This window comes from Miscanthus floridulus, chromosome 13 (genome assembly GCF_019320115.1).
Source record: "Miscanthus floridulus cultivar M001 chromosome 13, ASM1932011v1, whole genome shotgun sequence".
Classification (NCBI taxonomy): domain Eukaryota; kingdom Viridiplantae; phylum Streptophyta; class Magnoliopsida; order Poales; family Poaceae; genus Miscanthus; species Miscanthus floridulus.
Genome location: NC_089592.1, coordinates 51,176,481 through 51,248,569, shown reverse-complemented (window position 1 = coordinate 51,248,569; position 72,089 = coordinate 51,176,481). Strand labels below are relative to the sequence as shown.

The window sequence follows — 72,089 nt, the reverse complement described above, 5'->3', positions numbered from 1 at the left end:
ATGGTGCTTTGTGTAACTTATCTTTCCATGCAGTTCCCATGTCATTGATAGTCTTCTGTAGAATGTTCTTGATTTGCTTGTTCGATGTTTCTGTTTGTCCACTAGTCTGAGGATGGTATGGTGTTGTGATGTTATGACAGACTCCATGATCGGATAAGAAGCATTAGAACTTCCTATCAATGAAGTGAGGACCTCCATTGCTAATTACCATGCGTGGAACTCTGAAGTGTGGAAAGATAGTCTTAGAAAACATCCTCTTGGCGTTATTGGAATCTATAGCTCGACATGGTACATCTTCAACCCACTTTGAAACATAGTCGACTGCCACCAAGATGTATTCGCATTGCTGGGATTTTGGAAATGGTCCCATATAGTCAATTCCCTAGACATCAAAGAGTTCTAACTAGAGGTTGGTGGTGAGTGTAATAGCATCTCTTGCATTGATACTCCCATGTTTCTGACACGAGATGCACCTCCATATGAATTCTTTGGTGTCATCATACATGGTTGGCCTAGAAGAATCCACTTGGCCAGATCTTAGCATTAGTGTGGAATGCCCCATAATGTCCTCCATATGGTGATGAGTGGCATCTTTCAATGATCTTGGTTGCTTCCTCAGCCGAAACACACCTCTTGAGCAGTCAATCAGAGCAAACTTAGAAGAGGCACTACTCATCCCATAGGTGGAGGCAACTTTCATATATGAGCTTCTGCTTATTCTCCCCTAGTGGTACATAACTTGCAGCCAAAAAATTAACAATATTTGCATACTAGGGGTCAGAGCCAACGACCTTTAGGAGCATGTCGTCACGCAGAAAATCATTGATGGGCAACTCCTGTGGATTCTCAAACTGCATTCTTGACAAGTGATCGGCTACAGAATTTTTTATTCCTTTTTATCTTTAATTTCTAAATCAAATTCTTAAAGCAAAAGGATCCATCTTATAAGCCGAGCCTTAGCATCTTTCTTAGTAAGGAGATATATAAGAACAGCATGATCAATGTAAACAATAACATTTCCTCCTACTAAGTAAGATCTAAACTTGTCAATAGCCAGGAGCTCTTTTTTAGTTGTTGCATAATTAAGTTGAGGTCCTGATAGAGTTTTAATAGCATAAGAAATTGCAGTGATGCTTTCTATCTTTCGTTTGACCCAAAACTACCCCCACATCGTAATCACTAGCATCACACATGATTTCAAAAGGCAGCGACCAATCAGGGGGTTGAATGATTGGTGCAGAGATGAGTGCTTTCTTAAGGATTTGAAAAGCATTTAAACACTCATCATTGAACTCAAAGGGAGCATCATTGGCTAACAAACTTGTAAGGGGTCTAGCAATATGAGAAAAATCTTTTATAAAATGGCTGATAGAACCCTGCATGACCAAGGAAACTTTGTACCCTTTTGACATTTGTGGGAGGAGGTAGCTGTTCTATTACTTCTATCTTTGCACGATCTACCTCAATCCCACATTCGGACACCAAGTGTCTAAGCACTATGCCCTCTCTAACCATGAAATGACATTTTCCCCAATTAAGGACTAAGTGCTTTTCTACACATCTTTGCAAAACTTTGTCTAAATTCTCTAAGCAATCATTGAAAGTTTTTTCATAAATAGAAAAATCATCCATAAACACTTCCATTATTTCTTCTATCATATTAGATAAAATAGACATCATGCACCTTTGGAATGAAGCTAGAGCGTTGCATAATCCAAAAGACATCCTATGGATAAGCATAAGTTCCATAGGGACAAGTAAAAGTAGTTTTGCTTTGGACATCAGGATAGATTGGGATTTGATGATAGCCAGAATACCCATCAACAAAATAGAAGAAAGAGTGCTTTGCAAGCTGTTCCAACATTTCATCGATGAAGGGTAACAGGAAGTGATCTTTTTTGTGGCCTTGTTAAGTTTTCGGTAATCAATGCACATCCACCATCCTGTGACTGTTCATTGTGGGATTAATTCATTCTTTTCATTTTTTACCACGGTCATGCCCCCTTTCTTTGGTACAACTTGTACTGGGCTTACCCACTCACTATATGGCATGGGATAGATTATCCCTACATGCAAAAGCTTTAAAACCATTTTTAACAACTTCTCTCATCACATTGTTAAGCCTACATTGGGGCTCCCTAGAAGGTGGATATGCTAGATCTATGGGAATGCAATGGGTGCAAAGGGCAGGACTAATCCCCTTGAGGTCTTCAAGCGAGTAGCTAAAAGCAGAGCGATGCTTTTCTAAAACAGTAAGGAGCTGGAGGGTCTCATCCTCAGAGAGTTTATCGCTAATAATCATAGAGGACTCCCTATCATTATTTAGAAAAGTGTATTTCAAACCTGGAGGAAGGGGTTTAAGAACAATGGGGGGTTTGGCGGCTCTTGAGTTTCATCCAAAGGGAAAGGATCTTTCATCTTGGATGAAATCCTAGACTGTCTTCTTCGAGATCTTTGTCGGAAGCTTCCAAGGAGAGATGCTGCCATAATCTCCTCCATTGGATCTTGCTCAGGGCTCATTTCCTTCTTAACATGTAACAAGCAAGGGATGGGAATAGAAAGGTTTATGCTTTTCCTAAGACTTACATTTATACTCCCCTTTCTTCCTTCATGGAGAAGTATCTCTATTGGATGCCCTATTAAAAGATCGAATTCCCAAATATTGAAAACATAAAAACTAAGATACACCTTGGTTTCATCTACTTTGATAGGGATGAGGTGAAAATTTTCTTCACTAGGAAGGATTTGCCAGGAGAGACTTTTTAAGAGTTTGGTTGTTGGAGTTAATTGCATATTTCTAGGAAGGGTATGTGCAAAAGATTTAGACATAACATTTACTCCTACAACTAGATTATAAAAAGCATTCAAGGAGGTTTTATGAATCTGACAACGAATGGAGGTAGAGGGAGAATCTAAACGAATGACTTCTCGAGAAAGCTTGGATTCTCCCAACCACTCATTGCTTACAATTGCTGTCAACTCCTTCACAATCTTTTTAAGGAACTTCTCTTCAGTTGGGTCAAGAAGATGTTGGTTAGGTGCTGATGGTGCCAAAGATTTCCTTATTGCATAATAATTCGAGGTGTTTCCAAAATCGAAGAAAAGCTCATCCTCGAATTCAAACATATTATCCAAAGGCTGGAATTTCTTCCTCCTTTGGTGGTTTGGGACCTTGGAGGACAGTTGAGGCTTCAAGTGGTGTAGCTAAAGGCTTAGGCTCAACTATCATAGGTTCTTCCTCAGGAGTTTCCTCAACTAAGTCTTCTAGGGCCATCAGTTACGAATGCTAGTGTAGGGGGTGTTTTCTAGGATTTTTCTCCCTTCACTAGCAGAGCAATGTAAGAAGACACCTCCAGAAGATGTATCAAGAAACTATGCGGTCTCCCCACTAAGACCCATATAAAAGTGTTGTAAAAGTATATGGTCTTGAATGGCAAGCTCGGGGACAGAGTTGACTAGGTCATTAAAACATGCCAATGCCGCACCAAGAGATTCTTTTTCTTTCTGTTTGAAAGATAGAACCTCTCTTCGAAGGCTAACCACTCCAGAGATTGGAAAGAATGATAAGCAAAAGATAGAGCATAAGGCTTCCCTAGTCTCCTTGTACACTCTCTATGGTTCGGATACACCAGTGTTTAGCTCTTCCCATCAAAGAGAACAGAAGTAGCTTCCACTTTAAGGTTTCATGTGACATGCCCACGATATCTAAGCATGCACAAGTTTGCTCAAACTCTCATAGGTGAGTATATGGGATTTCATCACCTTCTCCTAAGAACGATTGTTCCTAGACCATACTTATTAAACTCGAACGCAACTCAAAGCCAGGTGTAAGGATGGGTTTCCATGATTCTGGTGGCTCTAGTTGTGCGCCCGTGGGAGCTACAAATTGATTGATAGGCAGTGATATTATCCATACTTAGAAAGAAGTAAAATAAAAGATACAAGGATAAACCTGGTTCGACGAAATCATAGCAATCATTTCCCTGGCAACGGTGCCAGAAAACTTGTTGACACCTGTGAAGGCACATAGAAACAAAATCTGCAAGCGCACGAGTATCGAAGTAGTTTTCACCCAGAGTATTATCGAGTATCATATCCATGGGGAAACATGTGTGTGTTATCGAACAACTAGTTTGTCCAGGGATAGCATCAAGGTTTAAGATATGAGTAGAGAGGATTCCTATGGTTATAATCCTATGTGAAGCAAGGCTTATGATTCTAATGTTCACTTTGGGACGCCGCTTAGACGGTAAAGCACCGCTAATAGATAACTCTACCGACACGACTACGGTCCTACTAATTTAAGAAGTTGCTCAATTCAACATGGACTACAAAGGATAGACAGGGGCTATCACCTCCTGCTGCTACCACACAACCAAGAAATAGGGAGCAAACATAGGTAGCCGATAGCCTAAGCACCACGCTTATGCTAATGATTACTACTCTAATCCAGAGGCCTAACAAGGACTAGAGCACTCAAAAGAACTGTGAACCTATGAACAAAAGAGCACAAAACTTACTTTAAACAAAAATCAATTACAAGAGGTATCTAGATGTAGACTTGGAGAAGCCTAGATCCACCAAAGTACAAGCCATAGAGGTAGCACCGACAGGCCGGAACTTCCTCCAAACTCTTCCCTCACTCTCTAACTCAATATTTTTATTTACAAGACTAGATTCCTATAAAGGACTAATCTTCTCTTGATGCCCTGATTCCTGAGATGAGGATATGAATTAGGGTTTAGGATGGCTCTAGGGAGGGGGTAGGGGCTGCTATATATGGGGGTGCCTAGCACCCTCCCCCTCTTAGTTAGCCTCATTGGTACTAAACTTTCCACCATATCTCATTAAAATGCACATGGCCTTTATGGGCCAAATTCTGAATTGGGCCCAATTAATCCCGCAGCTCATGATGTGGAATTTTTCATTTTATTTGCAAAATTTATATCTTTTCATTCCGAGCTCCAAATATAGCAATAATACATCCGTTTCGATCAGCTCGACGAGTTCTTCGCAATGGTGCACTCCAATTCACCATTTGAGATAATTTTGTTCTGTGAAAAATTAAATATCCTACGAGACAAGGGAGAGCACCAAAACTCATGGATCTTGTTAGAATCAAACCCTATAACTATATTTGGTGATGGAATTAAGTATATATGCAGGTTATGTTGACGGTTTATAATTGGTGTTAACGACCGTCAACAATCATCACCAAGCACTTCACTGCCTCAATGATCCATCATGTCTCGAGCTTTTAGCTTGCCCTTCACCTTCATGACATACTTCACTTAAGCTTCTCCAGCATGCTTTTAATGATGCCCATGTTGTTCAATATCTCATGTGGACTAAACATATTACCTTCACACACTTAAAGTGAAATGTTAATCCATAATTCATTGTCATTAATTACAAAAACCCAACAAGTGCCTAGATCTTTTAGTAGTAGAACCATCTAATGTAGGTGCCTACTGGTTATACTTGTTCCAGTGCTATAGAGACAAAATGAGGATAATGATAGAACCAAGCAAAGTCTAAATCTTCACTATTATGCTCACGAATGAAATTGTGAATGACCAAACAAGCAATAACAACCATTTTTTGCTTCCATGTTGAGTAGTTGGGCATCTTGTATAGAATTTGCCCCTTCATTTTCAATACTCCAAAAGATCACTCAATGACATTTCTTAGAGAAGAGTGAATCGGATTGAACTTTACCTTTGATGTTTTGGGTCCAATAATACCTCTATACCACTTTAGCTTATAATACCTTTCACCCTTATAAGGACATAGATACTTGAGGTGATTAGAATATCATGCATGGATAACATATTATTTCCATACACATGGAGAAAGTTAAAAAGTAGTTAGTTGCTATCATGTAGAAAAGTAGTAAATGACCAAGTTTTCATTCATGTTACCTTGTGGAGGATGTGCGGAGAATTTTCATCCATAATTATTGCATTATACAACACACTTATGTCATGCATAGCTCCTAGCTGCCCCATGGACACATGTGAACCACATGTTCAAATCATAAACTATTAAATATTTTGAGTGGCTATCATCGATTTCCCAATATACCACACATGCTCGTCGGGTGGAAGTGAAACATGAATATGAGTGTCGTTGAAAGATCCCATACAATTTTTGAAATGTGGATATGCTCGTCTATCATATGTTATTCTCCTACTTTGAATTATAGGAAAGTTGGGACTTTTTGGCCTCATGAAATCTTTTTCCATAGCCATGAAAGAGTTAAGAACCTTTTTAAATTTCCTACAAATGGTTTCACCAGAGTGCCTAAATCGGTTTTGACCACTTTTGTCTAACTCATTTCCCCACATATGAATAAGAAAGTTCCTAGACTCTCATAGGTACTCATGTGCAAGTATGGCTGTAACTCATACCTTTGTACCAATAAACCATGAAGATCAAGGAAAATTTTGGTGCTCATATGAAGTCAACTATGTCTTTCACCAAGAGTGTCAATGTTTGTAGCAAATAACCCATGCCACTAGTGTTTGACATCCTTGGTGGGTTTTTTTATCAAGGAATAGATCAAGATATACTTGGGCAAGCAACTAGAATGATTATTCTAATGATGAGAGCGAGGATTTTTTTCAATATTGTCTTAGGTGACCCATAGTGATGATTCTAATGATGAGAGCGAGGATTTTTTTTAGTATTGTCTTAGGTGGTGCTATTCTTGCCCAAGTATATTTTGTTCCATTCCTTGATAAAAACCCACTAAGGACATCAAACACTAGTGGCATTGGATGGTTGCTAAAAACACTATGCACTCGGGGTGAAAGCCTTAGTCAACTCTGTATGAGCACTGAAATATTCTTTGACCTTCATCGTTTGTTGTTACAAAGGTATGAGTTACTACCATCCTTGCACATGAGTAGTACCTACGAGAGTCTTGGAATATTATTATACATGTGGGGAAATGAGTCAGATAGAAGATGTCAAAATCGATTCAAGAACAAGTGTAGTGGTAAATTTGAAGAGGTTATTAACTCTTTGATGGCTATGGTAAAATATTTCATCATTAGAAAAAAGTCCCAAATTTCCTACAATTGATAGGATGATAAGAGATAATGGATGATCATATGCACATTTGAAAGGTCCCTAGTTTGGTTTTGGTAATTGAGTGATAATCTAGGTGGACTAATATGTTTAAATGTGAGATACACAGGTGATTAGTCCACAGGTACACTTGTGTGAACAACTCATACCATGATGGTGAAGATGACTTGGATTTGTTGCAAGGCTCACACATGTGATGAAGGAGCTCATTGCATATGAGACATGACATGGAGTCATGTGACTAAGGTGGAGAAGATCAAGACAAGACTTGGCTTGATGGACCGGTTGCAAGCATGATGGGAAAGATGGATGCTTTGGAGTAATGGACCACATGGCGGTGAAGCTTGAGCAAGACTTGGCGCCGATGGACGAAGGCAACAGTGAAGAGCAAGTGAAGTCAAGATCGATAAACCAATAAGGTCATGCGATGATATGAAGTGGATCATATCATTTATTGATCAAGGTTAGTGCATGTATTGCATCAACATTGGAGGAGATGGAATGGAATGCGCAAGGCAAAGGTATATTTATAGGGCATTTCATTTCACCGGTCATAGGTGAGTAGAGAAGTTTATGACTAGGCTTAGGATAGATGGCCAGTACTATCAAGAGGGGCAAACTTGTTTACATATCAGTCATCTAATGCCACTTGAGTAGTGATCTAACTTTGCATCATTGCTAGGATTGAATGGCGTGGTGAAAAGAGTGCTAATCCTTTGGAAAATGTTTGTGAAAAGCTAACACACGTGCACAAGGTGGTGTATCACTTGGTGGTGTTGGCACACTTGAAAGGAGAAGAAAAAGAGCTTGTTGGGCTGTTGTCTGGGTAGTAGTGGACTGTTTGTGGCTATGTGGCAGACTGTCCACTAGCTTTGGACCTAGGTGTGCCTGCAGTCTGGACTGAAGTTCGCAGGTCCGGTTGGGACCCTTAGTGAATGGCAGACTATCCGTGCCTAGATGGCAGACTATCTGCTGGTCATTCTTGGCCAAGCGCAGAGTTTTTGGACTTCTATCCTTGCCACTAGGTGTCAACAACGGACAATCTAGGGCTAGTTGGCGGACTGTCTACCGGTCAACTTCATTGGCGCACAGTGTTGCTGGAATTTTGTTTGGGTTGCCGAAAAATCAATGGAGGATAGTCTGAGCCCTAGGGGCGGACTATCCATAGTTCAAATTGTTGCATCTAACGGCTAGTTCATGGTGAACGGCAGACTGTCCGAGAATTGACCCCAAACTATCCAGGATAGCCATTACAACTCAGGAAAAGGGGAAAATGACTAGTTTCTTCCCCTCCTCTATAAATATAGGACTAGACGGCCTCTGGGGCTGATTGAGCACCTTGGGGATGTGTTTCCCTTGACTTGTGCTTGACTTTGGGCCTCTAGCTCACATATGCTTGATAGTGATCATTCGATTAAGTGTGAGAGCGATTCCTAGTGCATTGCTTTATGAGATTGCATCGAGTGACACTAGGTGATCAAGTTGCAAGCTAGTGGTGCTTGTTACTCTTGGAGGTTGCTACCTCCTAGATGGCTTGGTGGTGGTCTTCGTCGAAGCATGCAAAGAAGATTGTGTAGTGCTCCGGATAAGAGATTGTGAGGGGTATTATGCTCGCCCCATGGGAGCTACGAACAGCAACTCTAGTAGAGCGAGATGTGAAGGGCGACAAGTGGTCTAGCTAGGTTAAGTGTTAGAGCTTGTGATAAGCACTCCATATGGGAGAGTGTGACTTGTGGGTCACCACTAGCAAGAGGACCGGCAGCAACCTTGGAACTTGTCTCAATGGGGACTAGCTTGGTGGCAACCAAGTGAACCTTGGGATAAAAATCACCGTGTCAACTTTGTTCATCCTGATGGTTTGCAAATTCCCCAACATAAGCTTATATTTATTCTTTCATATATATTGTGCTTGTGTAATTGCTCTTGTAACTAGTTGTGCTTGTGTAGCTTGCTAGTTATCTTCATTGCTTGTGTAGCATAGAAGTAGCTCCTTTCTGTAACTAATTTGGTTTTAGTAACCTTGTTAGTTACATTGCTTAGTTTGTGCAGCTAAGTAATTTGTGCTCTCTAATTTGGCATTAGTTGCCTTGTTATTGAGCATTGCTAGTGAGCTTAGGAACTTTGTGCTTTTGCTACTAGCATGTGTAGGAGCTCCTCGGTGTTTGATGTCCTAATGGCATAGGTTTTTGTGACCTTGCTCCTAGAATTGGTTAGGAGAGCTCTAGCTAGCTCGGCACCTTAGTTGCTTGCTTAGTATCTTTTTAAGGTGTTTGAGAACTTAGATAGAGGGGTGTAGTCTTGGCTAGACCCATAGATTTAATTTCGCATTTGTTTCGGTTAGCCGGTGTAATTAATTTTAGAAAGGACTATTCATCCCCCTCTAGTCCGCCATCTCGACCCTACACGTGGTATTAGAGTTTGGTCTCTCATTTGTGGTCTTCACCTGACCTAAGAAGATGGCGATTAGTGGGATAGATGATGGTGACATAGACATTTTTAGGGCACAAACTTTGCACGTTGAAAAAATCACATGCTTGATCATTTTCATGAAAAGGGACCCAAGTTTTGGAGGATGGTTATGAATGGCATTTCTCATGTCCTAGATTATAAAAATCTCACCAAAGCTCACAGGATTTTCTTTGAACTCAATGGACATGCTTATTGCTTTATAATGGATGCCTTGAGTTTGGAGGTATTTTATAGGGTGATTGCAAAGGAACCGCACATCAACTGTGGGAGGCAATCAACTGCCTCTATGGTGATTCATCCACATGTGAAGATGGCAAAGTCAAGGAGGAGGAACATGAGTGTGACGAGCATGACCACAATTTAGTGATTGTGGAAGATTGCTCCACATCATGGTCAAGTGATGATGATGAAAGATCTACCACAAGTTCACTTGACAAGATGGATGGTGATGCCCCAAGTGATGCAAATGATGATTATGTCACAAGCACACTTGGTGATGATTATGATGATGGATCATGCCTAGATGATGGACATTGCTACTACAAGCTCATCCACTACATCACATTTTTCATGTCACAAGGTGACACCAAGGTATCTAATGCTAATGTGATTGATCTTGATTCGTATCAAAGCTTTAAAAATGAGATGGCTAAAACAAAGATATTGAAAAATGAAAACTCATTTATACAGAAAACATGTGAACAACAAAAGCATCTACTTTATGTTACTACTTGTTCATGTGAGGAGCTAAAATTGGCTCATGACGAACTTAGTGTTGCTCATGATAACTTGGTACAAGACCATGTTTTCTCACTAAAGAGCTTTCTAATGAGAAAATTAAAACTAGTGAGAGCTCATCACACATGGGTCAAATGATCAATCACATAATGTTGCTAACCCTTATGATGTAGGCAAGAAGAATGTATCCACCTCTTGTGATGATTTATTAGCTATGCCATATTCTTCACATATAGATGCTTGTTCTACTTCTATGTCTTGTGACACTAACCTTTTGAAGGAGAACAATAAGCTCAAAAGTGAAGTGAAGAATTTGATCAACAAGTTAGAGAGGTGCTACAATTCCGAAGTCACCTTTGAGCATATGTTGAACAACAAAAGAAGCTATGGTGTACAAGAGTGGCATTGGCTTCAACAAGAACAAGATCAAAGGCAAGAGATGGGGCAAGAAAAGATATGAAAGATAGATGAAGAAGCAAGAACAAATGAAGCTACCTCATTTCATGTGCTTCAAATGCCATGAAGCGAGATATCTTGCAAATGGTTTCCCCAATGAAGGAAAGCTCAAGTTGAAGAAGGAAGAAGAGAGGCTCAAGCATGTCAAGTGCTTCAAGCGTCGCACATAGGGTCATCTCACCTCTATGTGCCCAACCAAGCAATTGGTAGAGCAACAAGTGAAGCCTCAACCAAAGCCACAAGTTGAGCAAAAAGAGAAGCCCCAAGTGCAAGACAAGATCAACCATGAAGATAGTAATTTGGGGATAAAGAAGAAGAAGGCAAGAAGAGGTGGAAGAGCAAGGCATCCAATGCTTAACCAAGATGCCAAGATGAGAGCAAGTTTCAAAAGAGAAGAAAGATTATGTTCACATCAAATGCTTCAAGTGTGAAGATTTGGGACACTTTGCCTTGAGGTGTCCCACCAAGCTAGAGAAGAATGCTCAAGAAACTCATGAGAGGCAAGGCAATGAGAAGCAAAATATGAGCAAGGAAGACAAGGCTCTAACCAAGAGAAATTGTTACTCATGCTAGGAAAGGGGACACATGTCTAATTCTTGTCACCTAGGTAACACTTCTAAGCCCATTTCAATCAATGATAATAATGTGCTTAGAAAGGATGATAATGGTACCTTTATGGTTGCTATTTTAAAACATCCTTCTATCCACACTAAGGCTATGCCTAAGTATGTGGCACCTAACTTGAGAGGACCTAAACTAGTTTAGGTACCATCAAAAAGTGGATGATTGTTTATAGATACCATCGGCATTGGAGACTTGGTTCAAGTGATATTCATATTGTTGATTATGTAATTGAGCCAAGCATTGAAAAGTGAAGATAATTATCCTAATGCCATGTCAAGTTAGTGAAGTCCAAGTGCTACAACAAACAAGTGAAAATTATCAAGTTGTGGTGATTTATTGGATTATTTGATGGCTTGCAAATGTATGAGTTGAAGCTTGCTATAGATGATCATGAGCTAACCAAGGTATATCTTTGTTGATCTAATTCTTTTCGGTGTGCCCCTCAAACTGACCTAAGCAGCCTATATAAGCAAGGGGGGAATCCCTTCACTATTCATTCATATACAGAAGAGAAGAAGAAGAAGCGGAGCGCCACTCTTATCCTTAGCTTCTAGCAAGGAGTAGTATAGGAAGTGAGAGAGAGAAGAGTTTGGAGAAGTACCTAAGTTGTTGGCTACCTCCACTAGTGCGCTTGAGCACTTAGCGGAAGGAATCGCCGGAGCTGTCGTCTTCCTCTACACTTGTACCTCTACATTTGTCTTACTAATTGAAGTAAGAAGTTCATGTTTATATTATGGTGTTAATTTCTTAAGTAAGTTAACATTGTCTATTATTTACTTGTGGGTTCATCAGTTCGTCCTTGTGGCGGATACTCTAGTAGAGGACTCCTGATAAAGACAGAAGTTCCTAGCCAATGCTAGAGTAGTAACCATTGGTGTAGACAGTGGTGTCTGGGCTAAAAGTTACCTTCGTTTGCCTCATTTCCCATGGTTGAGGGGTAGGTGGCAGGTGATGATGGTCCTGTTCATCCCCTATAATCCCTCACATTCGGGTTCAGCGTAGAGCTATAGGCCGGCATCGCCTGGCAGACCAGGTGCCATCCGGTGCCTAAAGCAAGTCTTTAGTGGAAAAGTAATCTTCACTTAGGATCATTACCCTAGGAGAACCTCACTATCCAAGTTATCTTCTTCTTCTTCTCATCAGGAGAACTAGTTAATGAGATTCTTACACCCTCGTTCCTTGTGAGAATATGATACCCTTAATATCATCGGGTGAAGTACTAGAATGGTATATCCATGCACTTGAGGATTCCCTCTACTTACGCTAAGAAATACCAACAGTGCTATTGAGGTTGTGGGCCATGTTCTAGAACCTAGTGTTAGTTCTTTGGTTGGTTCGTTTTTGCTCAACCTATGTACTGCTGAGGCCGAGGGCCATGTAATGGAAACCCTGTTAGTTTCTTTTGTTGTCTTACGTTGGTAGGTCGTATTATCAAGGTATTTTTTTCCCTGGATGTCTGATCCCTAGGTGATCAGTATTAGGGATGCATTCTACGGATATTGGGGTTGCAGGAACGTTGCATACCAAACTTTGTAATTTTGTTACTTGCATAATGAAATTTGATTTTCATCGGTGTGGAAAGAAATTTATATGTGTAGTATATTTATGCATTTATATGCATGTATAGGAATGACTAGTGCCCAGACGTCCGACGCGATGCCTGTGTTTGGACGCTGCTCCCCACGCCTCGTACCTACTCCATTCCACATGCCCTATAGCAGAACCAACCAATTTATAAGAGCACAAGTACAATGGCAGCCTGCAAGCGGTTGCACTGTCATACTTGAGCACATATAAACCCGGTAGTCCTGTCGAGTACCGTGAAGGGTCTTGATTCAACCAACATACAACCAAGATCATACATGATTCAACATACATGTCACACATTACATAAAGTTCACAAATACAGTTTATCCATCAGAGTACGAATTAAAGTTATTACAAACCACGTTCAGGTAAGATAGTAGCGGAAGCAAATTAAAAGTTTGAAACCAACATATGCAACAATGTTTAAATATAGTGCCAGCTCACGATCACACTTCCACAAAAGCATAAGAGAGGGATTAATAAGAGATGCCTGCCCAAGGCTTACTCCTTATCCATGGCGGGACAAAAGCAATTCTTGCAATAGCCATGATGAACTGTACCATCTGCAACAATGGGAATAAAACCCTGAGTATGAGAAGGTACTCAGCTAGACTTACCCATCATAAGCCAAAAATAAAGTGACTCCAAGGATTATGCAAGGCTTTATAAGTGGAGCTAGATTGACAACATTTTGCATAAAAAGCTTACCAATTCAAATATACATTTATAATTCGGTCATCAAGTTAATTATAGCTATTCATCTCTAGATTAGCAACTAACCTGCACCAAACATATGGTATATCATTTAGTAGCATACAGTAGTAACCATAGCTGGTATAATAATTCATGTTCATCATAACCATCATATTCCATAATACAGTTACTACGATGTTGGGACTAGCCAAGTTTCTCACTGTCTAAGAGAGACAGCGATTCAAATCGATTTCACCCAGTTAGGAATTTATTCCTAACACAAACCTAGGTAGACCAGATCAACGGTCCACCTTAGGTCACCATTAGTACAACTCAGGTCCACATTTTGTGGGTTCAACAAGCGCCACACAATCAGGGACGACCAGCTGCTAGGACGTTAAGGCCCGACCTGCCCTTGGGCTCACATCTAGCTCCCCACACATCCTTACTACCATCTAGAGTATGCACTTTTACAGAACAGGGCCTGGCCTAAGTTGAGCTACTCGGCTTCATGGTCGGAATGAGTTATTTGGCCAGCTAAGTGAGAGGCATGTGTTCAATCTCGACAGAAGCGCCAACAACGGTACTGGTCCTTAATCGGCATAGATGGAATCACATGAGTCAACCTACACATAGACTCCGCCCGGCCTCCAGTTACATTATCCCATAGGTTCTTTTCCTACGATAGCAAATATAGCAAACCGTGCTTCGGTATCCACCTATATCTCATACGTGATAGGAAATCACCCTGACTTCTACTGGTCTAAGCATGGCTAAACATATATTCGATCCTAGACCTACATAGGGTCAAAGGTATATGTATCTAGACAAGGTAGTTCTATGCATCAAGTGTTTTCAATCAACTCTTATAACCTAATGCATCAAACATAAAGGACTCAAGTGATATTTTGTAAAGCATGGGAGGCTTAAAATGCTCCGGGGCTTGCCTTTGAAGAAAGAGGTTGGCCTATGATCCAGGCACTTAGGGAGGTCCTCAAGAGTTTGCTCCTCTCCTTCTAGAGCTCTGGCCTAAGGTGTCTCCGGCTATTCCTTTTCTTCTTCGTTGAACTTCAAAAGAGTTATCCCCTCGAATAATCCTATATGCACGATCATGGAATAACATATATCATGGATGCATATATAATGACATGTATAATGTGATATGATGTGATGAATGCATCCTCATAAGTGTTCTCAGCAGCATTGCATTAAGGTGATAATAAGTTACATTTTCTTTTACTCAGTAGGTGCATATCTCTTCTCTAGTAACTTAAACAAACACTTATGTAAATCATTTTCTAGACTATAAGACAGCAGCCACTTATTTTGATCATAACTAGAGTTATACAAATCACAATAATTTGGTTGTCAACTTTATTCGAAAGCTTATGAAATTGCCTACAACTTTCTTTTAATTATCTTAATGTGATTCAGTAGTTATCTAACTCAAACAATTTAATCTTTCAGATCTATCCAGAGAGCAAGCATTTCTGGCAGTAGACTTCTAATAGCTATAGTTCTTAAACCACAAGGCCTATGACTATGAAAATTTAACAAAAGGTATATAAGTAAGTTATCTACAACTTTGTTATTAATAAGTTTTATAGAAAGGATCATTATCATCATGAAATTATCACCACAATAAAAACTATATATGCAGCCATCTAGTTGAATTATAAAGCAATAATTAACTAGTTGCATACAACCAATTACTTCTAAGCCTAACTAATAACATCAATAGATCATATGCATCACAAGCACCACAAAAAACATCATGGTTAAATATAACTAATTTATTTATATTCATTTTATTAATTTCCTTAAGTAATATGGTGATTCAAAGGATAAATACTTCTAGTGCTCAATAAATTTCGAGAAAATTACAGTAGTCTGCACATCACCCAAGTAGTCTACTATACAAATTTCATACCATTTAGACAAGTATAACTACCTCTACAAAAATGACAAGTTACATATGCTTATTTTATCAAAAATAGTTTAGCATAGTGAAAAGTGTCAAGAAAGAGATTTAATATTTTTCTTACTTTCCACCTAGCAAGAGAATATTATGTAAAAATTTGTATGATCATATGTTATGTATTTTTACCCCAATTAATTTCACTAGAAACTAGCAATTAATTAGGATTAAAAATGAAGACCATATTTCAATTATGCCTACTATAGGTTTAGTATTTTTCCTAGCTAGCGAATGTCAACATAAGACCAGCAAAATTGGAATCGCAATTTTATCACCTTCCTAGCTCAAGTTATGCAATTTACAAGATAGAAACTATTTTAATAGCACTTATTTTGATCAATTTAATTCTCCTAGAAAAATACCTTAAACAGTAGATTTCATATTTTTATCAAATAGTACACTTCATGATGAATCTAACAAAATTTGGTTCACCCCATTTGGATATTCCTAGCTCCAATCATAAATTTTTTAAGTTTGCATTCAAATCTGTGAAAATAAATCAAGAAAAACATGTCAAATACTGACTAACAGCTAGGACCCGCGGGTCAATAGGACCCACATGTCAGCGACATATAGAGCAGGGGCATGGCTTGATTGGTGGCAAACTCATCAATGGTGAGGCCACCAACAGCGAGGTCACCGGAGTCATGTTCCTCTCACTCTTGCGCACCTACTGGTACCCTAGGTTGGCCCGGGGGATCACCGGAGTGACCTCGCCGGCGAGCATGGTGGCTCGGTAGTGGCACACGATGGTGGACTCATCGTCTCTGGTGAAGATGTGACCAAACAAGCATGGCTACGACTTCTATGAACCCTAGCGGAGCTCTACGGTGTGGATCGAGCCACGGTGAAGCGATGGTGAGCTCCAGCCACGTGCATGGCGGCATGGCGGCGCATAGAGCATGGTGGTGGTGTTACTGTTCTGATGAGACGGCGACCGAAGGTAGGTCTCTATCATTAAGGAAGGTGCTACACCTCTAGGCAAGACAGAAACATGTACCAAAGTGAGCTAAGGGCGGCCGGTGAAGTCGACGGCGACGACCGCATGCTTGCAGCCATGGCGGACGCGCACAGCGACATCACGCGTTCCCGCATGATGATGGTGGTAGCAGTTAAATAAATGATGATGTGAGCATCTATGACCTAAGGCAATGATGAAACCAAGGAGAAAGAGGTAGGAGGAGCAGTGGATAAGGCTGGCCAAGGTGAGCTCGGAGCTCGACGGTGCTCCATGACCATGGCGGCGACGGCAATGGCCCGTAGGCCTTTACCTTAGCTCAAGCTAAGGCAATGGTAGGTCTGTGAGGTGGAGGAGGTGATGGTTGAGTAGTGTGCATCAGCAATCACATAATGGTGTAGTGGTGGTGGAGTGCCAGCTCGACGAGGGTGCGGCGGCGATGGCGACGACGCTCGGTTTTGCTCTGGCGTGGCAGAGAGCGAGATAGAGGCAGAGCGAGGCGAGTGAGAGCAAGTGAGGGAGAGCAGCGGTGTCACATGGTTTTGCTACCCACCTTAGCCTGATGCGTGGGCCTGACTGCTGGTGGATAGCCTCCACACGGCGGCGGCCGCCGCCTGACGCTGGTCGGCCACGACGCGCATGCGCGATGTCGGTTCAGACACCACTAAACCCGACTAATGAAGCAAGTTCAAGTGACCAGTCCTCCTAATCCATGGTGATTTAGCAAAAACTTCCTTAATAAAAATTGTAGAGCTACGTGAGTACTACAAGATTGCTTAAAGGAGTTTTGTCTAATTCGCAATGGTTTTCAAACTACAAAGCTTTAAAGTGGGCTACATTGAAACTAAAAACAACTTCAAGACAGCGAAATTTCAAGTTTTGAAAACAACATTTTGTTGATACTTGTGAGCTCTATTTGACCATGTTAGACACTGAATTAGCTCATAACCCTTAAATAAAGTTTGTTACCCTTGATGTGAACTACAACTTTTATTTAGGTCACATAGCCATGCAAACAATCTAAGCTACTATTCAACTTTGGTCAAACTAGCATCATGTAAAAGGCATTTCAAAGTAAACCAACACTTAGAAGCAAAATTGGCCCATGTCATGAATACAAACATTGTTCCAATTATCATTCTAGGTGTGTCTAAGGTATTTTGGTGACCTCACAACCATCTCATATATTGCTCATACATGATTACAAGCATAAGCATATATATAATCAACTATTTCATGTGACAATGTATAAGAATGAGATGAGATTTCATATGCTCAGTGTTATGAATGCTTGGATGATGCTTGTGTGTGTGAAATGCAAGTGCCAATGCAATGCTTAACACTGGGGTGTTAATTGCCCCACCCGCTAGGATTCTGCACCACTCGAATGACTCGCCCCACCAACGCCACCCGTCCCCACATCGCTTGAGCATCATGAAAGGATCTAAACAATGCCTAGAGGGGGTGAATAGGCATATCTAAAACATTCTACACTAAACTCAAAGTTAAATGTTAGCAACTGTCGGAAGTCCTGATAGTTTGAGCTAGAACATTCGACGGATAGAACTTCCAACGCAAACAGCCGAGAGTTCCGACTCCTATGTGGATTTTACTACAAGTGCTAAAATGAACTTTGAGTGTGAGATTTCTTATAACCCCACTTCCAAGTGGCTATGTAGACATGTAGAGTCACTCCCTTGATGCCAAAATGCTTCCACTCCGTAGATCAAGTCCAAACCCTAAGAGGTGCTTTAGGGGGAGAAGAGAAATAATCAAGAACAAATATGATAGCACAAACCACAACAACAAGCATGTGGGACACGAGGATTTATCCTGAGGTTCAATAGCCCAACAATGGAGCTCCTACGTCCTCGTTGTTGAGATGACCATAAAGGTCGGAGTCTCTTCTACCTCCTTGCCTCTCTCAAGGCAACCACAATGGTCACTTGAGTTTTTCACTAAGAAATCAAGGGCAATACAAACTTCACAAGGCTCTTCCATAATATGGAAGCTCTTAGGCAATGCCTAGCTATCTAGGGGCAAAGCTACAAGAGTAATAGATGCAAATCCAACTGGCTAGACTGAAGAAATCAAGTGCTCAAGCTTGCCAAAGTGATTATCTCACTCAATCCACTCTCTTTTCACTCAAAAGCCTAGGGGAATCAAAGTTGGGAGCAAAGGGGAGAGATGAGGGGAGCCTTGAATGCTTGGGAGCTCTTTTAGACAAAGGTAGGTCGCAATTAATGAGTGGGTCATGGTTAGAAGAGAGGAGAGAGCTATTTATACTCATAGGTAAAATCTAACCGTTTAGATCTATGTCAAAAGTTCCAACATAGATCACCAAAACTTTCGGCGCCTTCTAAAAACATTGTTCAACATGTGAAGATAGCTAGGGCTAGCTTGGCCGAAGTCAGAACTCCCAGCGAGTCCAAGGCAGTCAGGGACTCTCAATGGGAGTCAGGGGCTCCCGGTGGGAGTCATGACTTCTGACTACTTGAACTTCCGACAAACGTCGGAACTTCTGACTGTCAAAAGTCCACAACCTATATCTAGGTGTTCAGTGAGGTGATTTAGTGTCACTATTTTGATTTTATTTTTATGCTTAAGCACTCTATCTTCCTTAGACCACCTAAACTTGCATCCCTCTTATAGTATGGCGAACCTAAACCCAAAACAAGAAATGTAAACTTTGGAGATCGCTTTGAGTTCGTCCGTCTTTTATACTTCAAGAACTAAGAGACACCATTTCATCTAAGTCAACTCTTTTAAATCTTTCATGGGACTAAAGCTACAATATATCTCATTAAGATCTCATTGGTCCCTAATTCAAATGTCATCAATACACCAAAACCTACATAGGGGGCAAATGCACTTTTAATCTCCCCCTTTTTGGTAATTGATGACAACCAACTTAGGCTTTTATAAGAATAAAATAATTTAAATCTTTTGAACACCAAAATTTATGAAGATCTCCCCTTAATATATGCAATGAATTTGAATTTCAATGATGACTATTTATACATCATTTGCATATATCAAGACAAAAAGCTCCCCCTAAATTTTGCAATCTATGGGGTGCAACAAGTGTGTGAACAAGTATATATCCATGAAAAAGATATGCAATGTGCATGTTATATTCACCAGTAAACAAAAGAAGATGATGGCCAAGATCTTAAAGTTGAAACTTGAAGCAACATAAGGCCATCAAAATAACAATCACCAATCAAATGTAGAGACAATCACTAAAGCAACTAAGATAGATAGATAAACATTACTTGTCCTACAATCATCCATCACACAAATATATAGTTGTCCATCACATAGTGCCACCACACAACATAGTTAATACAAGCTAGAAGTTTTAAAGTCTCACAAACTCCAAGTGATCAACTACTTTATTACAATAAGATCAAAGCCTCACACTTCCCCTTTGTCAACAAGTGCCAAAAGGGGTAGGCCGCGTGAGAGAACCAACTACTCAATGTTGTAGTCCTTGTTGTCATCACTGGTCACCACCATCATCATTGTCGTTGTCAGTCATCATCATCATCTTTCTCACGGTACTCCTTGTCATCAACATCAACTTGTTGCTTTCCACGGCGATGAGGCTGATCGGACGACTCACCATAGTACTCCTTGCAAGCCTCATCATAAAGCTCAAAAGGATCACAAAGTGGCTCCAAGTCCTAAGGTGGTGCAGAGTGAATGTCAAGCTTCTGCTCAATGCGATGCATCCTCGTAAGCATCTCTTGCTCATGCTCAGCACTAGCATAGCAAGCCCCAAACATATACTTCATGAAGAACTTAAACTTGCTAGGGGGCTTGTCATAGGAGGACGAGCAGGACTAAGGCTCCTCACTATGAGCATGGCAAGAGCGCGAAGCACGTAGTGGAGAAGCATGGGAGGAGGAACCCGAAGCACATTTGCCTTTGCCTTTGGTAGCTTCCTTCAACTCTTTCTTCGCCAAAAGGGACATCTTGTGGGAAACTTTGAGCACTACATGAGGGGTGTCTATAGGGAAGCTAAGGCCTAACACATGCTCAATAACATGCATGATATAGGGAGCATAAGGGAAGTGCCTCACCACATCCTCACTAGCCTAGAAAATCTTGTCCCAAATGTAGTGACTGATGGAGAACTTGGTGAACTCATCATCGAAGCAATCAAGCACAACCTTGGAGTCATCATGTAGATGAGTAGAATCACTGCTCTTGGGATACAAAATTTGTAAAAGGATGTTGTTCAGTACATAGTAGTAGGGCTTCAACCAAACTATCTCACCATCAGCATGATGACCCTTCAAGTACATATACTGATACTCATCCATAGCAAGAACCAAAATCTCATTAATGGTCGAAGACTAGTGATCCTTGTGGTCCAAACCAAGAAGGCGAGCAAAAGTAGGAAAATCAACCTTGTAGTGCTTCCCTTCAGTGGTCCAATGAATGACATAAGTGTCACCGATAGTGTCCAAGTGATAGGATGCATAGAACTGACAAATCAATTCATTGTTCCATGGCTTGCGGAACTCCATCAATGGCTCAAGCCCCATCCTCTTCAAGTCATGGACCATCTGCTTAAGCTCCAACTTAGGCATCTAACCAAGGTTGTAAGTGTTAATGTACTTCATTTGAATCACTGGAGGCTTGTGCTTTCTGAGGTAGTAGAGGTAGACCAAACTGATGATAGAAATCAAAGTGAAAAGGGTGCCAAAACCTATACTCAATCCTCAAATCCTTGGGCTCATCATAGAGAGATTGGGCATGCTAACGATGAATCTCAGACACCTTGTGATGATAGTCAATCATCAAATGGGGGGTGAAACCACTAGCTTCATTTGGTGTGCGCTGAGGCTCCTAAATTGTGGGAAGGGGACCTTGGAAGGGCACTAGATGGCTGACCCCAAAGTAACCAAGACTAGAAGGCAGGGCCATGGTACATACATCAGCAGCAATGGTCCTGCTAGCTTGATCAAGGGCTTCTTCAGTGGGATCAATGATAGGCACATCTCTAAGGCCTAGTACAAACTCTCGAGCCATGGCACCAACCAATGGAGGCTAAGCTACTAAACCTTGGGCGCCATAGCCATGGGCGCCTATGCCATGGCCACGAGCACTACCACCATCATAGGGACAGGCGGCCTTGGTATGTCCTAATGGCTTGCAGGTGCTGACAGGGTCTTGATTCTTCTTATAACATTTTTTCAGCCGCTGTGGGGGGGCTCTCATCATCGGACAACATGGTTGTGTAGAAAGACAAAGCGAAACTAAAAATCAAGGCGACGAAGAGTGAACGAACACCTAGAGATAGAGAAACATGAATGGAGTGACCATGAAGGAGTCAGGAGTTCTAGCTAGGACTTACTAGAAGTCAGGAGTTCCAACATGGAACCAAGAATTCTAGCTATCAGGACACCCGGCGGCTACCGGGACTTCCATCGCACTTGATGGCTAGCCCATTCATTGATCTCCAAATCAAGACAAAATCCACACAAGGTAGAGGAGGAGAGAGAGAAGAAGAATAGAAGCAAATCTCAAGGTACATTGGAATTTAGGGTTAGGGTTAGCCATGGAGATTGTACCTAGAGAGAGGGAGGGAGAGGAGGAAGACCATGCAGTCCATGGTGAGCACGACCTCCACGAATGGTTCCATGGCCTCCACAAACGGACCCACAAATAGATCGACAAAATCCACACCATACCTTGACCTTCAACCATCGATGGGGAAAGGATGAGGGCGACTCTAGAAAGATGGAGGAGAGGAGGGGGATGGAGCTCCCAGTGGCACTACAGGCTAGATAGAGCTCTTAGGGAAACTAGAGCCCTCGACAGGCACAACGAGTGACGACGGCGGTGCAAGGAGGTGGAGCGTGGATGGGCAGGGAGTGGGTGGGGAATGAAGTGAAACAGGTCAAGTGGTAACTGGGTCGGGCTGGTGAAAAGGATATAACCCTAGGTCAAAATGCGTGGTCAAAATGTAGTCAAAGGGGCCAACTCAGATCTGCATCGGGAGTTCCGGCAAGAGCCAGGACTTCCTATAGTCAGGAGTTCTGGCAGGAGCCGGGACTTCTGGCTATTGGAACTTCCAACAGACATCAGGACTTTTGATGCAAGAAACTTAGAAACTTCCTAGCTCGAACTCACCACACCATATGGGGCAAAAATATGATGGACACTAGCATTTTTAGGTGTGACTAGATTTTATTCAAGCATTACAAGGCAATAGTTACACATGATAACTATAAAATAGATTGTGAAATCAATCACACAATAATTTCACAAATCTTTCCTTCTAGCTAGATCAAACAAAGTATGTGCAAGACATCAAGCCACATTATGAGAATCAATGATATTTAGCTCACTCCTCAAAGCATAAAATCTTGACTCATCTAGGGGTTTTGTGAAGATATCGGCTAGTTGCTTTTTGGTGCTCACATGATGAATTGCGATATCTCCTTTGGCTTCATGGTCTCTCAAAAAGTGATGCCGGATGTCTATGTGCTTTGTTTGAGAGTGGTTTACATGGTTGTTTGCCAACTTAATGGCACTCTCGTTGTCACACAAAAGGGGAATCTTGGTTAGCTCATAACCAAAGTCTTTGAGAGTTTGTTTCATCTAAAGTATTTGGGCATAGCATGCACCAGCCGCCACATACTCAGCTTCAGTAATGGACAAAGCAATGAAATTTTGCTTCTTAGAGCTTTAAGACACCAAAGACCAACCAATAAATTGGCAAGTCCCAGTAGTACTCTTTCGGTTTACTTTGCAACCAGCATAATCCAAATCGAAATAGCCAAGTAACTTGAAAGTAGAGCCCTTAGAATACCATAAGCCAAGATTAGGAGTGTGCACTAAATACTAAAAAATTCTCTTAACGGCCACAAGGTGACATTCTTTCAGATTAGCTTGAAATCTTGCACACATACACACACTAAGCATAATATCGGGCCTAGATGTACAAAGGTAAAGGAGGGATCCAATCATAGAGCGATATACCTTTTGATCGACATCCTTTCCTCCTTGATCAAGGTCAAGATGTCCATGGATAGCATAGGTGTCTTGATAGGCTTGGCTTTATCCATGTCAAACTTCTTCAACATGTCATTGGTGTATTTGGTTTGACTTATGAACGTGTCATCCTTGAGTTGCTTGATTTGAAATCCAAGGAAGAACTTCAACTCTCCCATCATAGACATCTTGAACCTATTTATCATAATCCTACTAAATTCCTCACAGAAAGTCACATTAGTACTACCAAATATTATGTCATCAACATATATTTGGCAAACAAAGATATCATTATTGACTTTGTGAGTAAATAAAGTAGCATTGGCTTTTCCTATCTCAACCCTTGCTTGAGTAGGAAATCCTTTAAGCAATCATGCCAAGCTCTAGGGGCTTGCTTGAGCCCATAGAGCGCCTTGTCGAGCTTTTAGACGTGTTTGAGAAAATTAGGGTCTTCAAAGCCTGGTGGTTGCTCTACATACACCAACTCGGATAGGAGGTCATTGAGAAATGCACTCTTTGCATCCATTTGATATAACTTGAAATCATGATAAGCGGCATAGGCAAGTAGAATACGAATTGATTCTAGCCTTGCCACCGGTGCATAGGTCTCCCCAAAATCCAAGCCTTCAATTTGAGTGAATCCTTGAGCCACCAACCTTGCCTTGTTCCTTGTCACCACGCCATGCTCATCTTGCTTGTTGTGGAAGACCCACTTGGTTCCAATCACATTTTGCTTGGGCCTTTCCACCAAGGACCAGACTTCATTTCTAGTGAAGTTGTTCAACTCCTCTTGCATGGCTATCATCCAATCCGGATCATCAAGTGCATCCTCCATCCTACGAGGTTCCAAAGGAGAGACAAATGAGTAATGTTCACAAAAAGTTGCTAAACGGGAACATGTCGTTACCCCTCGTTGAATGCTCCCAAAATGTTATCAATGGGATGATCCCGTTGAATGGAATGATAAACTCTTAGATGTGGCACATGAGTTGATCTTTGGATGGGGCCATCATCTTCAACATCATGGTCTTGATTGATTTGATGATCAAAACCATGGTCTTGTGGAGGGTTGTCTTCACTTCTTTCTCAATTGTTGAGTTGAGGTCGAGCTTGCTCATTGACATTGATAGTACCATTTCATGTGAATGACCTTGTGCATCATTTGATCTTCCATCTTGATTATCTCTTGATGTGAAAGCTTCACCATGTTCATTGGATGACACATGATGAATGATTGGATCATGATCAACATGCACAATAGTATCTTCATCTTCATCTTATACTTCAATGGGCTTTACTTCACCAATGGCAAGCTTCTTGATAGCTTTATGTGGAGCTTCTTCATTACCCACAATCTCAACATTGACTTGCTCCTTTTGAGAGCCATCAGTTTCATCAAAAGTCACGTCTATCACAATTTCAATCAAACTGGTGGTTTTATTGAAAACATGATATCCATGTTCGTTAGTACCATAACCAAGCATGAAACCTTCATCAACCTTTGGTGCAAACTTTGAGCTTTTGGATTTCTTGTTAAGTATGAAACACTTGGATCCAAAAACTCTAAAGTAGTGCACCTTAGGCTTTTTACCAGTTAGAAGTTAGTAGGCGGTCTTGTCTCTTTTCTTATGAAGATATAAGTGGTTGATGGCATGACACGCCATGTTGACCGTTCTACCCAATAGTTAGTTGGAGTCTTGTATTCATCCAACATTGCTCTTACGGCTTCTATGAAAGTTCGGTTCTTCCTCTTCGCAACACCATTTTGTTGAGGAGTATAAGGAACCGAAAACTCATGCTTGATTCCTTATTCATCAAGGAATTCTTCAATGTTGGTGTTCTTGAACTCCGTCCCATTGTCACTTCTAACTCTCTTGATCTTGATATCAAACTCATTTTGGGCTCTTCTTGCAAACTTCTTAAAGATGCCTTCTACTTCACTCTTGTCACGCAAAAAGAATACCCAAGTGAAACAAGAATAATAATCAATAATTATGAAACCATATTGTTACCACCAATACTTATATAAGCGATGGGTCCAAATATGTCCATGTGAAGCAATTCCAATAGTCTTTTGGTTGTCACAACATTCTTGATGGGATGTTTAGCTCCAATTTGCTTTCTGGCTTGGCATGCATTGCAAATTCTACCTTTCTCAAAAGAAACATTTGTTAGTCCAAGGATGTGTTCGTCTTTTTGAAGTTTGGCCAAGTTCCTCATCCCAACATGGGCAAGTAGGCGATGCCATAACCAATCCATGCTAGATTTTGCGATTAAACAAGTCTTGGGATTTACTCTATTTGATGTGAACTCAACTAGATAGAGTTTCCCTTTTAAATGACCCATAAATGCAATAGAGGAATCCTCCCTTCTATAGACTTCCACACCCTTATCTATAAAGAGACAATTGTAACCCATCTCACAAAGTTGTGAAATGAACAATAAATTGTATCTCAATGAATTCACAAGTAAGGCATTGGAAATTGAATTATCATTTGAGATAGCAATTTTACCCAAACCAAGCACTTCTCCTTTTCCATTGTCACCAAACATGATGTTTCCACTTTGATCATGACTAGGTTGGAATGATGTGAACATGTCCTTCTCTCTAGTCATATGATTGGTGCATCCACTATCCAACACCTAACTTGTTAGACTAGAGGAATATTCCTATAAAGACAAATCAAGCTTTTGTTTTAGGTACCCAAAAAAATTTGGGTCCTAGGGGATTAGTCACATAAAACTTGGGCAACCAAACACTCCTCATAATCTCTTTCCTCTTATGGGCACCAACATACTTCACCACAATCTTGCCATCCTTGCCCCCAACAACACATGTAGTCACTAGCATAGCATCGTGGGATTGGTGCTTGTGGCTTGGGGGCCTCCACTTGCTTCGTCTTGTTTGTCTTGTCACTTGTAGGTACAACCTTGGGAATATAGATCTTGTTGTTTGCCTTGCACAAAAGCTCGTCAAGAGCAACACCTTTGTTGAACTTCACAAAAGGCACACCATTGATCATGTTCCTTCCATTGGCCTTTCCATCATACCTATTGTAGCCAATACCTTCCTTGATTGACTTGTATATAGTCTTGTTGGATTGCTCTTGACATTTGCACCCATTCTTCATAATCATCTTCAACCTATGTATCTCCTTGTCTTTCTTCTCTAGCTCAACAAGGTTAGTTGCATATACATTTACATCAATTTTATATCATCTTTTAGAACCATTACTAGTGGAGACATTAGAGTCTTCGGTTGCCTTAGGAGAAGTTGAAGTGTGTTGGTATTTGTTAACGCAAATAGATAAATCTACAAGCACATGGATACCGCTGTAGCTTTCACCCAGAGTATTCCAAGGTATCGATTTCCACGGGGAACGTAAAGTGTACTAGAAAGGATCAAGAATGTCCAAGAGGTAAGGTAGAAAGATGTTTTTGTGGGTAGAGAGGGGTTTTCTAAGGTTTTCCCAAGTAAACTAGATAACCAAGGTTTAGGCTTACTAGACTTACTTACTTCAAAGCAATAGTACCTTTCCGATCCTCAAAAAGATTGGGAAGGGGTGATCGGGGTTAGGCTGCCCAAAAGCTCTATGGAAACACCAACCCAAACATGGTGGATTACAAAGGCCTAGTCAGAGCTGTCACCTCTGGGGCTACCACAACTATCCATGGGATTGGGCACAAACTCAGGTAAACACTAGCCTAGACACCACGTCTATGCTAACGATTACTACTCTAGTCCGAATTCTTAGACTAGAGCACTTAGTCGAGCGGAGTTCTCGTAAGTAAGCAAAGCAACAACTAAACTTAGTTAAGTAGTAAGCTTGAAAGTACCAAAAGAAAACTTGGATATTACTCAAGTCGAGTCGGCTCTGTAGAGGCACAAAGTTGAGGAGGAACCGACAAACCTGGCTCCTCCTTATCTCTATTCCTCTCTTTTCCTATTTTCTCTATTACAACTAGGTGTGAAGCACCTAGAGGGACACTACTACAATGTATGGATGAAGAATGAAGCTCAAGTAGGTGTGTGTTGTAGAAGGGGGGTGCCCCTCTATTTATACAAGGAGCAAGAGCGGTGCTATGGCTATTCCTGGCGCAAAGTCCCTATCTCCACCGCCTCTGCATGCTCCCATGCCACCGCCTATCGAAGGGGTGGCCAAGAGGCACCGGTGGGGGGTCGAATAACCCTAGGGGTCAGCCTCCCCCTAACCAAGCTCCCTCACCACCACCTTTGCTAGGTGGGCCTTTGGGAATGTATGGGCCATGCATGTGAAGTTTTATGCCAATTGGAGATCATTTGATTTGGGTTTGGGCTCTTTTTCTCCACATGGCTAGGCCCTTATTTGGCTTGGTAGTGGGTTTCTCCTTCTAGGCTCTTTTTGCTTTACGCAATGCCGTGTTATGTTTTGCTTCTTTGCGCATTTTGAATGTATTTTCCATGTATTCCATGAATGCCCTCCTATGAATGATCAAGCACCAAAACTTGTGAAAAATGTTAGTTCTAAGCCCTAATTCTAAGTTTGGTGTCCATATTGGTTTATTGTAATGTACTTTGGCGAGCAAAATATGTGAGTTAAGGACCACCAACAAAGTGCTAGCCCAAAGAGCGCTGTAGTTTAACTCAAGATTTCAGTATTTTTCTTCCAAGCTTGTGAGGCTTTCTTGAGCTATACTTTTCTCATTCTTAAGGCTAGCTATTGTGACATTAACCGAAGAATGTTCTTTAGTCAATTTCCCAATAGTGTCATTGGCTAAAGATAATTCAACAGTTAACTTCTCAACCTTCATCTTTTCCTTGGCGATAGATGCTTCAAGTGCAAGGTTTTTGTCTCTCTTTTGAGTGATTATTTCTCCTTACAACTCTAAGCATCTATCTCTCTTCTCTAATTTCTTCATTAGTGCTTTTATTTTAGTGCAGGCTTTTTTACCAAATTTTCTTATCATGCTTTCTTCAATTGCTTCTATGTCCTCATCATAACTATCATACTCATCACTAGAAGGAGTGGGTAAGTTATGTACCTTCTCCCCCTTAGCCATGAGGCAAGTTGGAGTATAGTAGTTGTTATCAATGAGGTTAGAGAAGAGTCTTGGTGATGAGTCTAGGTTGGGGAAGAGCTTTGATGGTGAAGCCAGGTCTAGGAAAATCATGGTTGGTGATGAAGAGTGGTGGATGGTGATGCTCGCGGCTCCTTTCTTCTTCTTCTTCTTGTCATTGCTTGAGTCACTATCATTTGACTCCTATTCTTCACCAAGATGAGCTTCACCTCTCTTCTTGCCTTTGTCCTTCTTGTCTTCATCTATGTTGTACTTGTTTTTCTTCTCTTTAGGACAATTGGCTATGAAGTGACCGGTCTTATAACACCCCAGGTGTTTGCCACCAGTTAAGCAATGGGTTTGAGCTAAAACATGGTATATTAAGTGATGATGAAGATGTCAAGGTCAACCTATGGAATTGAGCCCCGACCTAAACTTGGATATTGCACCCTTGCTTTACATATAGGCCCTTTTCAAGATAATATGCTTGGGTGGTGTGATTGGGATATCTTCATGTGTCTCACATGAATACCCATCTATATTGGACACTCAAAAAGTTTCATGCAGTTTGGAGTCAAAAAGTCACATGAAATGATAAGTTATATCCTTGTTGGAATGATTTTACTAAGTGCTTGAATTGCACTATTAAGTGAATGAGAACATGAGATATCAACCAAACCTTGCAACCTTGCCCAAATGACTCTAGATGAACTCTACAACAAAAGTCATGAAAGGTTCATGTTGGGCAAATGCCAAGAAAACGCTCCAATGGATCAAAAAGGATAATTTAAGCTTCATCGTGATCCTTCTTTGGTCAAAGTAGAACAGTAGGTTCTATACCAGTTTTGAGGTTGGACCTTAAATGAAAGTTGTAGTCCATATCATCTAAAACAAACTTTGTTTTTGGACTAAGAGCTAGGTCATCTTGGAAGTAAGTCAAATCGAGGTCACAAGATCGATTTTGCTGCTGATTTCAGCACTTAGAAATATTCTAAGTCTGAAATTCATCGACATCGGCATTGACGTCTCGCGTTCTCCAAATTTTGTTAAGCAACTTGATTTGGTACAAAAACAAAAGTTGGAGTTTACACCTTGGTGAAGAGCATACAAAAAGTTGGATTCAGTTTGAAGAAGTTTTGACCACCGAAAGCGAGTTTCCGTGACTACCGTCAAGGTGTTGACACTGCTGTTTTGACATACATTTATCTTCTAATATGTTTTGCTAATGGCTGAACCCCCTTAATGAAAAACGTAGAGCTTCGTGCGGGCTTCGATCTTCATATTTGGCCTAGGTCCTGATTCGGCCTGGAAATAGCCCAAAATCGCGTCCCACGCTGATCCCGTCGTCGCCCGCCACCTGTTCGCGAAAACGCCCCAACGGACGACACGCGCCCTGTACGTGGCCGCCATGCGCCTCTGCCGCTGCCGTGTGTCCCACCTTTGGCCACGCGCCCTACGCCCTGCTGCCGATGAGGAGGGGCACCAGCACGCCCTCTCCATCCCCCTCTCCACTCCCTGCTCACTCCCTCTCGCTCTCCAGAGCCTGCGCACGAGTGCCAGAGCATGGCCACCATGGGCGCCGCCGCTGAGCTTGCCGCCGTCGCGTCCTCGCTGCCTTCGAGCTTCCCCGCGTGCGCCACCATCTCCACCTCGCCTCTCCTTCTCCCTCGCGTGTGCTTGTGGCGACTGAATTCCACCGGAGAGCAGCAGCCGCCGGCGCGGTCACCTTTACGCCGTGACCTCACGTGGCTGGGCCGCCACGAGCCCTCTCTCGGCCACCTCCAACCACCAGTGGGTGCGCAAGGGCCCCCTGGTGCTCCCCCGCCCCTCAGCCGCCTTCGGCGTACCTTCTCCGGCCACAACAGCAAGCTCCGACCATCCTCTGCTCTGTTTTTCCGACCAGGGACCTCGCACAGCAATTCGACAAAAGGGAGGGGTGTAACTGCAATGTCATAGACTCAGGTGAATAGTGCCGTAAGGACTGGTTTGTAATTATTTTGCAGGAACTTTGAAAATTCATAGTAAATCGTAGAAAATTCGTAAAATAGTAAATGAGGACTTTTTGGAATCCTTGTGAAATTGTCTATGTAGTGGATCTATAATATGGTATGTTTTAGTTTAAATATTTTGCGGTAAAAATAGATTTGTGCAGTAAGGTTGTAATGCTAGTTGAATTTGTTATTTTTCATAACTGTAGATCTAGGGCTCCAAATGAAGTGAAATTTTTGTGGCATGCTACTCATGTGATAGTTGATGTGTGGTAAAAATTTCATGAGTATTGGATGAAGTAGGAGTGAGTTATTGGTTTATCTTGCTCTCACATGAATTCTTGCTTTAGCAACTTGTCTTTTTCATAGAGGTTGCTATACATATCCAAATGGAGTGAAATTTGTACAGTAGACTATTGAGAGGATATGTGAGCCACCGTAATTTTTGTAGAAGTTATTGTGCACTTTTGGTATATGTTCATTAAGTCACCTTGTTATCTAAAATAAATTAAGAAATGCATTAAAAGAATTTATTTGGTCAAGGACACTAGGTTTTCTAGTGTTCTTTAGTCATGTGTGAAATGTTGGTAAAGTTGGTTTTGCCCAATTATGTATTTACAACATAAGTTAATAATTATTTTCTTGCCGATGTGGTTTATGGACAGATCTGGGAACTTAGCAAAGTTCTTCATGATAATATGCTTTGTTGTGAAACTTGTTTATACAAAAGTTGTCGATAATTCATGTATCTAGCTTCTATTAAAATTTGGTGTCATTTGGCCAAGTAGTTTAAGAGTTACAGCTGTTTAAAGTTGGGTTTTAGAAATGGCTGCTTTCTGTCAATTGTGGACCAGTTTCTGTAAATGGATATAATTGACTTAGTTAACTTGAGAATCATGCTAAGATGATTAAAGATGAATTGTAGAAAATTTCATAAGCTTTCCATAATGTCTTCTTGCAAGTCATTTGGTTTTGTGTAACTCCAGTTATAGCTAAATCTTGTAGCTGCTGTTTGCATGTCCAGAAATTGGCAGATTCCAATTATAGTGCTTGCTTGTATATTGTTAAGTGTGACGTATGCCTTGAATGATGACTGAGTTAGAGCACTTGAGATCTTGGGAAACTTGTGTCATGATTAGTCTTGTCGTCTTCTTTGCCATCTTAGCATGATAGATTGTGTGATGTTTAAGTTAAGCATCGCAAAGTACTTAAGTGTGTTAGTGTAAACTATGCTTGTCTTGCTTGCTATTTTGTGATGTGTCTCATGGTACTATTCTTCATATTTATACACTTGCATATTGCATCTCATCTAGGTACGCTAGATGAACCACGTGAAGGACGTGATGTGGAGCCAAACTCGAAGATTTGGTTTGGTGAATCTATTCCGAAGATGGAAGGACTAAGCAAGTGCTAGAACCGAAGATGTCACCAGGATGGTGCAAGCTAACTGAACTGACTTGTGTTGGATCCCAGGCAAGCCCTGGAGCATTATAAGTCTCCTAATTTATAAAAGCAATTCTTTCTATATATGAGTTATATATTGTTGCATTAAGTTGTAGGAGTTGATCGAAACCGTTGATGCATTTATTACTATCCTTGCCTACCTTATTACCTTTTTACCCTGTTAGGTCAGGATCGAATAACTGCTTAGCCTTGCTTAGACCGGTAGCGATCGGTGATATCCGGTCACCTACATTATAGGTGGTTACTGGAAGAATTTAGCTATGGAAAGAATGATATCCTGGAATTAACCATGTGTGATGGATAATTGGAGACCGGACGGAAAAAAAAAGTTGGAGGCAACCAGATAGGGTTCTGGGGTGCTATTAGTTTCCGTCTGTGTCGATTAAGGACCGACCGTTGTTGGCCCTCGAGTCATGTTGAACGCATGCCTTACATTTAGCTGGCCGGATAAAGTACCTTCCGACCGCGAAGCTAGGAGATTTTTTGGGCCGAGTAGATTGCCCGTAGCGCACTGTGCCAGAGCAGGTGTGGTAGGACACGGGGGCGAGATGATAAGACCAAAGTGCAGTCGGTCGGCCCCCGGGTACATGTGGTTCCTGGCAAACTCGAGATTCCTAGAAAGTTGACTCGGTGATCAATATCTCACTTTAGCGGGTGAGTGAGGTTTGTGTAAGGAATAAATCACCAGCTGGTTAGGAATCGATTCGAATCGCTATCGCTCCTGGATAGTGAGCACTTGACTCGAGTTACTGCATCGTAGTAATTATTATGGAACAATGATGGTTATCTGGATGGTATGGGATATGCTAAATCTAAATTGGTAACTGGATGTTATTGGTTAATCAAGTGATTGCTATAGTACAGGTGCTTACCTAGATGGATAGGTCATAATAAGGATGATGCCAAGTACTTAAAATGGTTTCTTCATGATAGTTTATGCTTTTTGCAAACAAGTTAGCTAGCCCACTAAAGAAAGCCTTGCATAATCCTTGGTGTCGCTTTTATTTTGGTTTAAGACGGGTAAGTCTGGCTGAGTACATTCGAGTACTCAGGGTTTATCCCACCTTGTTGCAGGTGATGTTCTCGACCTGTTGATGATGGTGGCTAACCACCGGTGGGCTCGGTGATTCTATACTTACTTCTCATCTATATGCTTTTGTCGGATGATGTCACTATGCTAGCAATATATTTGGAACTTATATTAATGTAATCATTTGAAAGCTATGTTGTTTTCACTAAGCGGTTTTGAAACCCCAAACTTGTACTAGTAATTGTTAACTTCTTTGTAATATTATTTCCGCTGCAACCCGATGTATGTGATGTGTATTTGCTTAATTACGTGATCTTGGTTGTGATGTTGATTTACCAAGGTCTTTCGGGACACTCGGCGGACTACCGGGTTTATATGAGTGAAAGTATGGGTGTGTCAACGTGTTAGCGGGGACAACCGTACTTGATCTTGTATAAATTGGGCGGTTCTGTCGACCTTCTTTGGTGTGACCCCTTTCTGCTGACTTCAATGGCGACCATCGGTAGGCTTCGACCAAAATTTTTATTATCAAGAGTGAAGATTTGGAACCTTTTTAGTGTTGAGGGACAACTGATTTGTTACTAGTAGGAAAGTTAGTCTTCAGTTAGGTAATGACTATTTGGTAACTATGAAGGCCAGATCTCACAAAACAATATTGATCAAGGAAACAGCAAGCCTGGCCCCGCAATGCAAGTGCTACTTCTTCTCCAAATGTGCTATCCAGTCAATTCCATCTTGGACAATCACGCATATAGTACAAGATGTGGTATCGGCTAGGTAGGAGCTAGCGAAAGCATGTCCCTAGTTTTTAGTCAGCATCTTTGTGCCCCAAGGTGCCACTAACACATGTGTTCGGACTCTATTGGATGAAGTGCTGAAGGATATATAGGAATGGTTCCTTGTCAATGTGGAAATGCCCTCCATGTGGAATAATGTTTTGTGCCCTGTGAAAACAGCCCATAAGTCCAATGCTTGTGCATAGTCAAGTTGGTGTCTAGAACGATGGTTGAAGTATTACCAGAGAAGCATGTAAGGAAAACTCTAGCCTCCATCCTTAGCTAGGGAAAGGCTGCTGCTACTATGAGAAAAGTAGAGAGTGCAAAACACACACCTCAACGTGTGAAGCAAGAAAAGGGAGAACTCGAAATCTGTCCAGATTTTGTGGCACTAAACCGGTTATCTTCTAGCCGGCGATTAGCGACTCAAACAAAGTTGAATTGACCCCAAACTTGGTGATCTCATTCTTTGCTTAGGACCCTTTAATGTCCTAAGTTGGTTTGAGTATTGGTTGATTAAAACATCGGATTTGAGAGATACCTTGTCGGCTCGGTTGCTGCCATTTCAGAACACAACAGTCTTGGTAGATGAATTATTTGGATGGTCAAACGGTGTCCGTTTGAGTTGATTTTTGGTGAGTAGTTAGAAGACCCATGGATCTACAAGCCTACCAAATTTTGTGCATATCGGAGCAGTAGTTTGTGAGATATGAATAGAAAACAAAAGGGTATAGAATCTGCAATTTCGCTGTGACTGCGATCATCATTTGCGTTAGACGGTTGTGTTTGTCATTCCTGCCAAGAAATTACAACTTGTAGGTATATTTCTGATTAGACAACCCTCCATACCCTTGAGAAGACTAATTGCACCCCTATGTGCCTTGCTTTTGCCCTCTTAGATCAGCAATGTGTGAGCAGTCAAGGTGTTCTAGAAGTCAAATTGTGCCCTTGCAATTCGAAAGTAATTGGAAAGGTGTCAAACCATAGATTTTTGGATTATGGTTTTTGAGATACTGATTGGCCGAAGAATGGAAGCCTCGACGTCTAATATAGTTTAAGAAAGCTGGTTTTGCTACGATGCAAGTCAACCCAACTCGTTGTGCAACTGCACCACGAAGGCAAATTGTACTCAACCTGCTTGGTAGTGAACCAGTCCCTAGTTTTGTGATTACTTGCAACTTGTATTGCCCTCCAAGCCTCGCTAACATCCTTCTACGTCAATGGTTCTCCAATGCTGACATGCCTTTGGTACCTTATGTGTGTTTTTACCCAAGAGGTTGCATCAGATTCAACCTAGATTACTGTTGCAACTTGGATACGAAGGCTCCCTAAGGAATGATCATCGAGAATGTTGAGCCGACAGAGTTAGCTACTATGTTTACCACTCACTCAGCAGACTCAGACCATACAATATTGTTATCAAAGAAAGAGCACTACGCACATGGAACATTATGTAGCTTTCCATCAGTTGACATCTAAGTGATTGCACCACTACAACCAGTTTGGATATTGGTTAACTAGCTTCTCATACCCTCAAAGGACGTTTACCTATTTATGATCACATCCTTACGATAAGTTGTGATCAAGCCACTTTAATAGAGAACTGCTTTTCAAACCTTGGAAGCAAATATAGCACCGTTGCAAGGAATATCCATCAACCAACTACGGTCTAGTGCAGAGTCCATAAGGTATGTGCTATATCCACTTGGAAAGTAGATGCTGCAAGTATTTAGTCTACGTTTGTATCACTCTTCGTACATCAAGGATGAAGTACGTAGGACATTGCTATCTTGGATTCCTCCCAAAGTAACAATATTTCATGAAGGCCGAAGAAGGAAATTCTTCAGACAACAGCTTACGACGAAGAGCAAGTATCAGAAAGTGTCATGACCAAATTAGCCTCTCTGATGCTCTGAAGTTAAGTAGCCTAATGCTATCACTGATGTTGGAAACTGGATGACATGTTTCTCTTCCCTTAAAAGTCTTTTGCATCGAATCTCGGGACACGATTCCTTTAAGGGGGGAGGGCTGTAACACCCCAGGTGTTTGCCACCAGTTAAGCAATGGGTTTGAGCTAAAACATGGTATATTAAGTGATGATGAAGATGTCAAGGTCAACCTATGGAATTGAGCCCCGACCTAAACTTGGATATTGCACCCTTGCTTTACATATAGGCCCTTTTCAAGATAATATGCTTGGGTGGTGTGATTGGGATATCTTCATGTGTCTCACATCAATACCCATCTATATTGGACACTCAAAAAGTTTCATGCAGTTTGGAGTCAAAAAGTCACATGAAATGATAAGTTATATCCTTGTTGGAATGATTTTACTAAGTGCTTGAATTGCACTATTAAGTGAATGAGAACATGAGATGTCAACCAAACCTTGCAACCTTGCCCAAATGACTCTAGATGAACTCTACAACAAAAGTCATGAAAGGTTCATGTTGGGCAAATGCCAAGAAAACGCTCCAATGGATCAAAAAGGATAATTTAAGCTTCATCGTGATCCTTCTTTGGTCAAAGTAGAACAGTAGGTTCTATACCAGTTTTGAGGTTGGACCTTAAATGAAAGTTGTAGTCCATATCATCTAGAACAAACTTTGTTTTTGGACTAAGAGCTAGATCATCTTGGAAGTAAGTCAAATCGAGGTCACAAGATCGATTTTGCTGCTGATTTCAGCACTTAGAAATATTCTAAGTCTGAAATTCATCGACATCAGCATTGACGTCTCGCGTTCTCCAAATTTTGTTAAGCAACTTGATTTGGTACAAAAACAAAAGTTGGAGTTTACACCTTGGTGAAGAGCATACAAAAAGTTGGATTCAGTTTGAAGAAGTTTTGACCACCGAAAGCGAGTTTCCGTGACTACCGTCAAGGTGTTGACACTGCTGTTTTGACATACATTTATCTTCTAATATGTTTTGCTAATGGCTGAACCCCCTTAATGAAAAACGTAGAGCTTCGTGCGGGCTTCGATCTTCGTATTCGGCCCAGGTCCTGATTCGGCCTGGAAATAGCCCAAAATCGCGTCCCACGCTGATCCCAGTCGTCGCCCGCCACCTGTTCGCGAAAACGCCCCAACGGACGACACGCGCCCTGTACGTGGCCGCCATGCGCCTCTGCCGCTGCCACGTGTCCCACCTTTGGCCACGCGCCCTGCTGCCGATGAGGAGGGGCACCAGCACGCCCTCTCCATCCCCCTCTCCACTCCCTGCTCACTCCCTCTCGCTCTCCAGAGCCTGCGCACGAGTGCCAGAGCGTGGCCACCATGGGCGCTGCCGCTGAGCTTGCCACCGTCGCATCCTTGCTGCCTCCGAGCTTCCCCGCGTGCGCCACCATCTCCGCCTCGCCTCTCCTTCTCCCTCGCGTGCGCTTGTGGCGACTGAATTCCACCGGAGAGCAGCAGCCGCCGGCGCGGTCACCTTGACGCCGTGACCTCACGTGGCTGGGCCGCCACGAGCCCTCTCTCGGCCGCCTCCAACCATCAGTGGGTGCGCAAGGGCCCCCTGGTGCTCCCCCGCCCCTCAGCCGCCTTCGGCGTACCTTCTCCGGCCACAACAGCAAGCTCCGGCCATCCTCTGCTCTGTTTTTCCGACCAGGGACCTCGCGCAGCAATTCGACTAAAGGGAGGGGTGTAACTGCAATGTCATAGACTCAGGTGAATAGTGCCATAAGGACTGGTTTGTAATTATTTTGCAGGAACTTTGAAAATTCATAGTAAATCGTAGAAAATTCGTAAAATAGTAAATGAGGACTTTTTGGAATCCTTGTGAAATTGTATATGCAGTGGATCTATAATATGGTATGTTTTAGTTTAAATATTTTGCGGTAAAAATAGATTTGTGCAGTAAGGTTGTAATGCTAGTTGAATTTGTTATTTTTCATAACTGTAGATCTAGGGCTCCAAATGAAGTGAAATTTTTGTGGCATGCTACTCATGTGATAGTTGATGTGTGGTAAAAATTTCATGAGTATTGGATGAAGTAGGAGTGAGTTATTGGTTTATCTTGCTCTCACATGAATTCTTGCTTTAGCAACTTGTCTTTTTCATAGAGGTTGCTATACATATCCAAATGGAGTGAAATTTGTACAGTAGACTATTGAGAGGATATGTGAGCCACTGTAATTTTTGTAGAAGTTATTGTGCACTTTTGGTATATGTTCATTAAGTCACCTTGTTATCTAAAATAAATTAAGAAATGCATTAAAAGAATTTATTTGGTCATGGACACTAGGTTTTCTAGTGTTCTTTAGTCATGTGTGAAATGTTGGTAAAGTTGGTTTTGCCCAATTATGTATTTGCAACATAAGTTAATAATTATTTTCTTGCCGATGTGGTTTATGGACAGATCTGGGAACTTAGCAAAGTTCTTCATGATAATGTGCTTTGTTGTGAAACTTGTTTATACAAAAGTTGTAGATAATTCATGTATCTAGCTTCTATTAAAATTTGGTGTCATTTGGCCAAGTAGTTTAAGAGTTACAGCTGTTTAAAGTTGGGTTTCAGAAATGGCTGCTTTCTGTCAATTGTGGACCAGTTTCTGTAAATGGATATAATTGACTTAGTTAACTTGAGAATCATGCTAAGATGATTAAAGATGAATTGTAGAAAATTTCATAAGCTTTCCATAATGTCTTCTTGCAAGTCATTTGGTTTGTGTAACTCCAGTTATAGCTAAATCTTGTAGCTGCTGTTTGCATGTCCAGAAATTGGCAGATTCCAATTATAGTGCTTGCTTGTATATTGTTAAGTGTGACGTATGCCTTGAATGATGACTGAGTTAGAGCACTTGAGATCTTGGGAAACTTGTGTCATGATTGGTCTTGTCGTCTTCTTTGCCATCTTAGCATGATAGATTGTGTGATGTTTAAGTTAAGCATCGCAAAGTACTTAAGTGTGTTAGTGTAAACTATGCTTGTCTTGCTTGCTATTTTGTGATGTGTCTCATGGTACTATTCTTCATATTTATGCACTTGCATATTGCATCTCATCTAGGTACGCTAGATGAACCACGTGAAGGACGTGATGTGGAGCCGAACTCGAAGATTTGGTTTGGTGAATCTATTCCGAAGATGGAAGGACTAAGCAAGTGCTAGAACCGAAGATGTCACCAGGATGGTGCAAGCTAACTGAACTGACTTGTGTCGGATCCCAGGCAAGCCCCGAAGCATTATAAGTCTCCTAATTTATAAAAGCAATTCTTTCTATATATGAGTTATATATTGTTGCATTAAGTTGTAGGAGTTGATCGAAACCGTTGATGCATTTATTACTATCCTTGCCTACCTTATTACCTTTTTACCCTGTTAGGTCAGGATCGAATAACTGCTTAGCCTTGCTTAGACCAGTAGCGATCGGTGATATCCGGTCACCTACATTATAGGTGGTTACTGGAAGAATTTAGCTATGGAAAGAATGATATCCTGGAATTAACCATGTGTGATGGATAATTGGAGACCGGACGAAAAAAAAAGTTGGAGGCAACCAGACAGGGTTCTGGGGTGCTATTAGTTTCCGTCTGTGTCGATTAAGGACCGACCGTTGTTGGCCCTCGAGTCATGTTGAACTGCATGCCTTACATTTAGCTGGCCGGATAAAGTACCTTCCGACCGCGAAGCTAGGAGATTTTTTGGGCCGAGTAGATTGCCCGCAGCGCACTATGCCGGAGCAGGTGTGGTAGGACACGGGGGCGAGATGATAAGACCAAAGTGCAGTCGGTCGGCCCCCGGGTACATGTGGTTCCTGGCAAACTCGAGATTCCTAGAAAGTTGACTCGGTGATCAATATCTCACTTTAGCGGGTGAGTGAGGTTTGTGTAAGGAATAAATCACCAGCTGGTTAGGAATCGATTCGAATCGCTATCGCTCCTGGATAGTGAGCACTTGACTCGAGTTACTGCATCGTAGTAATTATTATGGAACAATGATGGTTATCTGGATGGTATGGGATATGCTAAATCTAAATTGGTAACTGGATGTTATTGGTTAATCAAGTGATTGCTATAGTACAGGTGCTTACCTAGATGGATAGGTCATAATAAGGATGATGCCAAGTACTTAAAATGGTTTCTTCATGATAGTTTATGCTTTTCACAAACAAGTTAGCTAGCCCACTAAAGAAAGCCTTGCATAATCCTTGGTGTCGCTTTATTTTGGTTTAAGACGGGTAAGTCTGGCTGAGTACATTCGAGTACTCAGGGTTTATCCCACCTTGTTGCAGGTGATGTTCTCGACCTGTTGATGATGGTGGCTAACCACCGGTGGGCTCGGTGATTCTATACTTACTTCTCATCTATATGCTTTTGTCAGGATGATGTCACTATGCTAGCAATATATTTGGAACTTATATTAATGTAATCATTTGAAAGCTATGTTGTTTTCACTAAGCGGTTTTGAAACCCCAAACTTGTACTACTAATTGTTAACTCCTTTGTAATATTATTTCCGCTGCAACCCGATGTATGTGATGTGTATTTGCTTAATTACGTGATCTTGGTTGTGATGTTGATTTACCAAGGTCTTTCGGGACACTCGGCGGACTACCGGGTTTATATGAGTGAAAGTATGGGTGTGTCAACGTGTTAGCGGGGACAACCGTACTTGATCTTGTATAAATTGGGCGGTTCTGTCACAGGTCTCTCCACAACCATAGCAAAACCTCTTCTTGTACCTCTTCCTTCCATCACCATAAGTCTTGTGGTTGCTCTTCTTCTTCATAAATTTTCTAAGGTTCCTAATTACAAATGCCGCCTCTTCATCAGACTCTTCTTCTTCACTTGAGGAATCATCCTTCACTTTCTTCTTCTTCTCTTGATTTAAACTTTTGCCTTCATGAGCTTGAGTTGCCTTTAGGGTTGCATTTTTGTTATATCCCATTGCACTAGGATTTTGACTATGAGCATTGATTGCATTTTCATCTAGACACTCATGATGCTTGAGCTTTGAAAGAACTTCTTGTGGTGTCATCTCGTCATAACCACGTCTTTCCATAATCACAAAAGCTAGCATGTTGTTCTTGGCTCTATAAGTTCTCAACATCTTTCTAGCAATCTTGTTATCATCCCATTCATTGCTACCAAGAGATCTTATGTGGTTAACCAATGCCATGAGCCTATCAAACATTGCTTGAGTTGTTTCACCTTGCAAGAACACAAACCTTTTCAATTCACCATGGAGTAGCTCAATGTTGCCTTTTCTCACACTTTTGTCTCCTTCAAAAGATACTCTCAATATTTCCCAAACACGCTTGGCACTCTCCACTCCATTTACTTTATTGAACTCATCCGGACTCAAACTTAAGACAAGCAAAGATACGGCTTGTGCATTTTGACGGAGGTTGAATGCTTCTTCTAGAGTTATCTCTCTATCTTCATTGGTGGGAATGAACACATCAACTTTCACAACTTCCCAAAGTCTAGCGGCAATGAGGTACATCTTCATCTTGTAGGCCCAATCGGTGTACCTTGTTCCATCAAAGTGAGGTGGCTTGCCATGATTGACGGTAGGGAAATGCATAGGTGGACCTTTGATGAGTTACTCATAGTCAAAACCGGTGTTGGAGTAGATTCCTCTACCATGGCTATTTTCCTTATCACCTCCAATGTCACTTGCGTTGTCTTTGGTTGCATCATTCTTGCCACTCATAGCATCTTCAACCTTATTGCTAAACTATTCCTTCATCTTGCTCATCTCATCTTGCATCTTCTTCATTTCATCTTGGAAAAACTTTGCTTGCTCAACCATCAACTCTTTTGCAATTTCCTTGGCCATCTCGATGGCATCGGCTTTCATCTTTTTGGAGTATGACATTGTTTCTTCTCACACGGTTAAGCGCTAAAAGAAGACCTTGCTCCGATACTAATGGAAAGGGTCTAAACAATGCCTAGAGGGGGTGAATAGGCGTATCTAAAAAAATTCTACACACACTCAAAGTCAAATGTCGGCAACTGTCAGAACTCCTAATAGTTTGAGCTGGAACTTCTAGTGGCCGGAAGTTCCGACGCAAACAGCCGGGAGTTCCGACTCCTACGTGGATTTTACTCCAAGTGCTAAAATGAACTTTGAGTGAGAGATTTCTTACAACCCCACTTCCAAGTGGTTAGGTAGACACATACGCCAAAACACTTTCACTCCATAGATCGAGTCCAAACCCTAAGAGGTGCTTTGGGGGAGAAGAGAAGCAACCATGAACAAATATGATAGCACAAACCACAACAACAATAAGCACACGGGACACAAGGATTTATCTCGAGGTTCGGCAACCCACAAAGGAGCTCCTACGTCCTTGTTGTTGAGGTGACCACAAAGGTCGGAGTCTCTTCCACCTCCTTGCCTCTCTCAAGTCAACCACAAAGGTCACTTGAGTTTTCCACTAAGAAATCAAGGATAATACAAATTTCCCAAGGCTCTTCCACAAGATGGAAGCTCTTGGCTGACGCCTAGCTGGTTAGGGGCAAAGCCCTAGGAGTAATAGATGCAAATCCAACCGACTTGATGAATAAATCAAGTGCTCGAGCTTGCCAAAGTGATTTTCTCAATCAATCTGCTCTCCTTTCACTCAAAATCCTAGGAGAATCGAAGTTGGGAGCAAAAGGGGAGAGAGGAGGGGATCCTTGAATGCTTGGGAGCTCTTTTGGATAGAGGTAGGTCACAATGAATGAATGGGTCACAGTTAGAAGAGAGAAGAGAGCTATTTATACTCATAGGCAAAATCTAATCATTCAGATCTGTGTCGAAAGTTCCAACACAGATCGTCGGAACTTCTAGTGCCTACTAAAAACACTGTTCACACACGCAGACTGCTAGGCTAGCTCAGCCGAAGTCGGAACTCCCGGTGGCTGCTAGGACTTCCAGTAGTTGGGACAGCCGAGCCTGACGACTAAGTCCAAGGCGTCGGGACACTCGGCGGGAGTCGGGACTTCCGACTGCTGGAACTTCCAGCAAACGTCAGGACTTTCGACTGTCAAAAGTCCACAACCTATATCTAGGTGGTCGTGAGGTGATTTAGTATCACTATTTTGATTTTATTTTTATGCTTGAGCACTCTATCTTCCTCAGACCACCTAAACTTGTATCCCTCTTTATAGTACGGACGAACCTAAACCCAAAACAAGAAATGTAAACTTTGGAGATCGCTTTGAGTTCATCCGCCTTTTATACTTTAAGAATTAAGGGACACCATTTCATCTAAGCCAACTCTTTTAAATCTTTCATGAGACTAAAGCTGCAATATATCTCATGAAGACCTCACTAATCCATAATTTAAATGTCATCAATACACCAAAACCCATATAGGGGGCAAATGCACTTTCATATCACCAGCATCGAGAAGATGAGGAGACACCAAGGTGAGGCAGCAGAAGGCGAGGAGGGAGATGCAACACCCGATCTACTTTTGAAACATCCAAATGAAATATTTGGAACATACATTCGAAAAGGTTGAAACACTTGCAACATACGTCTAAAACACTTGTAAAACATCTGAAAACGCTTGAAAAAGCCATTGCAAAATATATGCAACATCCAGATAAAACACATGCAACATATGTGTGAAACACGTGCAACATTCAGATAAACACACTTGCAACATACGTTGAAACATTGGGAACAAAAGCTTGCAATATACGTGTACAACCATGCAATATATGCAACATTCCGATCTACTTTTTTGTAACATCCAAATAAAACACTTGCAACATCCAGATAAAACATATGAAACATACTCTTGCAACATGTGTTTCCTGCATACAATGTCACCTTGTTGCTTTAACGAATCACGAAGCTCGATGCCGCGGCGGCGTATGGAGCTTACTGGTGCGCCTCTGGGTGAGGACTTGCTCGGCGGCCTAGGGTGAGCACCTACGCGAGGCGTGCGAGCACCCTTGGACAAGCACCTGCTCCGTAGCCTGTGTCAGTGCACCCTAGGCGCGACGGAGGACAGGCTTGGCACCACGGGGGACGGAGGTGCCGTGGGGGATGGCAGCGCGGTGAGCCGGAGTGGCCTGGCAGGGTCGGTGGCTGAGCGCCTTGCCTCGGAGGCGGTCGCACACCGCGCCTGGCTAGGCCAGCGGCCTGAGCGCAGGAGGCGGCAAGTGAGCGGATAGGAGCAAGTGCGCGAATAGGAATGAGTACGTGGACGAGCTGATTTTTTTGAAATAGCTGATTTTTTTATTTAAAAATGGAGGAGGGGAGTCACGCCCCGCCTCCGGTCCTAGCATTAGCGTATTACAAATGAAAAAAGAGCTAAATACCAAATTGAGCCCAAAATATTAGTCTCCTGCTCTGCCATCCATCTCGGTCGGCCCAACAATACACACACGCCCAACTTCTCCAATTCCCACATCTGCAGTCCGCTCGGCAGTCGACGTACCGCTGCGCGTGCGTGATTCCGTCCGCCCGGCGTGACGAGGCTTCTCCCGACTCCCGTTCCTGCGATCCAAACCCTCTGTCCGTTCGAGGCGGTGGCGGCGGACTGGCTGCTCTCCTCTCGGCTTGGCTTGGGCGGCTGCCACGCCGCGCACTTGCAGTCTGCGGCCAGCGGCTGGGCGGTCCGCGGCCAGGGCAGCGCCGCAGCAGCCACTGAGGCCGGCGGCGGCTCCGCGGCTGAGAGGCCGGCGCGGCCCACGCGGCAGTGCGGCAGCGAGCCACTGTCCCACCGAGGAGGCCAGATCGCCGAGCAGCGAAAACGGAACAGGAGCAGCCGAGCAGGTCTGAATACTCTTGAGTCTCTGATCGATTGCAGCACCAATTGCATCAATATTCAATTGTCTTCCCATTTACTGATATATTATTAGATCAGTACTCGATTTTTTGAAACCGCTTCAATATTGCGACTATGGTATTGAAAATAAGGGCAAAGGAAGAGTAAGACTAGACTCAGGAATATATGGGTAGAGACATAACTTCCTGGAATTAACCATTTTGTTGTGATAATTACCAAGATCTTTCACTGAAAAACGAATGTTGATCACCATTATGGTGATGGCAAGTTGGCAACTATTGTTGATCACCATTGTGGTCAGAATAGTTCACGGAGGAAGTGGAGGTGCATGTCTCCACGCTTACTGCAAATGGTTTGAAGCGAGACAGATAATGACACAATAGCCAGTCTGTCATCCAATGGTGAAAATGATTGGAAAGGCCAAGCTTCGATTCGTTGAACAAGGGCAAAAGACCATCAGTAACGACTAACAATTGTTAATCCATGCGATACACGCCTAAGAAATCATCAGAATAATACATACTCAATCCTGCTGATTAAATTAGACATCAAGATCACATCAATAACATTGATTAGAATTGCTGCTCGCAACCACCAGTTTCATCACGGTTGCATCTGCTATATATTATGTGTTATATCTGCTATGTATTATGCAATTATACTTATGTTGTAGTTTACAACTTTAGGTTGTCATTTTTTTTAAACCCATTCATATTTTGAATGGCCAACCAGCCAACCTCAAAAATTCAAAATCCTAGGCCTGCCACTGCCCAAGCGAGCGAAGCGAAATAGGTAGAGGCATGCTTCTCTAGTCCCCAGTGATCCAACCCCGCCATCGCTTATCCTCTGCGGCCAGTCCGAGAATTGGATAGTCTTTTTTCTTTTCATTTTGTTTTGGGCTGCCATATGCTTCTGTGAATCTGGGACATCAGTCTCTTTCTCCCCAGTTAATTTTGTACCACTCGTGTTTCCTGGACCTTAGCATGTACCCTCAATGAGTTAGGACTTAGGACACCACTGGTCTTTCTTTGCTCAAAGGAATGGAATTTGTCAACAGAGATGTGATGAGAGCCTCTAGAAATTGAGTGCTTGATTTAGGTGGCCTACATTGTCCGACCAGTGCACTCAAAAGTTAAAGATCTGACAGAAATGTGGACAACATGGTTGGACATTCCATCTCATCGTCACGCATAGGCTCTATATGTGGTCAACATAGCATTAGAAGTGGACCTTTTCTGTCATATCCAATTCTCTGACTCTGGATTTTAGACTCAACGGTAATCCCAAGCGAAACATAATTAGTCGGAAAATTGAACTGACTGGATCAAGTCTGTCTATAGTATTCCATAATAAGATGAAAGTTTGTTGTTTTCAGGTACTCCCTCTGTTGAAAGTTTGTTGTTTTCAGGTACTCCCTCTGTTCCAAATTATAGTTGACTTTGTCTTTGTCTATCAAAATATATTTTACTCCCTCTGTTTCAAATTGTAAGTCGTTCAAGCTTTTCTAGATTATTTAGGTGCGTAGCAAAAACTATGTATCTAGAAAAACTAGAACGACTTACAATTTGGAACAGAGGGAGTATAAAGAATCTAATGAAACGAATTTTATGTTACAGATGTTGGTGAAATTACGAACTTGATTAATGTTGAAGTTTGACTTAGGACAAATCCAAAGTAAACTACAATTTGGAACATAGGGAGTATGCTTTTTTCCGAGTACACAGCTTATGCAACACAAAGAAAAATCCATGTTGACTACCCACCACTGGTCCATAGCAGCCACTCCCTTGATATGTGGTAGCATAACCCTAGTGCAAGCTCAAATGCATTCTCAGCTGCTTGCCCTTTCTCTGCCATCATGTTCTGCCACTTGCCCACCTCTCCCATCACCTGACCTAGCTGGCCTCTGTGTCCCTGTGCTACCCTTTCATCCCCCTCCCAACTTTTGTGCTGCCTGCTGTTTCAAGCATGCACACTAAGCCTTCCTAATGCACCCTCTTCATTAAGGGTTTACTCACCGCAGCTACCATGATGCCATGTTCTGTATAGTTGATGACTTCATTAAGCCTTATACTCCTCTTGGATCTATGGCTGCTGCTCATGTTCTTCAGACTCGGTTGCTTCTTACCTTATTAAACTGCTCTCTTTCACTTGGATCCAATTGCATATGTTTAACCAGTGTTAAAAAACACAACTAAGCGCTCGCTTAGGCACATTTAAGTGCGAAATGGAGCCTTGGTGCCTCACCTTGGCCATAGGCGTCCAATTAAACACCGACCAGTGGCGTGGAATCATGGGAAATTGGGATGATGGCAAGCTAGCACGTGCATGGGTGAGGGGCAGGAGCATGTGCGAGCGCGTTGGGCAGCAGCACGCGAAGAAACAATATGTGCTTGTGCCGTGGCTGCAGCCGCCATCTCCACAACTTGCGTTAGTCCAGCAGCAAGGAGAACCTCGAGCACCAACTCCTCCTCAAGTAACTGCCACCCCACGCGTGCCTCCATGGTGCGTGCTATCAAGAGGCCTGGGCCACCTGAGTCCGGCAATCCCAGACCTTGCGGTATGTGAAATGCGGCTGGCTGTGCGGACGTGCGGCGGATGTGTGCACGCTGGGAGGGAGACAGGAAGGGAAACAGAATGGGCATGGATAAGGTTGATGTGTAGGGTTTTTAATGGGCCTGGGCCCCTTAATATCTTCTGGGCCAAGGGAGATACCGCTGCTGGCCCTTTTGTTGTAACAAGGCTGGACTGAATCTGTGATGCAATGATGCACTTGAAGACATCCCGGCAGCCAAAATAAAAAAGAAAAAAGAAAAGAAAAAACACAAACGCTTAATCGTGTTTAATCTCTGCTTAGGCGTCGTAGGTGCCAATCAGTGGCCTGGCGCCTGCCTAGTGCCTAGCGCCTTTGGAACCTTGTGTTTAATTGTTTATGTAGGTACGCCAGTCAATTTGGGTGAGACTGGATGGCTTAGGTTCACTACTTTGTGTTTCCTCTCTATGCATATAGAAGCATAAGAGTTGTATCTTAGAATTTGATCCTTGGGTGTTCAATTAACTAGATACAGCAACATGACAAGTGGCAGGCTGGCAGCATCCTCATGCTATAATTTGTTTTCAATGTTTGATATTTGATTTGTTTCTTCTTGTAATTTATGATAGAAGTGCCTCTTTTTTTTTCTTGTAACTGAAAAGTGGAGAGAAGTAATTTTACTAATTCTGCTATCATGGTCAAAACTACCATGCCTAGTAAGCTAGCACCTAGCAGTGTGTTCTTAATTGCTTTCCATGCTGCTTTTTGAACCTGCATTTATGGTACTTGTTAATTTACCTTTTTAACCTAGAGCTTGTAGAGTGTTAGATAGGATGGACCTCCTCGTTTCGTGCTTTCTGTTGATTGTCTCTCATAACATTGCTACGTCTGTGAACTGAGTTTTAATACATTGATTTTACCATTGCAAGCAATGAAACACTATGGTAGTAAGAGTGTTAACGATATGTCAAGTGCAAATGGATTTGATGTCTATGAATAATGAACAGTTGACTGATTAGATATAGGCTTATTTATATTTTGTTGAAAGTTGATGAAACTGGAAGGTTTATGCTATATACTGGAGCCAATCAAGAGATGTGCTTGCTATAGTCCACCAGAACTGTATATCTTTGTTCATGCTATTCCTGTTCTTGTCTTCGCTACATGTATGTTTGCTTGTGTTTTGAATGACAAGGTTATATTCTTACATTTGATCTTCCCTCCTTTCTGTTGTAAGTTTTTTCATACTTTGTGCATATATAGCTAAGTTCCCCTAGATAGCTTTTCTTAATTGTTATTGTTCTACATTTATTTCTGCACAGTATATGAAATTTCTTTTCTAAGTAAGTTTTTTCATACTTTGTGCATATATAGCTAAGTTCCACTAGATAGCTTTTGTTAATTGTTATTGTTCTACATTTATTTCTGCACAGTATATGAAAATTTCTTTTCTAAGTAAGTTTTTTTCATACTTTGTGCATATATAGCTAAGTTCCACTAGATAGCTTTTGTTAATTGTTATTGCTCTACATTTATTTCTGCACAGTATATGAAAATATGAATGATCATTTGTTTCTTTCTTAATCTTATTATTAGGTACTTCTCTAAGCAGCAAGGAGGTTTTGTATTGCGTGCATAAAAAACTGTTTATGAACACTTCACTAGCCATGTCTAATGTTCGTGATGAGAAACCGCATCCAGAGGTTTCTGCTGATCCTATATGTTCAAGGAACTGCCTTTATGGGGATGATGACTGGGTAATAGTCAAGAAACAGCGTATCACCATATTAATTCCTCCACAATCACCTATTACTGCAAATCCTCAATCAAGCATGCCCACAATAAGTTCTAAACAGTCTTGCATAAGTAGGAGCAAGAGAGACTGCGATGCTGCCAGAAAGAAGCACCCCGAGAAGTTGGCAGCCAAGAAATGTCAGGACTCCCCTCCAATGCATGGCAGTATAGTCCATGAGGATGTTCCAATTATTACAGGTGATAAATTACCAAACAGTTCTGCTGTCCCTGTTGCAAAACCAGAATGGACTAAGGATCGTGCTGTTCGAGAATTGTTCCATCAAGAAACTGGGAAGGCGACAAGTTTCTTTGGAAGCATGGGTATGTCAAGGATGCCACTTATATCTTCACCTGTTGCGAATACGATAGTTCGAGCCCATCTTCTTGAGAGACAGGTTGCTGGGTTTGGCGGGCTGAGGAATTGGCTTTTCGGTTGTGGTCTTCGATGGTTTGTCGACATATTGGACACTGAAAAGCTGGGGATGTATCAGCTTGCCTCTCTTACTATGGAACAGCTGAAAGATATGGGCCTTGTTGCTGTAGGTCCACGGAGGAAACTGATCCACGCCATTGACAGTTTATGCCACCCACACCATGTTGAGATGCTTTCTTGATCCCTTGTGCATTTTAGTGGCTAGAAAAGCTATTACAGGAAGGAATGTCTGAAGTGGTCTCTGATTGTAGTCAGTTCGGTGGCTGAAGCCATACACATTTCTTTTATGGATAGCATTTCAGTCAAGAGGTGAAGCTCGTGCTGGAAGTTTTGGAAGTAGAAACGTACAAGTGCTAGCGAGTTTGTCCTTCTGAAACACGTTTTTAGATTATTCCCTCTAAACCCTGACTACATAAAGACGGTACCTTGTAATCTTGTAGTTATGCTTCTCTGAAGTTGCAATTGTGCTGTTATGAATGTGTTGGGTCTCCCTCCTGGCAAGTTTGCTATGTTTGAATTGGCCAGGGGCTGTGTAATTGTAAAAGGACTTGTGTTTTGTGTTGCAAGTACCGCAAATACGAGGTATAGACATTCTAAAGGAAAATAGATCACGAGTGAGCCAGACATGCTCGTGTAGCCTTTTTTATGTGGTGGACACCATAGCTGATTATGTTGAATTATCATAAGGGAGAACTGTTCTGGAGCGGATTGGTAGGGTTTAGCAGTATGAAAACTAACCCTTTTTGATCCCTTGGTGAAAAACCAACGCTCCCTAAGTTTGGTTGACACTTGGTGCAAATGGAAGTTGTTTGGCTACACGAAACAAGCGGGACCAAATATTGACCATGGCTAAAGTTAGGGTGAAAAACTTGAAAAAACTTGGTAGAAATAGTGATGTTTGCGTTTGGCTCGCGAATTGACTGAGACCAGAATTTGACAAAAATGTAAACATGGTGTGTAGGCTCCTCCACATGTTAATGGTTTTTTATGGTAAAATATAGTCAACATAAATCTTGTTGTGTATGCAAATAACACTACGAACATTGTTATTTGAAAGCTAGTAACCTAAACCATAACACATACAGGACATTCAACCAATAAGTGACATATCATTTATGGTTATACAGTGAAGCCGTCTAAATGTTGTTCTCTCTGCCGTTGACTTATACCATCTAATAATATACCAACAAACGAAGATAAATTGATAAACATTAGCATGAATTTATGCAAGGGCCCAAAATGATAGATGTGCTATATCGGCAATAAGATCACCAAATATGTGGTGGCAAACTAAATAGGTTTTGCACCTACACTCTACTCCCTCCCCGTCCTAAAATCAGTGTCATTCTCATTTTTCAGAAGTCAAATGCTTTTTAACTTTGACCAAATAAATATAAGAAAATATTAATATTTATAATATATAATTAGTATCGTTAGATAGATCGTTAAATATATTTCTATAACAAACTTATTTGAAGATATAAATGTTGCTAGTATTTTCTACAGACCTAGTCAAACTTAAGAAAGTTTGACCAGCACGAATATCATATCGACACTTATTTTGAGACGGAAGGAGTACTTATTTTTTTTTCCAAAAACCTTTACTTGTCATTATGCCTCTGTGGGGGATATACCTCCGGGTATCACAAGATGGTATATGGGCCGCACCATCCGAAGTGGCCCGACCCGTAAGATCAAGGCGTACACATCAAGATTACAAGTTGTACTAGATATTGTAATAGTACCAAATTGGATACTTTACTTGTAACCTTGTCTCTTCGGAGTATATAAGGAGAGACAAGGATCCCCTAGAGGACAGGTTAATCTGTATACATCTCAATACAATACACCAAAGACACAGGACGTAGGGTATTACGTCGATCAGACGGCCCAAACCTGTCTAAATCGCTGTCTCTGCGCCTTGTGTCACCATCTGGTTCCTGATTACACGCACCGTCTACCGATAATCTACCACCACGGGCACCCCTCTCGGTGGACTGCCGACCATATTTCGTCGATAGTGGCGCGCCAGGTAGGGGGTGTGTGTGCTGATCCATGGCGAACCAGGTGGCATATATACCTCAAGATCAACGACGTCGGCGGTGACCCGGCGTCCCTCGACATTGTGCATCGCGGTCTGCTTCCGTCGCCGACGACCTCAGACTTAGCGTCACGAAGCAACTCGTGGCTGCGCGCAACAGGACTCGGAGTCCTGCGTCAACATGTCTCCGGCAACAATTAGATGGATCAAACACGAAGATTGTTGGGGCCGGCCACAGATTTCGTGCTCGGCATCCTTCATCGCCACGGCTCCACGTGGCAACGATGGCACCAAACGCTGCTGATTGCAAGCCAGTAAGGAAAGAGCAAGATTGAAAAAGGCATGCAGGATAATCATGCATGTACGTGTGCATGCTTCACGTACAGAACAATCCAGCTTGCTGTGCACGTGAGGTACTGCTACTGCGGGTTAGCCCAGTTTCCTCGACTCTGCCAAGATCATCACCAGGATCAACAATTCATCTTCAGTACCACCCAGGACATCACGCCGCGGCCGTCTAGAGGCATAAGGATGACATCACCTGGACTACTCACTTCGACCACCTCGACCACGTCCCGAGCGGCTCCGCCGAGCTCCGACCACGTCGACCACGTCCCGAGCGGCTCTGCCGAGCTCCGACCATATCGATCACCAGACCACGTCGCAATGATGATCGCCGCGAAGAACGGCGCTACGACAACCGCGACCACCGTCATGACGACAGGTCGGAAAGCTCGAGGACCGGACTACTTCATCACCGCCGACCAGATTTCTATCAAAGATAAGTACACTTCTAATATTTAAATTTAACACAATTTTCATTACGACGTTTCTCCACAACGTCCTCGTCATGATTATTCTTCAAATAACGTTTGTCCATGTATACCATCTTAAATATAACATACAGCTATACTTAATGCAAATCCTCGACCAGTCATGTTGACGCTCGATGCCTACAGAGACGGCCCTGTCTCCGGCTCCTCCCTACACGTGCACGAGCGTCTGCCCTCTGCGTTATGGGTGGTCGGCAGTGGCTCCTTAGCGACGCTTTGTTCTTCCTACATGTGCACGGGCTCCGCGCCCGCGTTATGGTTCACGGGCTAGTTAGGGCTGGAGACTCAGCTACATACTAACTGGCTGGGCGGTTTATATTAAGTATAAACACAAACTTCACATTAACACTGATGTTTACAAAGCACCAACTGCTTTATCACATCATCCTCATTTGTAAATGACTGTTGAGCGTTGTTTCTTCACCGCTGATTTTTCTCCATAATTTATTATTTTGTACATCATGTACTACCATTCTACATATTTATATTGCAGGAATTTCGAGCTATGCTCGGGGACTTCGTCGCTCGCTTCTCGACCTACGCTCGGGGACTACCTCGATCACTCTCCGACCATAGCTCGGGGACTTCGTCGCTCGCTTCTCGACCTACGCTCGGGGACTGCCTCGATCACTCTCCGACCATAGCTCGGGGACTTCATCGCTCGCTTCTTGACCTACGCTCGGGGACTGCCTCGATCACTCTCCGACCACGGCTCGGTGACTTCGTCGCTCGCTCCTCGACCTATGCTCGGAGACTGCCTCGATCACTCTCCGACCACAGCTCGGGGACTTCGTCGCTCGCTCCTCGACCTGTGCTCAGGGACTGCCTCGACCACTCTCCAACCACAGCTCGGGGACTTTGTGTCTCAACTACATGCGACTGGCGACTCGCATACAGTTGGGATATTCTTTTTCGTTTAGACCTTGCTACAAGGCTCATACCTCGTCTTCCAGCAAGCTTGGGGACTACATCGGTACGATGCACCTGCCGGTGCATCTCGTATCGCCTGTACGACGATTGGATTCTCAACTTAACTAGGAATTCTTTTTAGACCCTCGCACCACGTGCCTACGTCACCTACTACCAGGCTCGGGGACTAAGTGGGCACACTTCACCTTGCGGTGAATGTGCTTGTTTTTCAACCACTACGCCTCTGATGATCAAAGATGCTACGCTTCAAGACGCACTTACATTTCTTTTCAGAAATACAAGTGGGCACACTTCTCGAGACGGAAATCTTTTTCTTTCTTCTTAAGAGCACCATACATTCTTCGGACAACCTACTTCTCCAACGACAACGGTGGTCGGAGATGTCAATAACTCAAGCCTCACTGTTCGGAGAAGGTTAAAATGGCGTGTCGCATCAGAATACATTGCGCTCGGGGACTAGCTGTGGGGGATATACCCCTGGGTACCACAAGATGGTACATGGGCCGCACCATCCGAGGTGGCCCAACCCGTAAGATCAAGGCGTACACATCAAGATTACAAGTTGTACTAGATATTGTAATAGTATCAAATTAGATACTTTACTTGTAACCTTGTCTCTTCGGAGTATACAAGGAGAGACAAGGGTCCCCTAGAGGACAGGTTAATCTATATACATCTCAATACAATACACCAAAGACACAGGACATAGGGTATTACGTCGACCAGACTGGCCCGAACCTGTCTAAATTGCTGTCTCTACGCCTTGTGTCACCATCTGATTCCTGATTACATGCACCGTCTATCGAATAATCTACCACCACGGGCACCCCCCTTGGTGGACTATCGACCATATTTCATCGACAGCCTCCATCATCAACCATCCATAGCTAACCACCACTACATCTACATCTATCACATCAGACAACAGGCATGGCAATTGTGCTAACTGTTAACATGAGCTATGAGCATGGAGATCAAAAACAGCGGCAAGGCGAGCCTTTGTAGCCTGTCTCACTTTTAAGAATAGAGAGGCATGAAACCATTGTGTTGTGTTGGTTTATGTAGTTAGCAGACCTTTGTATGTTTTTAGTTGTCATAGTGCCAATAGTCACTAATAGATTCAGACTTCTTTGGGCAGACGTATCCTTGAGGAAGAAAAAGACAACAGGTCCAAGTCCAAGTGCTCAATAGAATGGAAAATCAATTGCCAATCGATATGAGAGCAAGTATAATGAGAAAAAGCCTTGCTCGACACGAGAGAGAAACAAGGAGAGAGATGCAATTAAGTGCTTCGCATATCACTTGGCTGAGCATGTCACATGAGAGAAAAAAAGCCTGCTATTAGCCCACTACGACCGGTAAACACGTAGTGTTTTACTTCTTCATGGAGAATCCCATCCGTTGTGCACCTGTCGCTCTATATGTCATTCACATGTACCCAACAACATCAATGAAGCCAGGCCATTGTAATAGTGAAGGCTGATCATGGCATTAGTATTAAGCCTGATTCCAACTACTTTACTATCCTTGCTTTGACTAGTTAACATGCAATGCGTGTAGATTTGGTAGGTATGCAGGACAACAGAAAGTTTTATCGAAGGAAGGAAGGTCGTAGTCAAGGTTGGCCTGAACTTGTGAACTTAGCTCCGCTAGTGTATCCCATCACCAAATCACCACTGTCACAATAAAATATCTATAAAACCATCACTGAATTTAACTTTAGACACATGAATGTAGCACTAAGTTCTAAAATTTAGCTCAACGGATGTGTGATGATCTATGTATATACTTCTGTCTCCTATCTCTAGAACTACAGTTGGAGTGGACTCAACTTGAACTCTAGATATGACACATTTCCATTTTGTGGATAATAAGAATAGCAAATTCTTAATGCACAAGTTATTATGCAAAGTTGATCTAGATGGCCCAAAATTATCATGACTATTTAAAAAGAATTTGTCTATACATTACTTGGCTGATATTTTTCTTTGGCATTAGTTATATTTTGGCGACTGATTTGATCTTAGTCTAGTAAGCCAGATCCATGCTCTATTTACAACATTCTCTCTTATGTTATCTTTTTCCGTCTGACACTCTCATGCTTAATGTTGTTGCCTCCTCTTGCCCCCATGCCCAACCTTAACCTCCTTCTACTACTGCCTAGTTATTGACACCGTATCTCGCCAACATCATTTCCCTCGTTGCATCTTCCTCAATAATCCATTCTAAAACCATAGCCATTGTGACTCGAGCTCCACCATCACTCTCCTGCTTTGGTGGCATGTTATGGTTCGACAGCCATTAAAACTTTTAAAGTAACCACTTCAAAGTTTTACATCCTTTGCATCTAATACTTTTTGTTCGTCTCCACTGCCACTACTAGTGATACCATGTTATCGGTGAGTGGATCTCAAGTAAACCCAACCCTAGACACCGAACTAAAAAAAATTCAGTTACTTGAAACTTATTTAGGGCCTGTTTGGCAGGGATTCACCACTGGAAAAGTGAATCTGGATCTAGGGATTCAACGTGGATCAGCTCCACTGTGGATCTTAGATCCAGCCTAGATCTACCAGGGTACTGTTTGGCTAAGGTAGCAGCTGTCGATGCGGGACCCACAGGATACCCCGCAAGGGAGAAAGAAGATCTAGTCTAACTAGGATTCTTCCCATATAATCTTAGTAGTAGTACTATTCAGTAATCCTACTAGGAACTCTCATTGTAAACCGACTAGGACTCTGGCCTCTTGACTATATAAAGGGGGACAGGGCTCCTGAGGAAGAGGACAACAGAACAATAATTGTACGATTTCTACAACACAATCAATCCAACGCAGAGGCTAACGCCGACTGGACATAGGGCTGTTACTCGACCACAGTCGAGGGCCTAAACTAGGATAAATCGACTGTCTCCTGCAGTTCACCGTCGAGTTCCGCATACGCTGAAGCCCGAACAATACTGCCCCGGGGACCCCCGTGGCAGGCTATCGAATGGTAAAACATCAACAGCTGGCGCGCCAGGTAGGGGCATTCGGCTGAATTTGCATCCGAGAGCTCGATGGACCTCAATAACATGATCTTCTCAACAAGATCAACTTTCATCTTTGGCTCATGGATCTGTGAGGCGGACAACAATGGCAAGCTCCAAAGTCGTCTCCTCGAGGATTCGAAAACACCATGAAGACAATTCTATTCCGACGACCACGATAGATCCAATCTCCAGAGGATTCGCGTAGCTCATAGTGTCTGATTCAACTCAGGTTCCACAGCTTTGCGCATCCGACTCGAATTCGAGCTCCGTATCCAAGTTGGAGTCTTATCCGAGTCCTTTCGGGAAACTGAGTTCTTTTCCAATGGGACTTAAGAACATGGCCCTGATCTATCAAGAATACAACTCGAAGTACGCACGGAATCCCTTCAAGAAGTCGGATCTTCCTCCACTCGGACTCCTAAACATGGCAACATCTTATCAGGCATGGCTCAGAGAAGTCCTCGATCTAGTACTAAGAATGCCACTGAAGGGAGCTCAGGGAAGGTCTCGTCCTGACTATAACATCTCAAGACTGCATCGTTCACTGGCCGGACTCTATTCCTGAGGATAACAGTACCTGACTAGACAACACGACGACGACGGCTATTCTACCCTACCAAGAAGGAGACTCGATTTGTGACATCGAGGCATCTACTAAAGTCATCAGCAACTCTGATAGTATGAAAACCAATGCCAATAATAGAACAGCTCACGCATGGGAAGTACTCATGGTTCGACATCCTTGGTCACCGTTAAATCCCCTAGAAGCACCCGATGTTAGGTCATCAGATGAATCAGAATCCAACATATCACCCTTTGCCCAGGGCTACGATGGAGAAACCGAGAGTCAGAAACAAGCTAGAGAAAGAAAAAACAAGTTGAAGCAAGGGCGCCAACACCGTGCTAAGCAGCGCAGGGAAGCCTGGATCAGATACGAGTCAGAGTTGGCTGAATACAACAGAAGAAAATCACAACGAGAAGTCAAAGGAAGACGCACGGCAAATACGCCTTATGATAAGATTCGAGAAGCATTAGAAGAACTCAGAGCAACTTCACATCCCAGAGAGAAGTATGAATAGCTCCAGGACTTGCTCCGGTCGATGATCCCAAGAACGCATGAAGAGAGAGCCCAATTAAGACTACCCGCCAGATCAACAACCCACAGGCAAGAAGATCAAAATCAAAGGAAGTCCGCTTTCGAAAGACTTGGGCTAGGTGGAAGCCATAACAGAGAAAGTAGGAAGGAACATAATCAAGGCCACCAATTTAAACAACCAAGAAAGACCAGGAGTAGGGTGTCTACCCAGACAGCCTCAGCAGAATTATTCCCATCAAAACAACAGTTGGCCAGAAGGAGGTGCCGAATCCGAATTTAAAGAAGCCGGAACACATGACAGATTCCCCTGTTTCGCGAACAGGCTTGCATTGGTACGATTACCTCACAAGTTCAAACCGTCTAACCACTCCAAGTATGATGGCAAAACTAAACCAAGGCAATGGCTTAGAATATATTCACAATCAATTGAACTAGCCAGAGGAGACGACTGATATCAAGACCCTGTTCTTTCCCATGGCACTAGAAGCCATGCCCCTCTAATGGTTTGACAAACTAAATCCAGGATCTATCAGAAATTGGGAGGACTTGCAAAGAGCTTTTTGTGAAAATTTCACTAGGAATTATTACACACCCAATCACTCATGCAGAACTAAAAGGACTCAAGCAAAAGGGAGGCGAAAGTCTTAGAAATTACTATCGATGATTCGGCGAACTACGAGCTCAAGTGCATGACATCACCGAACGAGAAGTAATTGAAGCTTTCTCTCATGGAATCATGGCTAGGTGGCAATTTCAAGACTTCTGCAAAGAAAATCCGAGAAACAATGAAGAATTCAGACGAACAGTAGAAAAGATGATTACTGTAGAAGAAAAAACACGAGAGAGGTTCCTAGATAGAAGCAACCAGGACAACCCGGACAAACAAAATCATCGAAATAGCAGACATCAAGAAAGAAAACGTAGACCAGACAATACCGTGGCAATGGCCAACAAATCAAAGAAGTTTTCCAAACCCAGAAGATATGATGACATTGAAAACATACGTTGCCCATTGCACCCTAATGGGAGGCACACCATCAGAAATTGCTATACTTTCAATGATCGATACACAAGAAAAGATAGTAAGGAGAACATCAAAGAGGACAATCAGAAAAAAGATGAAGACAACCACAAGGACAAAGGATTCCAAAAACCCAGGGGAACGGTAGCAGTGATCTTCTCAGGGGCTCTGGATTGTAGAAGCAAACATCAAGAAAAACTAGCACTATAGACTATCATGACAGTAGAACCGGCTACACCAAGATATCTCAATTGGTCATAGTATCCTATCCAATTTACCAGAGAAGACCAATGGACTAGCATAGGAAACAGCAGGCCATTATCCACTGGTTCTAGATCTAACAATTGCTGGTATGACTATCACCAAAGTACTAATCGATGGGGGAGCCGGACTCAACATCATCTTTTCTAAAACACTAAGGAAGATGGGACTACAACTCGCCGGGATGATCACACCAACAAGCACACCTTTTTACAGAATAGTACCCGGCAAAGCAGCCATGCCGCTCGGACAAATTACTCTACCAGTCACTTTTGGAACACCCTCGAACTACCGTACAGAATTCATCAAATTTGAGGTGGCGGACTTTGAGTCATCGTACCACGCAATTCTCGGATGACCGGCACTAGCAAAATTCATGGCGATGCCGCATTACTTGTATTTACTGCTTAAGATGCCAGGACCCAACGGTGTCCTTTCTCTTCGAAGTGATTTGAAGCATGCTTTTGATTGTGACGTTCAGGCAATCCAAATCGCAGCCAAAGCACAAGCCGACAATGGAAGAAAAGAAATAGCCACAATTGCTACAGAGATGAGCCAAGAAGAATTAGAAATACCGGCTAAAAAGCCCAGCATCATCGCACCACCAAAAGAAGCCGACGTCAAGCAAATCAACTTGGGCACTGGCGATACCTCCAAGATAGCAACCATCAGTGCTCACCTCTCGGCAAAATAGGAACTCGTGCTCACCAACTTTCTTTGGGACAACAAAGATATCTTCGCTTGGAAGCCGGCCGACATGCTAGGTGTCCCAAGAGAGTTGGCTGAGCACAGAATTGATGTTAATGAAAGCTCCAAGCCTGTAAAGCAATGGCTATGATGATTCTCACCTGACAAGAAGGCAGCAATTAAAAAAGAAATCACAAAGCTAAGGGCGACTGGATTCATTAGAGAAATCCTTCATCCAGATTGGCTAGCAAACCCAGTTCTAGTACAGAAAAAGAACACGGACGAATGGTGCATGTGTGTTGATTACACAGATCTCAACAAGCACTATCCGAAAGATCCGTTCGGGCTGCCACGCATTGATCAGATAGTTGATTCAACAGTAGGATCCGCCCTATTATCCTTTCTTGATTGCTATTCAGGGTATCACCAGATAGCATTAAAAGAGCAAGACCAGAGCAAGACATCTTTCATTACCCTGTTTGGTGCCTACTACTACAAGACCATGTCATTTGGACTCAAAAACAGCTAGAGCCACCTACCAAAGAGCTATCCAAACATGCCTTGGCGATCAAATTAGTGAAAACGTAGAAGCATACGTGGACGATGTAGTTTTAAAAACAAAGAACCCTGGATACACTAATTGAAGACATAAGACAAACCTTCGAGAACCTGAAAAAGTGGAGATGGAAATTGAACCCAAACAAATGTGTGTTTGGGGTTCCTTCAGGACAACTACTCAGTTCTTGGTCAGTCATCGTGGATGATGCCATGTTCTGTATAGTTGATGACTTCATTAAGCCTTATACTCCTCTTGGATCTATGGCTGCTGCTCATGTTCTTCAGACTCGGTTGCTTCTTACCTTATTAAACTGCTCTCTTTCACTTGGATCCAATTGCATATGTTTAACCAGTGTTAAAAAACACAACTAAGCGCTCGCTTAGGCACATTTAAGTGCGAAATGGAGCCTTGGTGCCTCACCTTGGCCATAGGCGTCCAATTAAACACCGACCAGTGGCGTGGAATCATGGGAAATTGGGATGATGGCAAGCTAGCACGTGCATGGGTGAGGGGCAGGAGCATGTGCGAGCGCGTTGGGACAGCAGCACGCGAAGAAACAATATGTGCTTGTGCCGTGGCTGCAGCCGCCATCTCCACAACTTGCGTTAGTCCAGCAGCAAGGAGAACCTCGAGCACCAACTCCTCCTCAAGTAACTGCCACCCCTACGCGTGCCTCCATGGTGCGTGCTATCAAGAGGCCTAGGGCCACCTGAGTCCGGCAATCCCAGACCTTGCGGTATGTGAAATGCGGCTGGCTGTGCGGACGTGCGGCGGATGTGTGCACGCTGGGAGGGAGACAGGAAGGGAAACAGAATGGGCATGGATAAGGTTGATGTGTAGGGTTTTTAATGGGCCTGGGCCCCTTAATATCTTCTGGGCCAAGGGAGATACCGCTGCTGGCCCTTTTGTTGTAACAAGGCTGGACTGAATCTGTGATGCAATGATGCACTTGAAGACATCCCGGCAGCCAAAATAAAAAAGAAAAAAGAAAAGAAAAAACACAAACGCTTAATCGTGTTTAATCTCTGCTTAGGCGTCGTAGGTGCCAATCAGTGGCCTGGCGCCTGCCTAGTGCCTAGCGCCTTTGGAACCTTGTGTTTAATTGTTTATGTAGGTACGCCAGTCAATTTGGGTGAGACTGGATGGCTTAGGTTCACTACTTTGTGTTTCCTCTCTATGCATATAGAAGCATAAGAGTTGTATCTTAGAATTTGATCCTTGGGTGTTCAATTAACTAGATACAGCAACATGACAAGTGGCAGGCTGGCAGCATCCTCATGCTATAATTTGTTTTCAATGTTTGATATTTGATTTGTTTCTTCTTGTAATTTATGATAGAAGTGCCTCTTTTTTTTTCTTGTAACTGAAAAGTGGAGAGAAGTAATTTTACTAATTCTGCTATCATGGTCAAAACTACCATGCCTAGTAAGCTAGCACCTAGCAGTGTGTTCTTAATTGCTTTCCATGCTGCTTTTTGAACCTGCATTTATGGTACTTGTTAATTTACCTTTTTAACCTAGAGCTTGTAGAGTGTTAGATAGGATGGACCTCCTCGTTTCGTGCTTTCTGTTGATTGTCTCTCATAACATTGCTACGTCTGTGAACTGAGTTTTAATACATTGATTTTACCATTGCAAGCAATGAAACACTATGGTAGTAAGAGTGTTAACGATATGTCAAGTGCAAATGGATTTGATGTCTATGAATAATGAACAGTTGACTGATTAGATATAGGCTTATTTATATTTTGTTGAAAGTTGATGAAACTGGAAGGTTTATGCTATATACTGGAGCCAATCAAGAGATGTGCTTGCTATAGTCCACCAGAACTGTATATCTTTGTTCATGCTATTCCTGTTCTTGTCTTAGCTACATGTATGTTTGCTTGTGTTTTGAATGACAAGGTTATATTCTTACATTTGATCTTCCCTCCTTTCTGTTGTAAGTTTTTTCATACTTTGTGCATATATAGCTAAGTTCCCCTAGATAGCTTTTCTTAATTGTTATTGTTCTACATTTATTTCTGCACAGTATATGAAATTTCTTTTCTAAGTAAGTTTTTTCATACTTTGTGCATATATAGCTAAGTTCCACTAGATAGCTTTTGTTAATTGTTATTGTTCTACATTTATTTCTGCACAGTATATGAAAATTTCTTTTCTAAGTAAGTTTTTTTCATACTTTGTGCATATATAGCTAAGTTCCACTAGATACAACAACAATAACAACAACAACAAAGCCTTTAAGTCCCAAACAAGTTGGGGTAGGCTAGAGTTGAAACCCAACAGAAGCAATCAAGGTTGAGGATTTGCAGCAATTAAGTTCCACTAGATAGCTTTTGTTAATTGTTATTGCTCTACATTTATTTCTGCACAGTATATGAAAATATGAATGATCATTTGTTTCTTTCTTAATCTTATTATTAGGTACTTCTCTAAGCAGCAAGGAGGTTTTGTATTGCGTGCATAAAAAACTGTTTATGAACACTTCACTAGCCATGTCTAATGTTCGTGATGAGAAACCGCATCCAGAGGTTTCTGCTGATCCTATATGTTCAAGGAACTGCCTTTATGGGGATGATGACTGGGTAATAGTCAAGAAACAGCGTATCACCATATTAATTCCTCCACAATCACCTATTACTGCAAATCCTCAATCAAGCATGCCCACAATAAGTTCTAAACAGTCTTGCATAAGTAGGAGCAAGAGAGACTGCGATGCTGCCAGAAAGAAGCACCCCGAGAAGTTGGCAGCCAAGAAATGTCAGGACTCCCCTCCAATGCATGGCAGTATAGTCCATGAGGATGTTCCAATTATTACAGGTGATAAATTACCAAACAGTTCTGCTGTCCCTGTTGCAAAACCAGAATGGACTAAGGATCGTGCTGTTCGAGAATTGTTCCATCAAGAAACTGGGAAGGCGACAAGTTTCTTTGGAAGCATGGGTATGTCAAGGATGCCACTTATATCTTCACCTGTTGCGAATACGATAGTTCGAGCCCATCTTCTTGAGAGACAGGTTGCTGGGTTTGGCGGGCTGAGGAATTGGCTTTTCGGTTGTGGTCTTCGATGGTTTGTCGACATATTGGACACTGAAAAGCTGGGGATGTATCAGCTTGCCTCTCTTACTATGGAACAGCTGAAAGATATGGGCCTTGTTGCTGTAGGTCCACGGAGGAAACTGATCCACGCCATTGACAGTTTATGCCACCCACACCATGTTGAGATGCTTTCTTGATCCCTTGTGCATTTTAGTGGCTAGAAAAGCTATTACAGGAAGGAATGTCTGAAGTGGTCTCTGATTGTAGTCAGTTCGGTGGCTGAAGCCATACACATTTCTTTTATGGATAGCATTTCAGTCAAGAGGTGAAGCTCGTGCTGGAAGTTTTGGAAGTAGAAACGTACAAGTGCTAGCGAGTTTGTCCTTTCTGAAACACGTTTTTAGATTATTCCCTCTAAACCCTGACTACATAAAGACGGTACCTTGTAATCTTGTAGTTATGCTTCTCTGAAGTTGCAATTGTGCTGTTATGAATGTGTTGGGTCTCCCTCCTGGCAAGTTTGCTATGTTTGAATTGGCCAGGGGCTGTGTAATTGTAAAAGGACTTGTGTTTTGTGTTGCAAGTACCGCAAATACGAGGTATAGACATTCTAAAGGAAAATAGATCACGAGTGAGCCAGACATGCTCGTGTAGCCTTTTTTATGTGGTGGACACCATAGCTGATTATGTTGAATTATCATAAGGGAGAACTGTTCTGGAGCGGATTGGTAGGGTTTAGCAGTATGAAAACTAACCCTTTTTGATCCCTTGGTGAAAAACCAACGCTCCCTAAGTTTGGTTGACACTTGGTGCAAATGGAAGTTGTTTGGCTACACGAAACAAGCGGGACCAAATATTGACCATGGCTAAAGTTAGGGTGAAAACTTGAAAAACTTGGTAGAAATAGTGATGTTTGCGTTTGGCTCGCGAATTGACTGAGACCAGAATTTGACAAAAATGTAAACATGGTGTGTAGGCTCCTCCACATGTTAATGGTTTTTTATGGTAAAATATAGTCAACATAAATCTTGTTGTGTATGCAAATAACACTACGAACATTGTTATTTGAAAGCTAGTAACCTAAACCATAACACATACAGGACATTCAACCAATAAGTGACATATCATTTATGGTTATACAGTGAAGCCGTCTAAATGTTGTTCTCTCTGCCGTTGACTTATACCATCTAATAATATACCAACAAACGAAGATAAATTGATAAACATTAGCATGAATTTATGCAAGGGCCCAAAATGATAGATGTGCTATATCGGCAATAAGATCACCAAATATGTGGTGGCAAACTAAATAGGTTTTGCACCTACACTCTACTCCCTCCCCGTCCTAAAATCAGTGTCATTCTCATTTTTCAGAAGTCAAATGCTTTTTAACTTTGATCAAATAAATATAAGAAAATATTAATATTTATAATATATAATTAGTATCGTTAGATAGATCGTTAAATATATTTCTATAACAAACTTATTTAAAGATATAAATGTTGCTAGTATTTTCTACAGACCTAGTCAAATTTAAGAAAGTTTGACCAGCACGAATACCATATCGATACTTATTTTGAGACGGAAGGAGTACTTATTTTTTTTTCCAAAAACCTTTACTTGTCATTATGCCTCTGTGGGGGATATATCTCCGGGTACCACAAGATGGTATATGGGCCGCACCATCCGAAGTGGCCCGACCCGTAAGATTAAGGCGTACACATCAAGATTACAAGTTGTACTAGATATTGTAATAGTACCAAATTGGATACTTTACTTGTAACCTTGTCTCTTCGGAGTATATAAGGAGAGACAAGGATCCCCTAGAGGACAGGTTAATCTGTATACATCTCAATACAATACACCAAAGACACAGGACGTAGGGTATTACGTCGATCAGACGGCCCAAACCTGTCTAAATCGCTGTCTCTGCGCCTTGTGTCACCATCTGGTTCCTGATTACACGCACCATCTACCGATAATCTACCACCACGGGCACCCCTCTCGGTGGACTGCCGACCATATTTCGTCGATAGTGGCGCGCCAGGTAGGGGGTGTGTGTGCTGATCCATGGCGAACCAGGTGGCATATATACCTCAAGATCAACGACGTCGGTGGTGACCCGGCGTCCCTCGACATTGTGCATCGCGGTCTGCTTCCGTCGCCGACGACCTCAGACTTAGCGTCACGAAGCAACTCGTGGCTGCGCGCAACAGGACTCGGAGTCCTGCGTCAACATGTCTCCGGCAACAATTAGATGGATCAAACACGAAGATTGTTGGGGCCGGCCACAGATGTCTTCGTGCTCGGCATCCTTCATCGCCACGGCTCCACGTGGCAACGATGGCACCAAACGCTGCTGATTGCAAGCCAGTAAGGAAAGAGCAAGATTGAAAAAGACATGCAGGATAATCATGCATGTACGTGTGCATGCTTCACGTACAGAACAATCCAGCTTGCTGTGCACGTGAGGTACTGCTACTGCGGGTTAGCCCAGTTTCCTCGACTCTGCCAAGATCATCACCAGGATCAACAATTCATCTTCAGTACCACCCGGACATCACGCCGCGGCCGTCTAGAGGCATAAGGATGACATCACCTGGACTACTCACTTCGACCACCTCGACCACGTCCCGAGCGGCTCCGCCGAGCTCCGACCACGTCGACCACGTCCCGAGCGGCTCTGCCGAGCTCCGACCATATCGATCACCAGACCACGTCGCAATGATGATCGCCGCGAAGAACGGCGCTACGACAACCGCGACCACCGTCATGACGACAGGTCGGAAAGCTCGAGGACCGGACTACTTCATCACCGCCGACCAGATTTCTATCAAAGATAAGTATACTTCTAATATTTAAATTTAACACAATTTTCATTACGACGTTTCTCCACAACGTCCTCGTCATGATTATTCTTCAAATAACGTTTGTCCATGTATACCATCTTAAATATAACATACAGCTATACTTAATGCAAATCCTCGACCAGTCATGTTGACGCTCGATGCCTATAGAGACGGCCCTGTCTCCGGCTCCTCCCTACACGTGCACAAGCGTCTGCCCTCTGCGTTATGGGTGGTCGGCAGTGGCTCCTTAGCGACGCTTTGTTCTTCCTACACTGTGCACGGGCTCCGCGCCCGCGTTATGGTTCACGGGCTAACTAGGGCTGGAGACTCAGCTACATACTAACTGGCTGGGCGGTTTATATTAAGTATAAACACAAACTTCACATTAACACTGATGTTTACAAAGCACCAACTGCTTTATCACATCATGCTCATTTGTAAATGACTGTTGAGCGTTGTTTCTTCACCGCTGATTTTTCTCCATAATTTATTATTTTGTACATCATGTACTACCATTCTACATATTTATATTGCAGGAATTTCGAGCTATGCTCGGGGACTTCGTCGCTCGCTTCTCGACCTACGCTCGGGGACTACCTCGATCACTCTCCGACCATAGCTCGGGGACTTCGTCGCTCGCTTCTCGACCTACGCTCGGGGACTGCCTCGATCACTCTCCGACCATAGCTCGGGGACTTCATCGCTCGCTTCTTGACCTACGCTCGGAGACTGCCTCGATCACTCTCCGACCACGGCTCGGTGACTTCGTCGCTCGCTCCTCGACCTATGCTCGGAGATTGCCTCGATCACTCTCCGACCACAGCTCGGGGACTTCGTCGCTCGCTCCTCGACCTGTGCTCAGGGACTGCCTCGACCACTCTCCGACCACAGCTCGGGGACTTTGTGTCTCAACTACATGCGACTGGCGACTCGCATACAGTTGGGATATTCTTTTTCGTTTAGACCTTGCTACAAGGCTCATACCTCGTCTTCCAGCAAGCTTGGGGACTACATCGGTACGATGCACCTGCCGGTGCATCTCGTATCGCCTGTACGACGATTGGATTCTCAACTTAACTAGGAATTCTTTTTAGACCCTCGCACCACGTGCCTACGTCACCTACTACCAGGCTCAGGGACTAAGTGGGCACACTTCACCTTGCGGTGAATGTGCTTGTTTTTCAACCACTACGCCTCTGATGATCAAAGATGCTACGCTTCAAGACGCACTTACATTTCTTTTCAGAAATACAAGTGGGCACACTTCTCGAGACGGAAATCTTTTTTTTTCTTCTTAAGAGCACCATACATTCTTCGGACAACCTACTTCTCCGACGACAACGGTGGTCGGAGATGTCAATAACTCAAGCCTCACTGTTCGGAGAAGGTTAAAATGGTGTGTCGCATCAGAATACATTGCGCTCGGGGACTAGCTGTGGGGGATATACCCCTGGGTACCACAAGATGGTACATGGGCCGCACCATCCGAGGTGGCCCAACCCGTAAGATCAAGGCGTACATATCAAGATTACAAGTTGTACTAGATATTGTAATAGTACCAAATTAGATACTTTACTTGTAACCTTGTCTCTTCGGAGTATACAAGGAGAGACAAGGATCCCCTAGAGGACAGGTTAATCTATATACATCTCAATATAATACACCAAAGACACAGGACATAGGGTATTACGTCGACCAGACGGCCCGAACCTGTCTAAATTGCTGTCTCTACACCTTGTGTCACCATCTAATTCCTGATTACATGCACCGTCTATCGATAATCTACCACCACGGGCACCCCCCTTGGTGGACTACCGACCATATTTCATCGACAGCCTCCATCATCAACCATCCATAGCTAACCACCACTACATCTACATCTATCACATCAGACAACAGGCATGGCAATTGTGCTAATTGTTAACATGAGCTATGAGCATGGAGATCAAAAACAGCGGCAAGGCAAGCCTTTGCAGCCTGTCTCACTTTTAAGAATAGAGAGGCATGAAACCATTGTGTTGTGTTGGTTTATGTAGTTAGCAGACCTTTGTATGTTTTTAGTTGTCATAGTACCAATAGTCACTAATAGATTCAGACTTCTTTGGGCAGACGTATCCTTGAGGAAGAAAAAGACAACAGGTCCAAGTCCAAGTGCTCAATAGAATGGAAAATCAATTGCCAATCGATATGAGAGCAAGTATAATGAGAAAAAGCCTTGCTCGACACGAGAGAGAAACAAGGAGAGAGATGCAATTAAGTGCTTCGCATATCACTTGGCTGAGCATGTCACATGGGAGAAAAAAAGCCTGCTATTAGCCCACTACGACCGGTAAACATGTAGTGTTTTACTTCTTCATGGAGAATCCCATCCGTTGTGCACCTGCCGCTCTATATGTCATTCACATGTACCCAACAACATCAATGAAGCCAGGCCATTGTAATAGTGAAGGCTGATCATGGCATTAGTATTAAGCATGATTCCAACTACTTTACTATCCTTGCTTTGACTAGTTAACATGCAATGCGTGTAGATTTGGTAGGTATGCAGGACAACAGAAAGTTTTATCGAAGGAAGGAAGGTCGTAGTCAAGGTTGGCCTGAACTTGTGAACTTAGCTCTGCTAGTGTATCCCATCACCAAATCACCACTGTCACAATAAAATATCTATAAAACCATCACTGAATTTAACTTTAGACACATGAATGTAGCACTAAGTTCTAAAATTTAGCTCAACGGATGTGTGATGATCTATGTATATACTTCTGTCTCCTATCTCTAGAACTACAGTTGGAGTGGACTCAACTTGAACTCTAGATATGACACATTTCCATTTTGTGGATAATAAGAATAGCAAATTCTTAATGCACAAGTTATTATGCAAAGTTGATCTAGATGGCCCAAAATTATCATGACTATTTAAAAAGAATTTGTCTATACATTACTTGGCTGATATTTTTCTTTGGCATTAGTTATATTTTGGCGACGATTTGATCTTAGTCTAGTAAGCCAGATCCATGCTCTATTTACAACATTCTCTCTTATGTTATCTTTTTCCGTCTGACACTCTCATGCTTAATGTTGTTGCCTCCTCTTGCCCCCCTGCCCAACCTTAACCTCCTTCTACTACTGCCTAGTTATTGACACCGTATCTCGCCAACATCATTTCCCTCGTTGCATCTTCCTCAATAATCCATTCTAAAACCATAGCCATTGTGACTCGAGCTCCACCATCACTCTCCTGCTTTGGTGGCATGTTATGGTTCGACAGCCATTAAAACTTTTAAAGTAACCACTTCAAAGTTTTACATCCTTTGCATCTAATACTTTTTGTTTCGTCTCCACTGCCACTACTAGTGATACCATGTTATCGGTGAGTGGATCTCAAGTAAACCCAACCCTAGACACCGAACTAAAAAAATTCAGTTACTTGAAACTTATTTAGGGCCTGTTTGGCAGGGATTCACCACTGGAAAAGTGAATCTGGATCTAGGATTCAACGTGGATCAGCTCCACTGTGGATCTTAGATCCAGCCTAGATCTACCAGGGTACTGTTTGGCTAAGGTAGCAGCTGTCGATGCGGGACCCATAGGATACCCCGCAAGGGAGAAAGAAGATCTAGTCTAACTAGGATTCTTCCCATGTAATCTTAGTAGTAGTACTATTTAGTAATCCTACTAGGAACTCTCATTGTAAACCGACTAGGACTCTGGCCTCTTGACTATATAAAGGGGGACAGGGCTCCTGAGGAAGAGGACAACAGAACAATAATTGTACGATTTCTACAACACAATCAATCCAACGCAGAGGCTAACGCCGACTGGACATAGGGCTGTTACTCGACCACAGTCGAGGGCCTAAACTAGGATAAATTGACTGTCTCCTGCATTCACCGTCGAGTTCCGCATACGCTGAAGCCCGAACAATACTGCCCCGGGGACCCCCGTGGCAGGCTATCAATGGTAAAACATCAACAGCTGGCGCGCCAGGTAGGGGCATTTGGTGAATTTGCATCCGAGAGCTCGATGGACCTCAATAACATGATCTTCTCAACAAGATCAACTTTCATCTTTGGCTCATGGATCTGTGAGGCGGACAACAATGGCAAGCTCCAAAGTCGTCTCCTCGAGGATTCAAAACACCATGAAGACAATTCTATTCCGACGACCACGATAGATCCAATCTCCAGAGGATTCGCGTAGCTCATAGTGTCTGATTCAACTCAGGTTCCACAGCTTTGCGCATCCGACTCGAATTCGAGCTCCACTATCCAAGTTGGAGTCTTATCCGAGTCCTTTCGGGAAACTGAGTTCTTTTCCAATGGGACTTAAGAACATGGCCCTGATCTATCAAGAATACAACTCGAAGTACGCACGGAATCCCTTCAAGAAGTCGGATCTTCCTCCACTCGAACTCCTAAACATGGCAACATCTTATCAGGCATGGCTCAGAGAAGTCCTCGATCTAGTACTAAGAATGCCACTGAAGGGAGCTCAGGAAGGTCTCGTCCTGACTATAACATCTCAAGACTGCATCGTTCACTGGCCGGACTCTATTCCTGAGGATAACAGTACCTAACTAGACAACACGACGACGACGGCTATTCTACCCTACCAAGAAGGAGACTCGATTTGTGACATCGAGGCATCTACTAAAGTCATCAGCAACTCTGATAGTATGAAAACCAATGCCAATAACAGAACAGCTCACGCACGGGAAGTACTCATGGTTCGACATCCTTGGTCACCGTTAAATCCCCTAGAAGCACCCGATGTTAGGTCATCAGATGAATCAGAATCCAACATATCACCCTTTGCCCAGGGCTACGATGGAGAAACCGAGAGTCAGAAACAAGCTAGAGAAAGAAAAAACAAGTTGAAGCAAGGGCGCCAACACCGTGCTAAGCAGCGCAGGGAAGCCTGGATCAGATACGAGTCAGAGTTGGCTGAATACAACAGAAGAAAATCACAACGAGAAGTCAAAGGAAGACGCACGGCAAATACGCCTTACGATAAGATTCGAGAAGCATTAGAAGAACTCAGAGCAACTTCACATCCCAGAGAGAAGTATGAATAGCTCCAGGACTTGCTCCGGTCGATGATCCCAAGAACGCATGAAGAGAGAGCCCAATTAAGACTACCCGCCAGATCAACAACCCACAGGCAAGAAGATCAAAATCAAAGGAAGTCCGCTTTCGAAAGACTTGGGCCAGGTGGAAGCCATAACGGAGAAAGTAGGAAGGAACATAATCAAGGCCACCAATTTAAACAACCAAGAAAGACCAGGAGTAGGGTGTCTACCCAGACAGCCTCACAGAATTATTCCCATCAAAACAACAGTTGGCCAGAAAGAGGTGCCGAATCCGAATTTAAAGAAGCCGGAACACACGACAGATTCCCCTGTTTCACGAACATGCTTGCATCGGTATGATTACCTCACAAGTTCAAACCGTCTAACCACTCCAAGTATGATGGCAAAACTAAACCAAGGCAATGGCTCAGAATATATTCACAATCAATTGAACTAGCCAGAGGAGACGACGATATCAAGACCCTGTTCTTTCCCATGGCACTAGAAGCCACGCCCCTCTAATGGTTTGACAAACTAAATCCAGGATCTATCAGAAATTGGGAGGACTTGCAAAGAGCTTTTTGTGAAAATTTCACAGGAATTATTACACACCCAATCACTCATGCAGAACTAAAAGGACTCAAGCAAAAGGGAGGCGAAAGTCTTAGAAATTACTATCGACGATTCAGCGAACTACGAGCTCAAGTGCATGACATCACCGAACGAGAAGTAATTGAAGCTTTCTCTCATGGAATCATGGCTAGGTGGCAATTTCAAGACTTCTGCAAAGAAAATCCGAGAAACAATGAAGAATTCAGACAAACAGTAGAAAAGATGATTACTGTAGAAGAAAAAACACGAGAGAGGTTCCTAGATAGAAGCAACCAGGACAACCCGGACAAACAAAATCATCGAAATAGCAGACATCAAGAAAGAAAACGTAGACCAGACAATACCGTGGCAATGGCCAACAAATCAAAGAAGTTTTCCAAACCCAGAAGATATGATGACATTGAAAACATACGTTGCCCATTGCACCCTAATGGGAGGCACACCATCAGAAATTGCTATACTTTCAATGATCGATACACAAGAAAAGATAGTAAGGAGAACATCAAAGAGGACAATCAGAAAAAAGATGAAGACAACCACAAGGACAAAGGATTCCAAAAACCCAGGGGAACGGTAGCAGTGATCTTCTCAGGGGCTCTGGATTGTAGAAGCAAACATCAAGAAAAACTAGCACTATAGACTATCATGATAGTAGAACCGGCTACACCAAGATATC

General features: G+C 42.6%; 2 protein-coding genes across 3 annotated transcripts; both read left to right on the top strand.

Moving 5' to 3' along the window:
- Window positions 1–44,481: 44,481 nt before the first annotated feature.
- LOC136501114 (uncharacterized) lies at window positions 44,482–49,744 on the top strand. 2 transcript variants are annotated; one of them, XM_066496613.1, is made up of 3 exons: window positions 44,499–44,612; window positions 46,001–46,033; window positions 48,755–49,744. In XM_066496613.1, exon 3 carries the CDS (start codon window positions 48,808–48,810, stop codon window positions 49,564–49,566), a length of 759 nt encoding a protein of 252 aa, XP_066352710.1. In that variant the 5' UTR covers window positions 44,499–44,612; window positions 46,001–46,033; window positions 48,755–48,807; the 3' UTR covers window positions 49,567–49,744. The 2 variants fall into 2 exon arrangements, with proteins under 2 accessions (XP_066352709.1, XP_066352710.1); XM_066496612.1 differs by lacking the exon at window positions 46,001–46,033 and having other exon boundaries at window positions 44,482–44,612.
- Window positions 49,745–60,673: 10,929 nt separating this feature from the next.
- On the top strand, window positions 60,674–63,521 carry LOC136501493 (uncharacterized). The gene has a single exon (XM_066497017.1). It carries the CDS (start codon window positions 62,323–62,325, stop codon window positions 63,079–63,081), a length of 759 nt encoding a protein of 252 aa, XP_066353114.1. The 5' UTR covers window positions 60,674–62,322; the 3' UTR covers window positions 63,082–63,521.
- The last annotated feature ends 8,568 nt before the right edge of the window (window positions 63,522–72,089 follow it).

What these genes read in the sequence shown, in the direction of transcription:
- LOC136501493 (XM_066497017.1), top strand. Translation starts at nt 62,323, where the DNA reads ATGAACACTTCACTAGCCATGTCTAATGTTCGTGATGAGAAACCGCAT.
- LOC136501114 (XM_066496612.1), top strand. Translation starts at nt 48,808, where the DNA reads ATGAACACTTCACTAGCCATGTCTAATGTTCGTGATGAGAAACCGCAT.